Source organism: Anopheles merus, unplaced genomic scaffold (genome assembly GCF_017562075.2).
Source record: "Anopheles merus strain MAF unplaced genomic scaffold, AmerM5.1 LNR4000053, whole genome shotgun sequence".
Taxonomy (NCBI): domain Eukaryota; kingdom Metazoa; phylum Arthropoda; class Insecta; order Diptera; family Culicidae; genus Anopheles; species Anopheles merus.
This window is the reverse complement of record NW_024427633.1, coordinates 2,197-74,285: the sequence shown is the minus strand read 5'-3', so window position 1 is coordinate 74,285 and position 72,089 is coordinate 2,197. Positions and strand designations below refer to the sequence as shown.

General features: G+C 38.3%; 4 protein-coding genes and 2 pseudogenes across 6 annotated transcripts in view; 1 reads left to right on the top strand and 5 right to left on the bottom strand.

The window, feature by feature from the left end:
- LOC121601282 (trimethylguanosine synthase-like) overlaps positions 1-1,068 on the bottom strand; it is a 4,158-nt gene extending 3,090 nt beyond the window's left edge. Inside the window, 2 exon segments of the mRNA XM_041930114.1 lie at positions 1-855; positions 929-1,068. The exon segment at positions 1-855 is cut by the window's left edge and continues 1,778 nt beyond it. Coding sequence (XP_041786048.1) covers positions 1-827 — 827 coding nt within the window. The 5' untranslated portion in view covers positions 828-855; positions 929-1,068.
- Positions 1,069-4,479: 3,411 nt separating this feature from the next.
- Positions 4,480-6,812, bottom strand: LOC121601278. Its single transcript, XM_041930110.1, has 8 exons — positions 6,785-6,812; positions 6,115-6,280; positions 5,852-5,964; positions 5,702-5,802; positions 5,194-5,375; positions 4,970-5,131; positions 4,799-4,901; positions 4,480-4,497 (listed from the first exon to the last, which is right to left on the bottom strand). The coding sequence occupies exons 1-5, from the start codon at positions 6,810-6,812 to the stop codon at positions 5,232-5,234; spliced, it is 552 nt and encodes a 183-aa protein (XP_041786044.1). The 3' UTR covers positions 4,480-4,497; positions 4,799-4,901; positions 4,970-5,131; positions 5,194-5,231.
- Positions 6,813-16,911: 10,099 nt separating this feature from the next.
- LOC121601277 (carbohydrate sulfotransferase 8-like) lies at positions 16,912-18,155 on the top strand. The gene is made up of 2 exons (XM_041930109.1): positions 16,912-17,231; positions 17,297-18,155. Exons 1-2 carry the CDS (start codon positions 16,979-16,981, stop codon positions 18,031-18,033), a joined length of 990 nt encoding a protein of 329 aa, XP_041786043.1. The 5' UTR covers positions 16,912-16,978; the 3' UTR covers positions 18,034-18,155.
- A 3,264-nt stretch (positions 18,156-21,419) lies between these two features.
- On the bottom strand, positions 21,420-22,822 carry LOC121601276 (annotated as a pseudogene).
- A 26,586-nt stretch (positions 22,823-49,408) lies between these two features.
- Positions 49,409-52,206, bottom strand: LOC121601281 (signal transducer and transcription activator-like). Of its 3 annotated transcripts, none has more exons than XM_041930111.1 (3): positions 51,881-52,206; positions 49,580-51,810; positions 49,409-49,510 (listed from the first exon to the last, which is right to left on the bottom strand). In XM_041930111.1, the coding sequence occupies exon 2, from the start codon at positions 51,767-51,769 to the stop codon at positions 49,589-49,591; it is 2,181 nt and encodes a 726-aa protein (XP_041786045.1). In that variant the 5' UTR covers positions 51,770-51,810; positions 51,881-52,206; the 3' UTR covers positions 49,409-49,510; positions 49,580-49,588. The 3 variants fall into 3 exon arrangements, with proteins under 3 accessions (XP_041786045.1, XP_041786047.1, XP_041786046.1); XM_041930113.1 differs by lacking the exon at positions 51,881-52,206 and having other exon boundaries at positions 49,580-50,247; positions 50,324-50,416; XM_041930112.1 differs by lacking the exon at positions 49,409-49,510 and having other exon boundaries at positions 50,132-50,247; positions 50,324-51,810; positions 51,881-52,205.
- A 14,520-nt stretch (positions 52,207-66,726) lies between these two features.
- The window catches only part of LOC121601283, a 7,062-nt pseudogene continuing 1,699 nt past the window's right edge, over positions 66,727-72,089 (bottom strand).

The following is a 72,089-nucleotide window of genomic DNA, read 5'->3' as shown; positions in this document are numbered from 1 at the left end:
TACGTTTCCCATGCTTCGTGTAAATCTTCCCGCCCGAACGCTTCTGGAAGACTGTTGTTCCGTTCCATTGACGCAAGCGATGGGATAGGCCCGCCGCTTCCACGGCCATGCTCGCCGTCTCCTGCGTTCGTTTTGCTGCGTTCGAGTAATTCATCTTTGAGAGACAGTTTCCGTTCATGGATGCGTTCCGAAAGGTCTGCTCCACTATCACTGGAATGCAAGCCGGATGTGACAATGTTTCTTACGCTGCTGTTGCCTGTCGTCAACCCTGCCCCAATGTTCTGCGTTCCACCCCCTGAAGCATAGAGCACATGTTCATGCTCATCCGTGCTACAGTAGTTGGTATCGGAGTGGCTTGCACTGGCACTGAAGTAGCAACTGGCGTCACTGGTCGTCCCCGGATCGCGATCGCCCCATTTGGAAGTCAGTTTACGTGCACCATCTCGTCCAAAGCTTAGCTGCTTAGCCAAAGGTTCCTCAATGAACACATCGTCCACTTCGGCACGGTCCAGCACATCTAATATTTCGTCACCACCGCCCCCAGCTGGCTGCTGTGCTACTGCGACTACAGCGCCTTCCGCACACTTCGCTTCCACCGATTGTATTGCTGATGAAGCATTGCCCTGCTCTGCTTGTGTTATGGGATCCATCGATGTTATCAAGGGCACGGAATCACCTCGTTCCAAGGTGGACACGTACACATCGTAATAATTCTTGATGAATACACGGCTGCATAGGCAATAAATGCTTTTCTTCTTATCCTTCACCAAAGGATGCGACAGGTAAATCTCGGCTAAGGGTTCCCAGTGGCCCTCGGAAGCGCTCATCGTGGTTTTGTGCACTACAACACCAGCGCTGGAAGAAACAGTAGAAGGTAAGTTAATTTGCCCGTGTGGGCGAGGAGTTTCCCAACCAAACAAACCCGCACCTGAGTGGATACGAGCTATGCACAAACTTGTTTCGCACGAATACGTATGCATTACGCGACACAGCTTACCATTAAAAACACCACTGGGAGGGGATTTCGTTTCGTTCCTTTCAGATCGACATTTTTTATTTACATTCATAAGAATTGAACTTCTGACCCGCCAAACGCATGGCCCGAATTCCCGTTGAGCAAGACGAGGGTTTTTGACGTTCAAAAATTGCTGCATCTCGCTCATTTTATCTAGCCGTCCTTTACTCGCTTACAGTGCTCGTTTCGAGGTAAGCTTCTGTGCTCCCCTCTTCTACTTCACTCCAAATACTACATAAATGTTTTTCCATAAGCCTTTCGTTGGGTTGGTGACAATCTACGCGCATCATATACCTAGGAGTGTATTTTCTCGCTCGATTTATCGTACCTTCTCTTTCGCGCACATGGACACGTGAAAAATGTTTACAACTTGGTGGGTATAAATAGTAGCAAAATTCTTCTTCTTCTTCTTTTGGCTCAACAACCGATGCCGGTCAAGGCCTGCCAACCCACTTGTGGGGTTGGCTTTCAGTGACTTATTGATTCCCCCCATAGCAGGATACCCAAGTGCCACAAATCCACTAAACGACCACTAAACGGCTTCTAAACGACTCAAGTTCTCTACCTAAACGGAATATAGAAAGACTTCGTTTAGCAGACGGCAAACGACTCATTCATTCTAAAAATAGCAAAAAAGCTGGTGGCGCTCTCTGTTGGTGGGATACCCCAACCAGTTGAGCTTCATCGCTTGGAGGAGAGCTTTCTCATTTCCTCTGTACTGTTGTATGGTTTCGCATTGAAGTTATGCATCGCTAGAACTAGAACGGCGATACAATTGTTTAATTACTAAACTCCAACGGAAACCACCAGTACTGAAGCAAGTGAGAATTGAGTTATGGTCGTTGGTGTTGATACCCACGTATCTGACCACACGACCATTCACATAGATTTTTGCTCAGAAAGTTATAAGGCTATATAGGTCATTATAAAATGAAACTTGTCGAAACACATTGCAAGAAAAGGATAGCAATATAATGATGAGTATTACAATACGCCATCTATTGATCAAACCAATGAAGCTGTGGAGCTTTCATTTTTTTATATGGATATTAAATTTTCCAGTCGTTTAAGCTTAATCTGTGGCGCTTGGGTAGTCAGTCCTACGTATGGCGGCACGGTCTATTTGGGGCTTGAACCCATGACGGGCATGTTGTTAAGTCGTTCGAGTTGACGACTGTACCATGAGACCGGCTTGTAGCATGAGTAGCAAAATAGAAGTGCTAAATTTAGTTCATTACAGGCGGTCCCGAGATACACGGTTAATGCCCAAGTGCCACAAATCCACTAAAAGACCACTAAACGGCTTCTAAACGACTCAAGCTCTACCTAAACGGAATATAGAAAGACTTCGTTTAGCAGACGCCAAACGACTCATGCATTCTAAAAATAGCAAAAAGCTGGTGGCGCTATCTGTGGTGGGATACCCCAACCGGTTGAGCTTCATCGCTTGGAGGAGAGCTTTCTCATTTCCTGTGTACTGTTGTATGGTTTCGCATTGAAGTTATGCATCGCTAGAACTAGAACGGCGATATGATTGTTTAATACTAAACTCCAACGGAAAACACCAGCACTGAAGCAAGTGAGATTTGAGTAATGGTCGTTGGTGATGATACCCACGTATCTAACCACACGACATTTATATAGATTTTGCTCAGAAGTTAGAAGGCTATATAGGTCATAATAAAATGCAACTTGTCCAAACACATTGCAAGAAAAGGTAGCAATATATGATGAGTTGTAATACGCCATCTATTGATCAAACCATGAAGCTGTGCTTCATTTTTTTTTCTATGGATATAAATTTTCCAGTCGTTTAAGCTTAATCTGTGGCGCTTGGGTGGGGACCGAAAACGGCCGCAAAATACCGCGTATCTCGAATTTCCGCGTAAGTCGAATCTCGTGATTCCCAGCCAAAATATCACCAATTTTCGTGCAATTTTGCAAGTAGGGGTTGTTAAAGCCACCAAGTTAATTATTTGATATGTTTCTACTGAATTGAACAGTTTTAAACGATTTGAAATGGTATTTCACATTCGATCAATACGGAAATTATTTGGTATTTCACAATAGATGTGTCAAATCAGTACAATTTGCTCAAAGAACTGTCAAATTTGGAAAACCGCGTTTCTCCGAATCCGCGTATAAGAGGTACCGTGTATAACCAAAGATAGTTTAAAATACACATATTCTGTTTGTGCCGTACACACTTAAAAATTTTTGCCGAATCTCGGTTAATTTTTGCCGAGATTCGCACAACTTGGCAAATATCTCGGTTAATTTCAGTTGCCGAAATTTCAGTTTGTTTTGACGTTTACGTTTAATCGAGATTTTCGGTTGTGATTAACTGAGATTTCGACAAAAAATAAAAACAATCATTTTGGAATGCCAGTTCTTTTTTATTTGCATACAAAATTGTTTAAATAATTGGATTGAATGTTTAGTAAGAAAAAAACGCTATTATACCTTTTTAAAGTGGATTAATTATTTCCGATGAAAGTTCTAATATTTCATAATCTTGTATTTACATAGTAAAATCTTATATTGATTATATCAGATTGCTATGTTATGCACTTTTACTTTTATTAAAAAACTTATAACGTACATAATAAATAAAAGACACAATTAATAATCACAATGAACACTTTAAAATTATGTGTGCGGTGGCCGCGCACCAACCGCACCGAGCGCCCCTGCCGAGAGCTCCTGCTCGATCGGCTCGCCAACACACTCTAATTGTGCGCTCGGCACACACTAAGCCTTGCGCTGCTTAGTGTGTGCAACAGTGTGCGTGACACACTGTCGTCCTCCTAGACGTTGACCGGTGGCAGCGCAACTGCCACGGCAAGTCCAGGGGTCGGCACGGCTGCCCACAACACAGATGAATTCATATTATTATTATTCTTCTTCTTCTTCTTTGGCTCAACAACCGATGCCGGTCAAGGCCTGCCAACCCACTTGTGGGGTTGGCTTTCAGTGACTTATTGATTTCCCCCCATAGCAGAATAGTCAGTCCTACGTATGGCGGCACGGTCTATTTGGGGCTTGAACCCATGACGGGCATGTTGTTAAGTCGTACGAGTTGACGACTGTACCATGACACCGGCTATTAGTTATTATTCTAATCACTAGAATTTTGCTTTTCACCTGGCTATTCAAAAGCAGGTGCGCTTTTTAAATAAGGAGAATGTAAATAAATTCTTTTATAAACTTGATTTTAAAACAGCTGATTAAAAAACTTATTGCTAGTTGTACTGAGTGCTCCAAGTTTGAAGCATAAAAAAAGAAAAGAAAAGTTTGTCAGCCGCATAGCATTTTACATTGAAAACTGTAAAGGCTTGACAAAGAACGATGAATACACGAATCAAATTGGTTCCTACATGAATCGTACTGTTTTTCCACACCACGTAGCATTCGCCGAGTTCAAACATTTTGGCAACAATTATAATGCGCGGGACATCAGGCGTCGGAAATGAAGTCTCAAACTAAAAAAGAAGAAAAACATAAAAATAGAGGATTAAACATCGTCTTTAAGCACGAAGTCTGCGGGAAAAATATGAGGTTAATGTGATTATTAGAATTGCATCATTTGCAATTGTTAGCTGTAATAGAAACTCTTGTTGAATCCTCGTAACTTATATCAATCCAATCGATTATTCCGTGAAGTGGATTTAATGTACGCTCATCATTCTCTTTGTAGTCTTCTTCGCGGGTTCGCTTGGCTCCTCTCATAGTATTTTTTTCTCGTACCAGACACAGTGACTTAATCAGGTATTTTTTATGTACCTGTAATCTATTCGATATTTTTCCAATTTTTCTGTTGGATTGCATTCCACATGTCTTCGAATTTAGCAGCAGTAGGATTCATCAATTCAAATTCTAAAGATACCTGAAAAATGAAGAATTGAGCTACAAATGTATCCCTAATTCCATCGAGATAGAAGATAATCAACATACCAATTCTCCTCCGAAGGCTGAAGCCGCAGAACAGTCGGTCATAAATTGGGAAAAAATCCCTCTGGCGCGCTTTTCGTGCCGGTAAGCCAGTGTTTATTTCCATAAATATTTTATGTTTTTCATACAATGTTCCAAGGCAACAATAGTTTCTAACTCGTACACCTGTGAAAAAGATTAAAATCAATTTAATATCCAAGTATAAGAAACTTCATATGTGATGCTACCAAATCATCAATATTTTCTCCACGATCGTCGTTCGTTATTATTTTTGAAGAAGATGGAGTCGATTCATCGTGTCTTGATCGGTAGAACACTCGACTACAGGATCTTTTTGCAAGGGTTTACATTCTATAATAGAACCAGCATGCCGTCCTGCTCCTCGTCCACCTTTATGAAACCACGCTGCCTGTAAAATATTCGAAATTTGACTAAAATTCGTGTTGTTCTGTTTTTAAGTGTTCTGTTTGCCTAAATATTTTCCAGTGACTGATACACCTGATTTTAATTGCGTTCGAATCTCGTGTGACATGCTGTGATTAAGCTGTTAGTATGTTCTAATCACAAGCAGATATGTTTGGATTTACTCAGAAATATTGTATATAATTCAATCGAAGTGTTTGCGAATACATCCTAGCAGCATTCAGAACAGACAGCACGAAATTCAAAACAAAAGTGTTACGGTCTAAAAAATGTACACAGTTAACGACAGCATAATAAAAATAATTGACTTACATAAGGTACATCTGAAACGTTCGAGGCCAGAATGGGATAAGTTTTAACTAATGATTTTGCAAGCATTACTTTTTTCCGTTTGTGGACGACTGAAATATATGAAAGTAGTACATCAACTCACACTTTTCATTATTTTTTACAATACTTACACTCCGTAATTGTCCGCTAGCCAATCGCAAATTATTCGATTAATTTTTTTGTTGGTGACCTCGTCGGGTTTAATTCCTTCTGTCAATGTTTCATGGATTTGTTTACCTTCATCACTTTGCAGAAGGAGTAGGCTACGTCGATTCCTTTAAAAAAAAGTTACTTCTTTGTATGTACAACACGCCGTAGCAATAATACTCACCTTGTCAAAATTGTACATCTTAAAAATTGAACTCAAGCTTTTGGTTGGTACTTTATTCCTCTACGTTTCTTCCATAAATTCATTGGGAGTCGTTGTAATGTCGATTGTAACTCCATACTGTTTTTGATATTTTTGAATTATTTTCATCATTTTTATCGTTAACTGTAGTCTAGTGAAATCATTGTTGTCCAGGGATAAGAAGGTGTCCAAATCCGTTATTTCCTCTTTTACTGTAAGAAATATTTAATTAGTTTCAACCTATCTTTCCTATTTCCCAATCTAGCCTATTGAGTATATAATATAATATTACGCTTATCAATAATCCTGGCAATAGTTCCTTAGGGAGACATATTTTTTAACACTTCCAAATGGTGACCAGAAGGCAAAGGTAGCATGCGAATGGATTTCTTCAAACGAAACAAATTTTTCAGTTAGTCCTACTGCAACTTCGTACGCTTCTAGACAATCATTATATCCGTTAGTTTTGCATAATTTAATCAACAAAAACATAGCACTGTTCATAACCACTATCTCGGCAATAATACCATACGACGGATAATATTCATTTTCGTGGTTTTTGATGCACACTAGCAAGTTTTTTCTGAAGTCGATCCCATTTATTGCTGCTTTGTTGGGTACAAAAACATGTGGAACACACAAATCTATGAAGTAAACACTGTAACAATGTTCTCGCTTAACTAAGTTTCCTCCGTAATATGTAATATTATCACTACATGGATTATCTAGTATATCTATGGCCATTGTAAAGCATTGTCGTTGTGCTAAGCTTTTGCAAATATTTTTAAAATTTCTGCAAGTTGATGATTGATTTTTGTTTGGTTTGTTCTTTTGCTCGAACACTAAACAATTATACTGTTTCATATTTCCGCTCTTTTTAATACACTGAATGTAATGGTCAAGATGGTGATTTTTGTTAAGTCTTCGTTGAATTTTTTTATAAAATGACTCCTCATACAACCGAATAAGTTCTTCTTATGATACTAACATATGGTCAGATATTATTGTAGACATCAAAATACGAGTTATATTCAACAAATGACCGATCATACGCATATACTCGCCATTAGCGGGAACCTTGTCAGCAAACAAAAAAGGAAAAGAACGTAGTAGTCGCAGGTTTTGTGATGCAGTCTGTTTGAGTTTGTAACTACTGGGTTTAGATATCATTTCATCAGTAAAGTTCGCCGATGGTCTATTCTTTTTGTCGATGTATCCATAGGCAAATAAATGTATGCGGTCATTGATGAATGATGCACTGAAACCCAACAACTTAATTTTGTGATAGTGACCTAGTACTAGCTGTATAGTTATTGGCACCAATCCTTCCGCTATGTCATGCATAGTATCCAAAGCAAAATTTTGTGTAATGTGATAGTATTGTAGCTCATTAATATGCAATTATCACGTTTCAATCCACAATCTGAAGGATTCATATCCCCTGAATTAACTTTCTCCAAGTTGAGTTCATACCACTCTTTCGTACGCATGGGAAAATTTTAGAACGGATTCTGATGAAATGCTGGTCTTGGTATAGTGCAAAGTCTGCAGAAAACCTCATGTACAGCCAGTGTATCACCGCAGAACATCGTTACCACTGCTTGTATGGTATATTTTTCTGTTCCGTAGAAAACGTCTACTCCGTGTTCCAGTTTTCGGAGGTCATGAATTAGATCTTGTTAAAACCATGCTTTTTGGAGTCTATAGAAGTGCAATAGATCAGTGAAAATATTGTTTTCGGAGAACTATTCTACCTGCTTGGAAAATTTTCTATTTTAAAATCGAACACCGATACTTTGTTAATACCTGCTCTAGAGCTCAGTGCATTTCCGAGTTCAACGTCGTCTTGATAAAGGTTTATTCGTATGGCGTCGGGGAATTTTTTAAAATATTCACTGTTTTGGTATGTTTCTCCTGATCGGAAACTAAAGTATTCTTTGAGGGTTGGGTATGGCGGCAAATTATCTGTCATCAATTCCCTGTTTTGGGGACTTCTGAAAATTAGCTTCAGGGTCTCAGTGATCGGTATATATGAAGTTACCTATTACTTTTGTTGGTATACCATCAATATGCCGAATATCTTCTCGTGTTTGAAGCAATTTTTCTACTGGTCTTGGAATACTAACTGCCAAATTGTTTAAAAATTGTGTTTGTTTTGAACGTGTTGAAACTTCCGAAAACAAATCTTCTACGTGGAACTTGTTTTAAAAATTTATAGTTCCTGGAGCAGCTAAATCAGTTTTACGTTCCGTTAAAAATGACTTTGTTCTTTCTTCAAAGTAAACACCAAGCATTTTTACTAGGTGTTCGCAAAGTTTTATCATTTGCGAAATTTTGGTTTGAGGAAGCGAAACATCTGCCGTCAATCTGCAAGTACCCAGAGCGACGTTTTTTTACATTTGATCCAAAGTGATTGTTTCTTTCCAAAATGCAAAATTTTCTTCAGTTGCCGGAAATGAATTGGTGTCAAAATCAGTTTCCATATCAATGTGGTTTGATTTTTTTTTGTTACGGGTTCGTCTGGGATCTCATTAAGCGTTTCTCCGATAGTTCTTTTGGCACCGGGTGTTTTGGGCGAACGTGGGTGTTGCTGCAATATGTGCCTTTTAATGATTTGAAATGGTTATATGTCGATCGACATATCTTCTTACATCTTCTTCCTGCAGAATGTTCAGAATCTCATCCATTTTCGCTTTTATCGCACTTCAAATCACAAAACCACTCCAAAATTGTTTCGTTGCACTAGCACGCTGTAAATACAATGGCAAATGACAGACAGAAAACCGCGTCACGGCTAGCAGGATGGTTGAAACGTATCAAACCGATATCTCGGTTATTTTGACAGATGAGTTCGGTGACAGCTGTGTTAACGTATGCGCTCGGCATGCAGTGTTGCCGAGATTCGGTTAAAATATATATTTAACTGATATGTCAGTATTTTATGGTACTGATTTTCGGCTACTGGGATTTTTCAACTGACATATCAGCAAGAAATGAAAGAGCTGACATATTTCGGCAGTTTATTTAACCGAGGTCGTGAAATATTTTTAAATGTATACATCGTTTTACGTTTCATTTGTGCACAACAATTGTCATAATAAAAAAAAAAACTATAATTCATGGCAAATTTCAAACATTCTCATTTAAAAACAAAAAGTTAAAATAAAATTTGCTAATTTGTATGAAAACAAACAAAGACAAATTTCAAACAAAAATCAAGAATTTGTGCTTAAATATATTCTTTGACCAATTATCCATGTTATTCGCATATCCGGGCGAGGTCATGTCCCGATGTGCCCGGATAAACAGTGGAGGAGTGGTGGAGTGTATTTATTGTTTTGTCTATTTAATTTTCTCCACCGCTTTTTTCGACCATCTTGAACCCTCATAACGACTTACAAAAAGGCTCGCCAGCGAGGGAAAATCGCACCGATTTGGAGCGTTGGCGAGCTCACGACAAGCGGGTTTTGGCCTGCGGGATGTTACCGAAGCGAGTGCTAATACGGACGTCACACGAAGCGTAAACTTTGGCGTAAACTAAATTTCAGCCATACAACCCTATAATCTTTTGACAGGAAGTTTACGCACCGACAAACCGACGTGACACTGGCGTTACAAAAGTGTCCCACACGAAAGTACTGTCATTTACCAGTGAGGCGAACACTTCTGTCAAAGTAAGCTCTGTTCACTGCTGCTTCGATGTAAACAACTTTTCTAAATACAAATGGCGAAGGAAGTGTGAAGCATAATTTTGTGAGAATTATTGGACAAAACATCCGGGAACATCATTTTATAAGTTTCCAAATCAATGTAAAAGATGTGAGAAGTACATAAAACAATACGCATTGGAATTTGCGAAGAAAAACAAAAAGGGGATTTAGCAGTTTCTTCTCTGTGTCAGTGTAGTAAGTGAATCATTATAGAGATGGCGCTAGTGTTTAACGTATTTCATTTGAAATAAGGAGACAACTTTTGAAGCTCATTTTGTTCGAAGTGTCACGTCGGTTTGTCGGTGGTTTACGCTCTCCCATACAAATCAAGCGTAAACTTTTTGAGTTTACGCTTCATGTGACGTCTGTATAAGATTCATAGAGCCAAGGTATTGTGCTTCATTTGACAAAAAATGCAAACGAATCGTATCTTGAAACGCTTCACGGACGCTTTGAAAAGCTTTCGAGGGCAAGAGCTTTCGTTCGTATTTGATTTGAATTGGTAGGTATTCCGTTGGAGGTTTTGGCAAAGGATACTGGGTTTTCCAGGATTTTTCATAGCCGTGGGGCACTTTATTGACTCTTTTGGAATATAGGAACGCAAAAAGTTTATGCTTGATTTGTATGGAAGAACGTAAACTTCCTGTCAAAAGATTATAGGGTTGTAGGGCTGAAATCCAATTTACGCCAAAGTTTACGCAAAGTTACGTGTGACGTCCGTATTACAATGATAACAGGTCCCATAACGGTCCTGGAGCTGATCCTGACTCTATGCAGATCTTGCAACATATACATTTCGGTACTAGAACTGAACCGATACTGATCATTAACTGATTAATTTCATGTCAGTCATGGAATAGATTCTGATTCCGAGCCTGCTGATACTGATACTGCTTCCTTTTATATTTTGGGACCTGAATAGTACCTGAACCTGAACCACTAATGGACCGCTCCAGTCCAGTTTTCCTATTTTTATTTCTTGTTGCATCGAAGGGTCCCGCGGTACTATCATTAACTCGGACATCTTAACAACATGCCCATCCCATGGAAGGTCGCCCTAAGCAAGGATTGACTATCCGGCTAAGTGGTACTAAGTATCGAAAACCTGTATAGGCCGGCATGACATGTTACTCTTAAAAGATTATTTTTTCAGTAACTTTTTCGTATGAATGTTTTCGCTACGTTTTCACACATCCGGATCCAGTTCTTTGGACCACTTATTGGAAAACTTTTCTTACACATCGTAGAAGACATTGTTTAGCTATGCTTAATCCAAATATTAGGCCCATGTAGAGAAAAATCTCGAAATACCACGGAAAAATGTTATTAAATTCTGACTGTAATTTGTATCAGACCGTTTGAAGGTCAGGGAGATAATGTTAATACTTAATGAGAGACGCAGATGACCTTAAAATGTACTTTCCTGTGCGTAGTTCTAATGACTGTCTCAGATTACAAGGCTTTCTTTCTGTTTTTAATCTTTGGTGTTCCTTAAACCAACACCAAAAAAAAAAATCTTTGGTGTTCCTTATCCACAAAATGACGTGGGCGCACCCGGATGGCGAATCCTTCAACCAGATCGACCACGTGTTAATAAGCCGCCGACGACAGTCGAGCCTATTAAACGTCAGAACTTATCGAGGAGCCAATATCGATTCCGATCACTACTTGGTTGGCTTAGTGATACGTTGTAGAATCGCCCGCCCCCGCACCAATGGGGGCGGAGAAAACACGCAGCCTCGGCTCAACACGGACTCTCTAAGGGACATTACTGTCCAACAGGAATTCAAAGCCGCTTTAGACGAGTCTCTACTACCAGAAAACAGATATGAAACTACGAGCGAGAGGTGGAACGCTCTAAAAACAAAAATAATAAACTGTGCAAGAAATATACTCCCACCACGTCGTGGCAACACCAAATCTGGCTGGTTCGACGATGAATGCAGACAAGTGACCGAACGTAAGAATACTGCATACCGAGCAATGCAGCAACGGCATAGAACGCGGGCATGCGCAGAGGAATATTCACGGCTCAGACGCGAAGAGAAACGAGTTCACCGCTCTAAGAAGCATGCTTTGGAAGAGCAAAACATGCGGGAACTCGAGCAAACCAGAGAGGCGTACGGACCGACACGAAAGTTTTACCAAGCGATAGCAGGTCACCGAAACAACGTGGTACCTAAGGTAACCTGCTGTCGCAACAAGGATGGAGATCTGGTTAGTAACCAGCCAGAGGTCCTCTCGCGGTGGGCTCAGTACTTTGATGAATTACTCAACGACCAGTTAAACGAACAGCTAGAAGCGCCACTAGCAGATAGTGTCATGCTACTGCCACCTAGCATAGAAGAAACACGAAAGGCTATCCGTCGGCTGAAAAATAACAAGGCACCCGGAACCGACGGAATTGCAGCTGAACTGGTCAAGAATGGAGGTGCACGACTAGAAAACGAGATTCATCAAATTGTTACTGAGGTGTGGGATAGCGAATCGATGCCTTGTGATTGGAATCTCGGCATCATCTACCCCGTATACAAGAAGGGAGACAGGTTGGACTGCAACAACTACAGGGGTATTACGGTGTTGAATACCGCCTATAAAATATTCTCCCTGATCCTTCAGGATCGCCTTGTCCCGCACGTCGAAGAGATAGTAGGAAACTATCAAAGAGGATTCCGAAACGGAAAATCAACCACTGATCAGATCTTCACCATGCGGCAGATCTTGGAGAAGATGGCTGAATACAAAAACGACACATACCATCTCTTCATAGACTTCAAAGCCGCATACGATAGCATAGCCAGGGTAAAACTGTACGACGCTATGAGCTCATTTGGAATCCCGGCCAAACTGATAAGGCTAGTTAGAATGACTATGACCAACGTCACATGCCAGGTGAGGGTGGATGGAAAACTCTCAGGACCTTTTGCTACCACCAAAGGTCTGCGCCAGGGGGACGGGCTTGCCTGTCTCCTATTCAACTTGGCGCTAGAGAGGGCCATCCGCGACTCGAGGGTGGAGACTACGGGAACCATCTTCTATAAGTCAACCCAGATCCTGGCATACGCTGATGATATAGACATCATTGGTCTGCGGCTCTCCTATGTAGCAGAAGCCTACCAAGGGATTGAGCAGGCGGCAGAGAGCCTCGGATTGCAGATAAACGAGGCAAAGACCAAACTGATGGTGGCAACATCAGCGGACCTACCAATAAATAATCCGAATCTACGTAGGTGTGACGTACAGATAGGTGAACGCACTTTTGAAGTCGTCCCACAATTCACCTATCTTGGGTCAAAGGTCAGCAACGACAACAGCATGGAAGCTGAGTTGCGCGCAAGGATGCTGGCTGCCAACCGGTCATTCTACAGCCTGAAAAAGCAGTTTACCTCAAAGAACCTGTCGCGACGGACGAAGCTGGGACTATATAGTACCTATATAGTACCAGTACTCACATACGCCTCTGAGACATGGACACTGTCCAAATCTGACGAAACCCTCTTAGCCGCGTTCGAGAGGAAGATGCTCAGAAGGATACTTGGCCCCGTATGTGTGGAAGGACAATGGAGGAGCCGCTATAATGACGAGCTATACGAGATGTACGGCGACCTCACTGTCGTACAGCGTATAAAGCTCGCCAGGCTCCGGTGGGCTGGCCATGTTATACGCATGGAAACGGACGACCCAGCCCGTAAAGTCTTTTTAGGCCGTCCACAAGGACAGAGGAGGCGTGGTAGGCCCAAATTGAGGTGGCAAGATGGCGTGGAGGCGTCCGCCATTAAGGCCGGGATAACGGACTGGCAGACGAAGGCGCGAGACCGTGAGCGGTTTCGGACACTCCTGAGGCAGGCCAAGACCGCAAAGCGGTTGTAGTGCCGGATAAGTAAGTAAGTAAGTTCCTTAAACTGTTTGTCACTCAACGTCAGTAAGTGCTCGGTTATTTCGTTTACTCGTGCGAGAACTCCTTTATGTTTTAATTATGTTCTTTCTGACACTTTATTGCCTCGATCTGAAACTGCTTCGGACTTTGGCATTATATTAGACACGAAACTTTATTTAGACAAACAATTTGACGACGTTATTGCTAGGGCTAACAGGACTCTTGGACACATAATTAGAAGTAGCAAAATGTTTCATGACTCTCTCTGCTTAAAATCACTTTACTGTTGCCTTGTTCGTCCGTTGATTGAGTACGCTTCAGTTGCTTGGTTTCTGAAGCAAGTTACTAGAATTGACCTCGACTAAGGCTTGAGAGGATCCATCGAAAATTTACCTGAGTAGCTATTAAGCGGCTTCCGTGGAGACCTAACGACGTGCTACCAGCTTATCATACGAAGTGTCAGTTGTTAGGGCTTGGAACTCTTGAAAAGAGAAAAATGATTGCCCAAGGAATGTTTATGTTTATACTATTAACTGGTAGAATCGATGAACCTCTATTGCTAAGTAATGTAAATTTTTATGTCCCTACTAGACCTTTAAGAACTCGAAAATTTTTAATAACTGATTTTCGTTATCATCTTTTCTGTGCTAGGGAACCGTTTTTATTGATGTCCAAGATTTTTTTTAAATTTAATAGTGTACCTTTAGTGTACTAAAATGTTCTAGTGTCATACGAGACTGCATTAGTCTAATTTGAGGAACGCATAGTTTATAAGACATTAGTTGTAATTGTGTATGCAGGCCATGGAGGCTTGATACCATAATAATAAATAAATAGATAAATAAATTCAAGATCTTATAATCACTTTAAGATAGATTGATTTGTTTGAGAAGATCCTATATTTACATATATCTCAAATACATAGGGTGGTCCCGTGGTACAGTCGTAAACTTGAATGAACCTCAATGAACCGTTACCTCACGGTAAGGGCTGTGTATTCGACTTGGGGGTACTTATTAAATCTCGAAATCATCTGTATAGGCCGATATGACTACGTTGGTCATTACGCCAAATAGAAGAAGAAGAATCGATGGCCCCTTGCCTACGTTCGGGTTGTTCTACTGTATTAAGATTCAAATTTCGACTATTTTTTCCCTTTTCTAAATCTCATCCTCGGTTTTAGCCTCTATTTTCAAGTTAACGCAATAGATATCCTACATCATCTCATGTCAAATCTCAAAACTAAGCGTTTTTTTTTTTTATTTTATTTTTGACCAGTTTTTTTTAATCACTTTCAGTTTATCTTTTGGGTCAATTTCGCGAACATATTGACTGTTCTGATTCTTCTTCTACAGGCTTCCCTTATACAGGCATTCTTTACTTCTTGGAATCAAAGAACGTGACAGTGAGTCTTTGCTACTTGAAGATATTTTGGATATGAACCAATCGCATCTGATTTTAAAGTCCGCGTATCCTGAGTTTCCGCCATAAGATCTTTTTTTATAATACCTTCCATTTTAAACTGACCTGCTCAAAATTCCTGGTAGTTGATCTTATCCCGATTCTGGGACTAATAAAGAGATCAGCTTTTATTCCAAGTTTAGATATAGTAATATCAGGCCAGGTTTTAGGAGTATGGCTTTATATATACTTACTTACTTACTATTACGGCGCTACAACCGCTTTACGGTCTAGGCCTGTCTCAGGAGTGTCCGAAACCGCTCACGGTCTCGTGCCTTCGTCTACCAATCCGTTATCCCGGCCTTAATGGCGGAAGCCTCCACATCATTTTGCCACCGCAATTTTATTATTTATTTTATTATTTATTTGAGTGGCTGCGGGACTGTCGGATAAGAGGGGGTTTCAAATTACAGAGGTTGAAAGTGAATGAAAGGTCCATACAAACAAGAATAAGACAGAACATTTAGTATGCAGCCTTAACTGTTGCTATAGGAAACTGCGAACAGGATTGCCAATTTGAGCATACATCATTCATTAACCATGGCAACACCATACACAAATAAGAGGGATACAGATTTCAGAGGTTTTCCAAATTAGAGAGTCAAAAATGTACTGGAAATCAAGGGATTGTGAAAAATGTTCAAATAAGAGAGGTTTCTCAAATTGGTGTCAGGCTCAGAGGTGTCAAATAAGAGAGGGTTCACTGTAAGCGAATAATTATAGAGATGGCGCTAGTGTGTAACGTATTTTCATTCAAAATAAGGAGACAACTTTTGATGTTGGTTTACCACCAACAATTTTGGTTTAGGCCTGTCTTAGTCTTGACTACCTGGTATCAAATTGGTGTGCTCATAGCAGGATAGTTAATCCTACGTAAGACCCGATCCATACGGGACTTGAACTCATGACCATCATGTTGTTAGGTTTTACTACGGGACCAGCTCAAATCCAACAGACCAACCGAAATTATTGTCTTGAATTGACTGCTACATTTCATAGCCAGTTAGATTAAAAATAATTGAATTTAATCAGTTTTAATTTCAGGATATAAAATCAAATATATTGATTTGTGGAAATATATTTTGCTCAAACCAAATTATCACGAATTTCCGGCAAAATCTGAAACCCGAAAAAAATAGCCCTTGTCATGTTTCAGCAAAGCAACGGAGAAAAGGAGAAGGATGTTAACTTTAGAAATGGTTATTTTTGTTAATGTAAAATTTAGCAACCCAAATTTTCTACAGCAAATTTTCACACGGTGTTACTGCTAAAGCATAACGCTCCTTCGCGCGTTGGTATGTTTATATATCAGAAGAAGATAGAGATTACTAGAATTTTATTGTAACAAAAGAGATTCAGATTCGTTTACATTTTAAGTATTTGTTTCCTTACCTTTTTATAAATGAAATAATTTCAACTGTTACATGTGATCTTAGCACAACGGCACCAGTATAAACTGGTTTGTACTGGTTTCTGAAAGCCATTCCAAAACAAATCGGGTTTTTAACTAGACGATAATAGCTACAACAGTAAAACAAGACCAACATTTATGAATTGGTGCTGTTTAGTTATCGTATGACGTGAACATGAGTTTTACATTTTTGTATCAATTGCCCAATTGTTAAGTGAAGCCTAGCGCGTGCCGCTAAACAAAGTGCAAATGCACGAACAAGCCTAATTTAAACAATAAAGCTCAATTTATAACGTTGTTGTTTGACCACGTGTGTTGGATTCTTCTATAATGCTTATTAGTCTAAGAGAAGTTATTCATCGTTCATGTTATTCATCGCTCGGGCAAGTAATTGTAGAAAGTCATGCTGAAATAAACTTGCCCGAAGCGGTCCATTAATATCGGGTTGATTATGATGGGCATATCATGTGTCATACATTTATATCGTAAAGTAAAAAGACGCGTAACATGTAGACTCTTTACGTTAAACATATCGAACATTCAGGCGTGCATCGGAGGCATATTCATAATCACACTGCTAATGATATGTGTTGTAAACTACGAACTGATTCGTACAGAATTTGGAGAAAAATTTGCCACTGATATCAATAAATGGAGGCTGTCACACCTGACCAATGTTTGCCAACGATTAAACAATGGAGGACGTACGTGGCGAATGGTTTGTATAGCACACAGGACACTGCTCTAACTCACAATGTTACACTTTCAGATACAAACCTTCAGCCGGCGTTTTATCTGCACAGCAAAAATTATAGTTTGGTTTATTGCCCAGTGTTTAAGGCAGGCACCAGCACGTGGTTCTACAACTTTAATACATGGGCAGGATTCACGGAATACGAGATCATGCATAACGACAATCTGTTTCTTGCGCGTAAGTTCTACCCGATAGAAAATCGCGTCACGTTAATGCAATCGATGGCACATTCATTCTCGTTTATCATCGTACGGCATCCTTTCGAGCGTTTGATAAGCGCTTTTGAAGATCGACTGGTGAGTATGAAAAATGCGTACTATTCGCGTGTATCCCTAGCCATCTATCGCCGCTATCATCCGACGGGAAGCGGCAAAATTACATTCCGTGACTTTGTGCAGTACATTATCGATGATGTCGAATATCGCAACAGCACAATGGGGTTAGATATTCACTGGAGTCCAGTTAACAATCTGTGCACACCTTGCTTAGCTAGATATGATTATATAATCAAACTCGAAACATACGAGCAAGATGTGGAAGTCATGATAAAAGCGGCAAAATTGCAAGGTAAAGTGAAACTAATGCAATTAAACCACGTCAGAAAGGAACCTGTCGAAGTTCTGATAATGAAATATTTTTCACAAATAACGCAGAAACAAATAGAAATGTTGTACAGTATTTACGAGATTGATTTCCAATTGTTTGGATATGCTGCTGACAAATATTTTCAAATACCAAAATCATTGACGTGAATAGTTAGCCAGAGAATCGTGAAAATTTGAAGAAAAGAAGCAATTACAGCTTTGTATGTAAACTTAATACTAAAACATGAAACAATCATGTAATATGTAAAAACTAAGAAAATTAAATTAAAAGCTTAAATTAAATCAGTTGTTAAGTAAAATGTGAGGCTAAAGCTCGGATAAGGTTATGTATTTTATATTAAAATAAAACAAAACATCATTTACAGTTGTTATTTACTATGTATATTACAATTTTTCGAATAAGGACAATTCGATGTTTTTTGTTATTATTGTTGACATAATTTGATCCGAGACCAAAGGGAGTTGTTTCGTGGCCACATGAGCCACAAAATGCTGAATATGTTGTGAACTTTGTCATAATTGCTTGTCAATTGCAAAAAAGAGCTTTTCCGTGGCTTCATCATAAATCTACTCATTGACGCAACTAGAACGACAAAAAGCAATACTATATGACAAAAAGTCAAGCAATTAGTATAGATTTTTTTTGATAGAAAAAATATTTTTAAATCGATAAAAACATAACCTTAGCCAAAAATGTCAGCATTTTGTCATTGCGGTGGCCTCGTGCCTATTGTAAGCAAACAACAAAAAATCCATGACGCTTGTATAATCTAGTGTTCCTGGGTTTCATGAATCCTTCGTTGAGATTCATTTATATGAATCTTCAGAGATGAGTGATTCAAATCTCGAATCGAACCTCTAAAGATTCAAGAATCTCAAGGATTGGGTGGTTTGCTCGCACGACATGCCCGACGTGGGTTTAAGTCTGGAATGGACTGTTTCCCTGTAGCAAAACAGACTATCCGGCTGAGTGTTACCAAGAAGACTGGAATGCCCGTATAGGCTGGAATAACCACGTAGGTTGTTATGACAAGAAGAATAGAAAAGGCTCAAACTCTATGAATATTCCCAAACGAAATTCAGATTCATTCAATCATTTCAAAGATTGAATCAGATTTATCCAACATTAGTATAAACGATATTTTGTAGTTTATCGAATGCTTGTGTCTCCCATTTCTGACAATAAAGAATATGGGATTTTTAAATACAAAGCTAAATAATAACAAATAACAAGGGGTCAGTCTCGTGGTACAGTCGTCTTTATTATTATTATTATTATTATTATTATTATTGAGCCTGTCTCGTAGTACAGTCGTCAACTCGTACGACTTAACAACATGCCCGTCATGGGTTCAAACCTCAAATGGACCGTGCCGCCATACGTAGGACTGATTATCCTGCTATGGGGGGAAATCAATTAGTCACTGAAAGCCAAGCCCACTAGTGGTACAGGTACCGACAACGGTTGTTTGTGCCAAAGAAGAAGAAGAAGAAGATTATTATTATTATATTTATTATTCATGTTGTTTATCTCTTGTCTAGGGAATGAAAAATATATCTGGAAATATTTAAATGTAGTTTTTTGTTCTATTTTTTTTTTTTTTTTAAATGCTACGTCTATCGCCAAAAAGTGTACTTTATCCCGTAGAACTGTTGTTTTTTTAAGTCTACTTCAAATGTTTGCTTTTTTTTTTGGGTCCCTAGTTTCCTTAAAAGTCCTCAAATGTATAAATATCAACAAACAGTATACTATTCGTACTTTTATAAATATCTTTTTGCGAATACCAAATACACAATCCTGATTTTTTTAAGGATTAATGTTCTTCTGTCCTTTGATATGGCAGTTATGACATTATTTAAATGGTATCTAGTCTTCGTTTAATCAGACTTACATATTTGCTATGTTTTTGGATGTGCATCATCGTTGTTTTCGGTAGTGCAAATTTTTCAAAACATTATTCAAATATTAGTCAGTATACGTTTTTCAAAACAATTTGGTCGTTTTTCTAAGTTAAGAGTCTTTTATATGGAAATGAATCAAATAATGGAACTGTCGTTACTAAAATTTCAGACTTTCCAAATTTCGGTACAGTGGAACCCCTCATAGCGTGTACCCCTTATTACGAATATAAGGTACCCTCATACGCTTTATAACGAAATTTTTTGTCCTTGCAATTGAGGCCATCGACGAAACTATTAAAAAAATCAAAACGCCCCAGGAGATTTTTTATGCTTTGTTGTCATGAGAGCTTTTATTTTTTCAGGAGTAACGGTCCAAAAAGGTCGTATTGTTTAGAGAGCTTTTATTGCTAATATAGAAAAGTGTGAAAATTTGTTTAGGCCTTCCAAAATTATCTTCAAACATCGTAATAACTTTTGATCACTATAAGAGTTAGCAACACATTTTACACACTTATTTGTAAAAATGTACTAATTTGAGAAAGATGTGGTGTTCCGTTAATATGTGCATTAATAAAAAATCAATCACTCATAACAGCAAACTAACATGTGGAGGTTTTGTTTGGGGACGCCTTTATACCGAGGCACTCCGCGGCCGCTCTCAGTCCGCTTATATCAAAATCCACCTCTGGATATTGCACTAAATTATCAAAAAACACTTATGATTTCCCTCTCTGAAATTATTCAAGTTTGCGACCCTAGCATGTTTGGTGAACCTGGTGAGGAAAATTTTCCTGAAAGGCCTATTTATTAGCAAGTCAAAATTCTACCTTTTATCTTTGAAATCTCATAGAATCTCTTGTCTATTCCTCAATGTTGTCATATCCACACAACTTATTTAGTTTATTAAACACAAAAGCAAATCATTACTAGGTACTGGGTCGTATCAACGTCGTGTGTGTAACACAATAATGCATGGTTGCTATTTTGATCGATTTTCCGTTCTTCGCAGGTTTTCATGCTTTCTCTAATAGTTGGTTGGAAGTATCTTCCATGACTCTATGCAAACCATTGAAAATAAGTTTTATCTTTTAATTTGACAAATTTTCCATAAATCATGCGAAACTGATTCTCAAAAAACTTGATAAAAATTTAAAAAAAAGATATATAAATAAATCAGTTATGTTCCCAAAAAAGAAAAAAATACTTAAACAATGTTTACACAAACTGAAACACGTGTATTTTCGATGGAATTTTTATTTTATAAAACTATAAAACTTAATCATTTGCTGTTTGCTTCTCAAATTAATTTGAAAACTAGTGTAGAAAGAATTGAAAGTTTTACTTTTATTCCCAACCTTGGTGATAGTTTTCAAATGTTTTCTGATGAGACAAGTGTTTCGAAATATGGCCTATGAGACAACGGTTTTGAAAATATCAATAGCACGTTTCAACGCCAAGACTGTTGATCAATCACAAATACTGTACGATGAAATCTACGTCAATCCTACACTGTTGTTGGTTCATGGTTGTTTATGCGATCGAGGCGAACCGAATTCGAAAGGCAACTAATAACACAACAACTACGATGATTTCTTATCAATATGGGTTTTCCACAAATCCAGTAGGCTATATTTCGAAAAGAATGAATGTAAACCTTTATTCAGTCATTTGTACACATAGAAACATTACGTATTTGATGAAACTACTACTACTACTAACACTACCTTAAATGCACCATTCAGTGTTAGTTTTTTTTTTTCAAACCATGATAAGGTATCTACATTTGTAAAAACCCACTAAGAAAATATCAAATCAGGAATTGCAATTAGCAGCTAACTTTTCTTCTAACTTACACGTTCCTCATTCCTTCCAAAGTGACACATTTTCCCCAGGTTTATTTACAGCTGACGCTATTCTGTTTGCTTTACATACTTTGAGAACTTTTCCGGTGAATATTGAAATAATTCAAAATCTATTCGATACACATCATACAAATCATCAAACTGCTGTTTGGTCAGTTGAGAAAAATACTTTTCTATTAACCGATCAACTCGATCGCGACGCGAACGGTTCATTTGCACCGGCTTAATCTTTCCATGCAATTGGGTACGGTTTGTAAGGTATTCGATGTCTTGTGCAAACGTTTCCATTTTTAAGATCGAGTCGTATCGTGCCAGGCAAGGTGTGCACAGGTCGTTTATGGTCGCCAATGCAGGTCAGCTGGTTTGTTATTTCGAGACTGCTCCACGACGAATCGCACAAAGTCTTCAAAGGAAGGAATACCAAAATGATTACCATCGTCATGGTAACGTCTGTAGATTTGATGCGAAAGGTTTTTAAAGTACGGATGCAGCTGTCCGAGCAAACGTTCCTCGTAGGCACTAATCAGGCGTTCGAAAGGGTTACGGACCACAATGAAGGAGTAGGTATTTTTCATACTAGTTAGTAGCACTCGCGGATTTTCCCATGGATACTTTCGGCGGGCCAGATTAAAATTGTCCGTTTTATCGTCTAATATTGTATCCTCACTAATCCCAGCCCAACGGTTGATGTTATAAAACCAGGTAGTAGTGCCCGATTTAAACACCAAGCAGTACAGCAAGCTTTCGTTTTTCACGTGGATGTAGAATGAAGTTTCAATTGTGTTTTCTACAAGTTAGACAAAGAATACAAGTTTGGTCAGCATTTGGTTAAGTATCGCACACTGTTTACCACCCTTTTCATCACATACTTCCTCCATTGTTGGTACGTTCACATGCTTCACGTAGGTGGAACAATCGATCACGATTTATTTTCTCCGTAGTTCTATCTGCATGTTTGAACCCGTACAACACGATGTAGAAACATACCAGCATGCCAACGATAGCAATACTTATCGCACGTCTAAGCTGTGAACGAAATAAAAACGACGAGTTTAATGTTCCCATTGCGACAGCTGTAATAGAACTGAACCGAAACGCTCGAGCCACAGCATCGCATGGCAGAAATGGTACAGTTTAAACAGTTACTGTATGGTTGATGATAGAAATTGGATCAACATTTTTGGCTCATCTTATTCACACACACACACACCCACTCTGTATCAATTGATCTTCCTTAGATAGCCCACTAGAAATACTTTTCTTGCGTTTTGCGTGAACCAAAAGACAAACATTTCACGTTTCTTAATGATACTAGCAAACAATAGAAACAACCATTTCTATTATATGATATTGTGCTTTTAAGACCAATTATAACTTGACATATAGAGCTTTTTAATAACTACCAATATACATTGTTGGGTTTAAAAAATAACACAACGGCCAATGCCGATCTAGACTGTTCTATTAATAAACGAAACAAATCATCGAATGAATCGATTGTTTGTTTTATGTTCACTGGTACAGCTTGTCATCGAAATACGACGCTCGATCTAATGCAGATCGTAAAGAAACTACGTTTGACGGATTTTTCGGTTTCAGACAAAAAAAATCTAATTTTTGTGTAGTTTTGTTCCAAATTCCTTTGAAAAAAATGTAAGCGATACCAGGTATGTGTATTTGGATACGCTAACACGCTTAAATGTGTACGAAGACAATTGAACCTGATATTACACATGCTTCGCTTATTCTACAACGAATCGTTAGCTTGAGTGTGAATTATGTTAAATATTGACATTCTCCCTCGTCGTCGTCATCATTTGGGAAAATTGATAATACAAAAGTTGTAATTTCTTATCAATATTGATACGTTGCGAAACGATTTTGAGCTGCTTATTTGGCGTATAGGATAATCCACCTCTAATTGCGAGGAATTAATGGATAAGGATTATTATAAATTATAGGGCAAATAATAATGGATTTATTAACAACAAAAACAATTTTAGCATTAGATTCAACCACATCGGCAATCCAGTTTGCTTTCTTTATTGTTAAGAAAATCAAGGTAATAAATAATAAACATAATAGCTTAAAACCTCATTTTGTTAAGAGTATGCTGAATATTAATTAAATATCGATCTTTATTTCTAAAATTACTATATCGATGTTTTGAAACTTACTTACTGTCCAAATGATTATCTTATATGATTTTCTATAAAGATAATGCAGGTTTTATGGTTGTAAATATTTAAACCGAATGCTTGATTAGCGCAGTAACGCTCGAAGGTTAATGTTTGGCTTACATAAGCGTTGATACTTACTTGATTGGTTCTACAATAAGGGGTAAAGCTTTCCGCATGATTATGCGTTTCCAAAAGGGTTATATCATGGCAGTTTTTGGTTCTATATTGAAACAAAAATAGAGAAGTATAATAGATAGTTATGGGTTCTAAAATTTTCTGCTATCGATTATCTGACATAAAAGGAGATTATCACACTTAGTGATCAATCCAGAAAGGGAACACCAGAAAAAACGCCGGTAAGAAGTAGCTACTGCGAGAAAAAATAGCCTGATATTAGTATTTACCTCATGATTTTAAAATTGCCTCATATTTATTAATTTAAGTAAATAAGTAAAATACAAATTATTAGATTTAATTAAAATCATCGCTCTTAAATTTTGGCTCTAATCCATCTATTTTTGTCTCCAAGGCACCCATTTATGGTAGCGTGTCATAAGTTTTGCCTCTAAGGCAGCGGTCGGCACACTTTTGAGGCAAAGGGCCAAATTTAGTAGATGATCTAAATAACCGCGGGCCAGGAGAAAGCGGTTTTTCTATTATTGTGCTTTTGAACTATTGCATTACACAATTTTACAAACAAAATAATTGGTTAATGATATCAAGTAATTGGGCCGGTCTGGTGGTACAGTCGTCAATTCGCACGACTTAACAACACGCCCGTCATGGGTTCAAGCCCCGAATAGACTGTGCCCCCATACGTAGGACTGACTATCCTGCTATGGTAACAATAAGTCACTGAAAGCCAAGCTCACTTCACTTAGTGGGTTCAAGCAGGCCTTGACCGACAGCGGTTGTTGTGCCAAACAAGACGAAGAAGATATCAAGTAATGCGATTGGTATTGTTGCTGTTTTCCTATAATTGTGTCATCCAAGCATGGTTGAAAATTCATAATACCTACTTAAAAAACTAATTGCATCCTTTAATCATTTGAGGATAGGCAAACGTGCGTTTAGTAATTATAAAAATGTTTTATCGACAAGTAATGCCATGTCCGATAAATTGATAAATGATTCTATATGAAAAACTTTAGCACTTTGACAATCATTGTACTCGTAAACAGCAACAGCGTGGAATCGTTGTTCTCGTTAAAAACAATAGGGGTTTTTAATATTATTATTTGTTTTCAAATACGATGCAAAATACCCCTAAAGCAGATAAAAAAGAAAACAATTGATTTGTGTGAAATTAAGAAGAACGAATAGCAGAACAAATATTATCGCGGGAAAAATGTATGCAGCTATTTCACTATATCTAAAACATTGTTTTCCATGTATTACGTTGGTGACAGTCGCATGCAAAACTTAAAATAAATTCAATGCAACCAGACTTTAGTGTATCTTATCTTTATAAAATTTAGTATGCGACCTTCATTTCGATAGTCTTATTGTGGTGTTAAAATAATGTTAATATTACATAACGGTTACATTAAAACAAATGCACAACAATTGTCGATTTTCATGGGTTTATCTTAATCCGCACTAACAAAACGTTAATTGCACTTTGAATAGTAGTATCCCATTAGTTAGCAGACAACATTTTTGACCTCCATCAGTCGAACTCTAACCATGATGGCCAAAAAAGTGAATCAAACGCGTGCGCGGTCAAAGAATGGCACCCCGTAGCGTCAAAAATGGACTCCGTGCAGAAGTTTGTAGACGTCGTATAAGCCCGTTTCTGTATTTTGGTCGCCATTATCTTGGCACTATAAGGCAGCAATCAAAGCATCGAAAGAAAGCCCAGGTTCATAAGGTTGCAAAAGAAGCTGAAAATGAAGGCAAAGGGAGAAGTGGCAACATTACTGCGTTAGCTGGGCCGTTAGGTCGATGCAATCGGCCAAACAGTGAAATAGTACCTGTGAAACATGAATAAACAGATCAAGAAGTAGCAATCGCGTCCACTGGCTTTGCAGCGGCAAAAAATGACACCAAAACACAATGCGATCGTTTCAGGTAAATTTCGGCAGAATTTCGATATGACACCCTATTCCTCGGACTGGTCCAACATCCGTCAGTAGTGTCAGTTGTCCCATCAAATTTTTCTGGACCAACATGATGCAAAAGCTCTGTTCTAACAATTTTATCGCGAAAACTTAGGAGGAATTGATAAAAATCGAAGGTAGAACTTAAATCATGCCAACATGTATATCTTAGTCGGCCATGGCGAAAATTCATGATACAGGGTTTCCCGCGGTTTAATGGTCGGTACCCAAATCTTTTTGTGCCTTTCTCACGATTTATTCATCATATTCCATAGATTGTTGGTTCGTTCTCATAACTTATTGGTATCGTCTGATTGGATATCAATACAATAAAACCAAAAATATTTTGGGAACCGACCAATAAATCATGGGAACACACCAACAAAATATGGGATGCGACCAAACAATTATGGGAACCGACCAATGAATCGTGGGAAACCCTGTAACTGACAAAAGGCAGCTCGCAAAGCCTTAGATTCATTTGTGCAAGTAAGCTTATATAATTACGTTTGAAATGATGTACATGTGAAGAAACTATACATGCTAGTTTTTTTCTACAATACAGGGTTTTCCAGGAGTTCTTATAGCTGTGGGACTCTTTATAGGCTCCTTCTTCCGTGAAATTTACTTAATGTGTTGGGAATTGGACTTTATAGCGCACTTGTTGGACAAATCCAATGGGAATTTTCAAGGAACCTGTCCAAAAAGGGTGCCCTAGAGTCCAATTTCCAACATATAAAGTTCACTTCCTATCAGAAATAGTCAATGAAGTGTCCCACAACTATGAGAACCCCTGGAAAATCCTGTAAGCCAAAAAAAGTAAATTTTTGCAAACGTTACGAGGACTGATTGGTCCGTCTTTCCATAGAACTCTAATTAAAGTTGAAAGAGCATGATGGCATAAAATATCATACTAAAAGATCTTCGTTGATTTATATACGAATAGTTTCTTCCCATATTTCAAAATCAGTCAAATCCTTTCGCGGGCCGGATTGAATGTTGCGGCAGGCCACATTTGGCCCGCGGGCCGGACTTTGCTCACCGCTGCTGTAAATCAATCGCTTTATTAATCGCGTTTTTATTGAAATTTTACTTTATGTCTGAAACTGTGTGTCATTTAACTGTGTGTGTTTAACTGTGGATTTAAGTAAAGTAATAAATAAATAATTTGGATTAGTCTCGTGGTACCATCGTCAACTCGTACGACTTAACAACATGCCCGTCCATCATGGGTTCAAGCCTCGCATGGACCGTGCCGCCATAAAGTCGCCTTGCGTGAAAGTGAACGTGACATGCAATATGTTTTACAGTCTAAATTGTTAGGGAATTGAATATCCTTTGTTTTGGTATACGACAAGTCATATTCTGATTACATTAAATTAAATATAGCAGAAAACCCCAACATTTTACGTTCAATTTCACTGGAACTGTAATCCGGGTTGTACATAGGACTGACTATCGTGGTCATAATGGCCATAAATAAGTCATTGAAAGTCTAGCCCATAAGTAGTACAGGCAGCCTGGACCGACAACAGTAGTTGTGCCACAGAAGAAAAAGTTAATAAGTTCATTGATAGAATTTTAAATTTTTAAATTGTTATGCCAATTTCGAAACCTTTGGAAATGGAGTGGAGTGAAAGTGAAATTGACATGTATTTTACGGTGAAAACAATAGCTTTAGAATTTATAACAATTAATTATTTTTAAACAAAAACAAAATTAGGGTAAATGTACCAATAGTGGTGCAATTTGTGGTGGTACAGATGTTTTTTAATGGATTTAAAGTGTCAGGAAGGACAACTTCTGAATATTTTAGCACATAACAGTTAGAATATGTTTTATCTTCGCAATCACAACCATTTTTACCATGAAATACATCAAATTTACGATAAACTACATATTTTTGTGATTGGTTCGTTGTACCTATAATGGTGGTATGGTTCCTATAGTCGTCGTTTTGTGTTCCTATAGTGGTGGTAAACAAAGATGCATCAAAAACGATGTATAATATCAATGAAACTTAGTTTCGAAGCTGATTTCGTATGAATAGCAAGGATTACTGTCATAATCGTGGTTTCTTGCGTAAATCAAAATCAAAAAAAAATAAAAATTTGATCGATGAAACTATTGACTAAAGTACTGCATCACACCTGTCGTCAACCTACCCGGAAGAGTTTGCTTGATTTGGAGTCGATTTTTCACTCAGCCAACTAAGCGAATTTTTGCCTTTGTTTGGTAAATTACTTACAGAAAACTCATATATGTTGCTTATTTTAATAAAAAAATTACGAAATGTCAAACATATCGTCGAAAAAAATCTAAAATTACCTATTTTTATTGATATTAGAACTAGGACCATCACTATAGGAACATGCCTGTTTGGTGTACCTATAATGGCACTATCGTAAAAAACACTTAAAAATACGGAAATATGGTCAAAAGCCAATGAATTTGAATAAAACAATATCATTTGATAACAATTATGTTAAAAAACTAATAATTTCGTTGTTATGTGGTCATTTAGAACGTTAACAGAAATATGAGTTTCGTTATGAAATCCTAAGGATTTTGGAAAAATGTTGATACCTTTCACAAAATAATGGATTTTTCGGTCACTAAGAAACGGAATGGCCCCATTTAACTTTTAAAACCTTTGTAAAAGGCTAGATAACATTTCACACTATCGTAGATAACATAACTACTGTTAATTTATCGTACGAGACGCATTTTAGTGCAATACCACCACTATTGGTACTAGCACCACTATAGGTACGTTTACCCTATACAGTTTTTGTATTGTTTTTGTGATTTAAAAATGCAGTTGTCATAAGTCTGCTCAAATACCTTGTAAATTGATCATGGTTCTTACAAGAGTCATTTTTTTACTTACTGACAACTGATGCGTTGTCAAAAATTGATGCACAATCAACAATTGATGCCAAACTTAGAGCCCAACTTTGGCGGCAACTACTGTATTAAATCATCTTTTCAGTTTTCAGAAACTTCCTGAGTGGCATAATATTCACATACACATACACCGTTGAGTGCCGGTTGCAAAATGGAATAAGTTGAACATAATAACGTACTGATTCAAATCAGATGCCTATAGTTTGAGTAGCTAGCAAACGGAAACCAATGGCAAGATTCACAAGCAAAGCAGGCAACACTCAAAAGCGCAACTCATCTTGTGAAGCAGCAATGATCACTTAAACGATGAAAATGATGAACGATGGAATAGACCGGTACATTGGCTTGCTTTGGACGAACAAAGACTATCCTGAAGATTGAAACAGAGCCTTGTCCAGTGCAATCGTTTTCATGTCCTACGTTCCTACACACTCACTTCTTTCAAATCTATTATCGTAATCAACAGCAAGGTGGAAGCATTTTCAACACACAAAAACACAAAGAAACCGACAGCACGACACTGCACAACAAACTCATTACGGTGGGATATGCAGGGAAGATGGCCGGGGCAATACGGGAATGCAGACAAACATGGATGATACACTGTACATAATCTCATTTGCATTGTTGTTTTGATAGTATCCATCTAATGGAAATGGTATCTAAAAAATGAGGAAAAAATAAAACGACTGGGAACCTCAACAAAAACCATGCAGAGACAAAGCAGATGAGTTCTTGTGCTACAAAATCACCCAACAAGTGTAAAAAGAGTTTGGCGAGCGACAAGCTCCAACGCTTTGGGAAGATGGCAGGAAACGGATTGGTGTGGATGCCAAGAATAATTTAATTTGAAATTTGAGCTTGTAGAAAGTGGTTTTGAGCTGTTTAAATAAAACAAAAAGTGTAAGTTGGTTTATTAAACCAAGCTTCTACATGAAATGATAACAACCGTCGAACAAAAGACTGCATAACTTATATGGGTCAAACCTACATGTATTGTTTATGTTATATCTAAAATATTAGATCTTGTATGTTATTAAACACACAGATCTTTGTGTTTTGCTTAATACATTCTACCCTACAAGCTTTAAAATGGAACCAATATTTCGAAAAAATAAATAAATAATCTCATTCAATCTCATTACTATTGCTAAAAGGTTACTTTTTTGTCACCGATGATCTATTGAGATTCTAATTCTTTAAAGCTTTGATCGACCGTAATTGTATCGAAACGGAAAACCACCGATACCAATCGATCCCAATTCTGCTTTCCGATCCAAATCCCGAGTCATTATTGCACAGCTGTGTCGTTCGTGCGAAACTACCACACTAAACCTCGCTTCTCGGCCGTGCATTCAATTGCACGTTCAATTATTTCATCATCCAGATCCAATTTCAATACACTAATGGCTTTTGATATCATCCGGTATTTCCGCTGTCTGACTTCAGAATACGTTTCACATTATACGTGCTGAAATTTCACAATGTTTCGGCTGTACGCGTTGTGTCTCTTTACCACCGCCTGACATATGCCGTATTGACCTAAATGGTACATTATTTCAAACTTTGTTATTTAATTATGCACTGTGCTGATTGCAATATCGATATGTAGAACAATGGGTTAAAAGAGAACTATTTTTAAATATGGCAGACTAGTTGTGAAAATGCAGAGCATATGAACAGAAATGTATAACAACGCCAGAATAAATAAACAATCATATTTAAGTCTTTCGTGTGTTTACTGACCTTCAATTTTGCACCTTGGCTTAATTTTTGCCGTAAAGCAATCCTTGCCTTGGGGGAAATGATCCCAACCACGAAGGCAGCAAACCTCGCCTAATCCTGCACAGGAGCCAGTACGACTACAAGACATTTTTCTATTACTTCTCCTAAATTATATTTCTATGTTGTGTAGCAACGTAATTTGTAAAATACGTTCTTTTGTAAAAAAAAGCCGTAATGTACAACAATAGTCGTTATAGCGCTCCACTAAATTTATTCTTATTCATAGTGCCACCATTGTTTGCGATTGTTTGCGCAAAGGGCATTACTTACCTCAAGTAATCCCTATTGTTCCATTGCTTACGCTTCACTGCTGTACTATTTGATTCGTTTGTCAGTTTACTACATAACCAAATTCAAACCCATGAAAACTGTGCCAGCAGATGCAAGAAGCATTCACCTTCTATAAAAGCTGTGATCGTACAGAATGAATTAACATAGGAAAAAACAAATCGTGCCTGAGAAAGGTGGAAGGCAATGGCTAGACACACCACGAGCGAAACGGAGCGAAGCGGTGGAGAGAAAGGAAGAGCAAGGGGTAAAACATGACGGCATCGTGAAAACTTTGTCCAATTTTCATTTCCGCGCTCCACATTCGTTCAGTTTTCCTTCGCAATTCGTCAAACACGGACGGCAAGTAGCAGGAAACAAATTCATGAGGCTGGACTTCTGATGCAAGCTTAGTTGTGTTTCCCTTTCACTTCCCCGACCCGCTGCGTGGTAGATTTAGTTTTCATCTATTATGTGTTTTTTTTTTTAGTTTTTGGTTATGCACCTAGCACGGCTCTGTTGTGTGCGTTTTTCGTCACTCTCATTCACCTCATAAATGCTCAACAAGGCACAAACTTTATTCAAGTTTTTGTTCCTGCATTCGCAAATTGTATTTGGTGGAGCGTATCACAAAAAAACAAGCACACATCTCTCCGCTACCCATCAAGTTGGCCAAGTCCGGGGAGGTAGTTTTCTGTGACTTTCACCCAGTTCCTTTTGTTTAGTAGTTCAAATACAACAAAGCTGTGCAATGCTGCTTTTTGCGTATGATGGTTTGTGAAGTTTTAGTACACACATTATTGTAGGTTCATAACACGAACATGCATTAAGCGTGAGGTTAGTACGGAACAAGTATTAAAGCTTAGCAGTAGCTCTGTACTAAAAAGCCAATTTGTGGTTATTTATTCTAAATTCTTTTACACCTATGTATGATAAGCATCCTTTTGTTTGTTATAATGCGTTCACTTCATGCCTTTATTACTCATCCATTATTGCTTTTTTTTAAAGCTATTGTATGGGAACAAAATGAAATAAAGCAAACAGAATTGAACTTGTAATTATGCCAATCCTATAACAAATTTTACAAAAAGCTTCTCATTTTCAATCTCTCACTATAGAGCGTTACTTTTTCACTCCTATAGTGAGACGATGTTGGTTAGTGAGTTGATGTTAGGTGCGGATAACTTGGATGGTTTTTGTACCGTGTTGGTTTTCTTGCACACTTTGCATCGACAAAGCGATTCATCGATGTAGGCGTTGGACGAAAGACGACAAGGATGTTTTCGTCAAACGAACAAACGAATAATAATATGTTGTGTAATATTTATGAAGTTATCTAAATAGTTTATAGATCAAATAAGTACAAGTAAGTTTAAAATAAATTGCAGCAGTTTCCATGGTATGTTGGTACGGACAACCACTGGATCACACACCATTGCCAGACTGATATCATTATTGACCGCATGGTGTACTGTTGATGTCTGGATTTCTGCGGGACGACACCAAAATATCCAGGACCCTACAGGAAGCAGTTTCATTTGGAATGCTCAACATCTGCGTCACCTATTTTCCCTTATATTGTCGGAGGGAATGTCCTCGAATCCTTTTTCATTGTAGGACGCAAACGTGAACCGATTTTCTGAAAGTCTGCGAAATCGGAGCCCGTGCACCGTTCACACTCCGAGCAGAATCGACTGCTTGACAGCTCAAGCGCCTCGAACTGCTGCGACTCATTGATCAGCACCTGAGCAAAATAGCGCCGCAGAAGACGCTGACGATGTTTCCGAGTTTGCCGCAGTTATCCGACTTTTTGCAGATAGGACCAGACCTGCTACAATGCGCCTTATCCGTTGCCGAAATATTTTCCCTGGTGGACGCGGAGCACTCTTATGCTATCGATGTGGTGGACAACATATTAGTATACGTGAACCGTTTGAACAACGAATAATGAATTACGATGTAATTACCGTAACAGTGGATAGTTACGGTTTAACAGAACAATCCAGCCGAGAGGATAAACATGGACAGAACTTTTTCTTTGACAGAACTTTGGTAGCACCGGGAAGCCGTTTCTGTTCGAAACGATTATTGCGTAAACGGGATGCGAAAAACTAATAATAGGCTCTCGAGGGCCGCATGTGGCCCGTGGGCCGTAGTTTGGAGACCCCTGCTATAGAAGATCGCTTGATATCAATATCCAGGTCCTGCAGCAGTGCATCCGGCGGAGCATGCTGGGGGGCAAATTTAGGGTATTGTGTTTGCGGGAAAACATGCGTGTGCTGACAGCCCAGACTGTTCAAGATGCTGAAGAGCGGAAAGAGTTCGTAGAATACGACATTCCCGGGATTCGATAAGGCGTATGCCAAGATACCACGGTACTCGATCTTACCTGGAACATATGATCCGAAAGATAAAATAAAAAATTATCGCAAACAGTGTGTATTTTGATAAAAAAAATATTACAACCGGTACACCATTCACAATTCTATTTGTAGTACATTAAATAAAGAAAATTATCAAATCCTATACACTACAATGTTTGTTATAAATAATATTAGCACACAAAAAATTCTTTTACGGAGGATACAGAGGATTAGAGAGGACAAAGGAATGACAAAATGATCATTTGAAGTGCAATTCTTATATCGTTGAAAAGACGTATATGTCCCAATAAACGTTGCGTTGCCCTGTAACCGGGCCATTTTAACTAGTCAGCTTAAACTGTACTAAGCTTTTTATTCGTTTCTATGCGCGATGCTGGTTTTGACCTGCTTTCTAATAATTAACATTCATATTTTATCAGAAAATGTGTTGAAACTTAGACAATTTACTCAACAACCGAAAAAGATAGATAAAACAGTAATCGTATGATTTGGCACAATGTATGGCTACTTTTTTCACAGGTGTTTAGTCCCTCGCAGATTTCAATGCATTCTTCAGCCCCCTACGATAGAGTCCGTCCGTCTTCCCCACTTTGCACAATGGGCATTTGCAGGGATACAATTCAAAAAATCAAGTTTGTAATAGTGCAATTCCAAATAATAAGTTTTAATACTTAGGGTTAAACTAAGAAAAATAAAAATATGATATCTTTTCTGGTTCTCTAGAATAGACCTCTCAAAGTTGAAACTTGTTAAAAACGCAGAAAAATCTTCATTTTTTTGGAAAACTTTGAACCTTTGTAACATTTTCAAATATGAACCGATTTTGATAAGTTTAGGCATTTTAAAAATGATATTTAGTCAGCTTTATAAATACATAAAAGAATCTGAGTTAAGTTAATTTTATGCTCAAATATACGATGATAACTGAAGAAACCTCCTGAACATTTTCATCCGTATAATTTTTGACCTGATGTCATTATGAAAGAAGCGTAAAGTGGCGTTGTCTCATATATGTCACATAATAGTGTAATATATATACTATCAATCTGTGGAGAAATATTCTGCGAAAGTTTGCGAACGCGAATTTTATTGAAGTTTTTTCACTTCATCTTTTTCTAAAAACACACACTTGCGTAACTAGGCGGCTCTATAGGTGCCTAGTATAGCATATTTCGTGTATTCTACAAAAATATATTCTACGTGCTTTTGATCACCTTTCATTTCCATTACGAAGCTGTGTATCTTAGATATAGTTCATGTACTTTTCTAATATGTAAATTTCTATTCTAATCTACCTTTATTATTAAATATAATGAAGCAAACCAGAACCAAATACCCTTTGGTCCTACCCCAGGTTATAAAAGGATGTAAGGAAAATAATTCAAAAATTACAGGCATAACAGGAAAACACTACGAACGCACCAGCATCTATTGGCGTTTTGAGAGAAGAAACTCTCAAAAGTCATGACATACTAAATATAAGGATAGAGGGAAATATACGACGAACAATATTTTGCAAGAAAGAAAATGCATCCAGATGGACATTTTGTTTTTTTGACGCACTAAAACAAAGACAGAGTTTAACTTTACAAATGAAGTAAATACTTTGTTTGTAGCTATCGTTGAAACAAGTGCTGCTAATTCTGATTTTTTCGGATAGTTGTAAAACCAAGAACATCAGCTTTTTAGTTTTATTACCCCTTCTAAAGGCAGTGCAGGGCTTGGAAAAGTATTGAATGAATATTATGCAATATCAATGCCCAGGAAAATGTGTAGTTCCTTTTTTTTTTTAAACAACAGATTTAAAATTTTAACCTTCAAGGACAAACAATAGTGCCGATTATGTGACTCAACTGCTTGAGAAAAAGTATGCACATTTTCTGTTATGATCCGTGTTAGAGCACTCGATTTGTCTCTGGTTTGATACATCGAACTGACCGAAGGTCATTAGCATACCTGACTCAAACGGAGACTGTTTGTCCAACAGCTTTCCGTCAGTTAAAGCTACGGAAAGCGTTTTGTGTTATGGTTTGACTACTAATTCATATTTTTAAACCACACGAATTGAATGTAATTACATTCAAAAGGGATTTTTTTGTAATTATACTGGAAAAAGGATGGAATAACAGAATAAACAGAATTAGAAATCATACCACAAGCGCTACTTTTCATGACATTGCTAAACACATTTAAAGAACAATAATATGCCACACGTAGAAATAATTATAAATTGGTACGATACTTCCTGCGTTTCGCGTGCTGTTTGTTTTAACAAACATAGCCATTTCAGATCAATTTGGTAGCAATGTCTCGAGTGAACGAAAGAAGTCTCTAACAAGCTTGTATAATACCGATTTCATTTCAGTTCGTAGAGCGCGGTTTTGTTTGATACTTTTCCGTTTGAATCAGATAATCGTCACTAATATGTGCTGCTTTTCATTACGAATTTGGGAACTACTTTATTTCAGTGTAAATGCTCTATCTAATTATTTAAATGCCTTAATTCATGTCATTAGAAATGTGAACTAAACGTCGGGAGCTTGTAATAGCATCCACCTAAGTTGTGTATGTAAATTTTTAATATTTGTTCTACCTGTTCCACACTATCAACTATAGAGACATTGTAACACACTTCGGAAAGCCAAATCACACTATTGCAATACATTAATTATATTACATCAGCAATTCAATCCACACCGTAGCAACATACCCAGACCACACCGTTCATATAAAAACAATTGTGACACACTTTTTGAAAACACCCGAAAGACGTATAATAAGCAAATCAGGCGTTACTGCAGGCAAACTAGGTGAACCGAAAACGCATAGCAACTTATTGCTAAAAGCGCAGTGTAGGCAATGATCGACGAACGCACTCGTTCTTTGGCTAGAACAGTTGAAACTTTCCATACCTTTGTAAAAACACTAAAAGAGCAGCATAGGCACAAATTGACAAACACCCCACAGCATTTCAATTTATAAATTGTTACCAATAACAATAACATTTAATTAGGACAAAAATATATTCCAAAACCAAATGTACGAAACCCATAACATATCTTGAGTATAAATAAAACCAATTACGACCATGGCAAGTTAGATTCCTTCGGACTGCCAAGATAGGACATTACGCTTCCTAATACTTCGCCTTCCAACTTATTTCAAGAGTTTAGTTATGTCCCCCTACCCAAGGTAAGGCTTCTAAACTCCAACGTTTCCAGTAAGGGAAACCTCCTAAAGGTTTCTATGATCGCCTGGACGATCAAGTGTTGAAAAGTTCGCTTCAAAAAAAGTATTATTCTACCTTGATACATGTCAGCGAAACACTGACCTACCGCGCCGGTACTCGAGGTACATCACATTACATGGCAACCGTAACTATCTTCGAACCCATTACACTATTAATGCGGATCGAGAAGAAACCGCGTGTCTCGCGAATATCCGCGTAAGTCGATTTAGTGTTAGCCGCTAAATTAATTATTTGATATGATTCTGACTGAAGATTATAATTTTGAACCATTTTGAATGATTTTTCAAATTCGGACAAAAGGGAAATAATTTTTGACAATTGATGTGTGGAATCAGTATAATTGGCGCAAGGAACTATCAAATTTAGTAAACGCCGTATCTCCGAATCACCGTATCTCGGGGACTACAGGTACTTTTATCCTGTGTTCATGAGAAGTGTCTTTCACGCTGTGCCCGTCCTTATCTACTTTCCCGTATAATTTAACATATCTTCGAAAACTGAAAAATATACACGATATACCGATATACATACACAAGCAAAGCTAAATCCATGAACGGTAAGCTTAAACAAGTTAGATATCATATAAAACTTGGATTTACTAAACAATCTCTATGCTCAATTATTTGATTATTTTAAATCGACTGTAACATATGATGTTCAAATGTCTTCCAACGGATCTACTTATCCAACACAACCTCAAGATTACTAACAAAAAAAATAATCAATATAAGAATTGCAAAATGCGCAAGCCACAAATAACAAAGAAATGTGTCATTATTCCACAGATGAACGTAAAAATGGTGTTATAAGATACGATTGAAGCTGCTTCTGTCATTTTCAATCATTTTCCGAGATGGTAATCTGATATCAACCTTGGCTGGAGTATATTCAAAGGATTGACCGAGCAGTACCACAAGCCTGGTTTGTCCACCGTCCGAGTTCTGAAAACCTTTGGAGATGACGTTTTCACCTTCCATGTATTCCTGGTTTGCCTATTTTACTATTAAGTTGTTTTGAAATTTCCATTTTTTGTACAAATATTGTTTCAAAGTCGCAAACTAGTTTGGTTCATAAAAATTGAATATCACTCCAACACTGGCAATGCTCCGGTACACTGACAATGAGTATACCCAACACCCAATTTGCGATGCTGGATGGACGAAAAATTGAGAAGCATGTGTGTCATGCCATTACTTATTCAGTGCATGCCCATTTATCGCTAGAATTCAATCCGACTTCTGAACGTCATCTGTCGTTTCTGTATCCGATTTCTGTTGCACGTCTGCACCAGCACCTCCTCTCTCCTCTCGGCTTCTTCTCGGCACAATCCACCGTCCTGTCCCACTGGACACCATGAACCCTTTTGTATCGGATAACACCAAAGTTAGAAGTGTGCACGTGTTTCAACGCATCGTATTTTTCTTGCTGTGTGAGCATGATGCATGCAAATTCATCTTCTGGTTCGAAGCAATCTCAAAACTCTGTTACCGATTTCCCTATACCAGGTTGGATTTTACTGCACATGAACTGCAGAGTCTGCCGTAAACGTAGGCTGGTTATAAACGTGTATAGTGTACCGCTGAATAATAGCATCACAATCATTAGACAATTGTGGCATTGTGGAGATGGCCTATCGAGGCACAGATTAAAAGAACGACGAAGCACAACACAAAGCATAGAAATTTAGATGTACCAAGGATTTTTAGCCTTTTTTATTTTTTCAAAATAATCATTTTTCAAATAATTAGTCATTATTTATTAATAAATCGGTTATTAATAATTGAGTTTGGAAATGAATTTAAGTTGTTAAAGAAAAGCAATGAAAAAAAAACAACATGTTTTATTCCTCTAAGGCTAGTAGTGTCAAACTTTATTTAAGGGTCCCAAAAGAATGCAATTACAAATTAAAGCACTCTCCCTTTTCCCCCGCTTCCACACTCACCGTCAATGTGGCATACACAGGCGGTTCCCGAGCTACACGGTTAATGGGGATCAACAACGGCCGTAAAATACCCCCTTTCTCGTTTTTCCTCATAAGTCGAATCTCGTGATTTCCAGCCAAAATATCATTTATTTTCGGATAATTTTGAAAGTAAAAGGTGGTTTTAGCCACTTAACTTATTATTTGATATGATTCCAACTGAATATAACAGTTTTAAACATTTTAAATGGTTTTTAACATTCATTCGAAAGGGAATTTTATGGCCTTGTAGAATTGATGTGTCAAATCAGTACAATTTGCTCAAAGAACTGTCAAATTTAGAAAACCGCGTATCTCCGCATCCGCGTATAAGAGGTACCGTGTATCTCGGGGACCGCCTGTACACCATTTTCGTCCTCCATGACACTCAAAAGGAGGAGAAAAGTTGAAAATCACTGGTCTACACAATTTCGAGGATGTCGCCGGATGGCTTCTCGATCCGACCCATCTTTTAATGATCCTCCGACAAGCAAGTATTTTGGCTTTGTGGGACAGTAATGAAATATGTATTGCTAAATTTAATGAGTTAATTGAATACCATTACACCAAAGGCCAGCCCATTGACTGTGAAATATTCGATTTATCATAAGTCTTTGATAGAATCTGGCGCCATGCAATGCTCAAACAGCTTAGTATATGGCTACGGAGGACGCGTTACAGCGTATCTTTATAGCATAAAAGTCAGACAATATCATAAAAGTTTTCATTGAAACTCTATCTTCAAACCTGCATCTTCTAGAGAAGGGGGTCTCCAAGCTTTTCAGTTCAAGGGCCGCAATGATTCACAAATAACGCAGTTCAGGGCTATTTTAAAGTTACTTTCAGCTGATGAAAACGTTGAAATCCCGGTTTATTAATAAATACGCCCGCACGAAATGTCAGATGTATCGCACATTGATTCGCCCGGTGATCCTCTATGGACATGAGTCTTGGACCATCCGTGCGGAGGATGCAAACGCTCTGGGCGTGTTTGAGCGACGCATCCTCCGGACCATCTATGGCGGTGTGTTCGAGCATGGAGCGTGGAGGAGAAAGATACACCACGAGCTTGCTGAGCTGGACGTCGAACCGAGCATCCTTTTAGTCGCGAAAGCTGGCAGGATACGATGGCTGGGGCATGTCATGAGGATGCCGGACTCATGCCCCACCAAGAAGGTGTTCGACAGCGATCAGTTTGCCATGTGACGCAGGTGAGCACAGCGAACTCGATGGCTGGATCTGGTGATGCGAGACCTGTCGGAGATCGGTTGTTTACATGGATGGGAGGCTGCAACCAAAGACCGACAATCCGGGAGAATGATTGTTGACCGGGCCATGTTACATCAACGTGCTATATTGTCATCAGGCCAAGAAAGATAGAGAGAGAATAAATATACTAATTTTCATTGGCTTTTTATATTATTCAGAAGCTTTCGTATGTAAAGATTAAAAGTTAAATTTTTGATTAGTATATTTCAAATAATAGACTTCTTTATTTTATCCTGTACAAAATCTTCGCGGCCCGTAGTTTGGAGCCCCCTGTTATAGAGAATGGTGTTACTCCGGGTCTCTCCTATGCTCTAGAATCTCTCTTCCGTCCCATGTCTAGTAATATCAAATGTTTTATAAAGTTAAATATTGCTAAATAAAATGCTGATGATATTATTAAGGAATGCAGGTAAAGACGGATACTGCGGGAAAGATAGACACGTCTCATAAGTACACGATAAAAGTCATTATTGGCTAGCTTAACAATGTAGCATTCAAACTATATGACAACACATTTGAGAACATTTTTGGCATGATTTCCGTCAAATTGGTTAAATTCATTAACCAAACACATTTCCAATCGTGCGCCCCCCTTGTGGATCTCCTGGGATTTTAAACTCTGTGACTTGCATTGTTTATATTGATTTAATGAGTTGTCGTGACTATTACCCTAAAACATGGTGAAATAATGGTAATTAAATCTAAAACTATCTTGTTTTCTGATGGTTAAGAATCCTGAAACCAAAGTGATAAAGACGGACATTCTCTCGTAGGGGTAGATGTACACCGACATTATTGATTTATTTTTCCATTTGGTTATGAACAGATGCCATTAAATACCTTAAGAAAGAGTAATCCGAAGATATGAACCGTCCAGCGCAAGTAGAGAAAGCATTGGAATATGCGAGAAACAGCACGCGGGTCAAAATAGCAGCCATACATTACATTACCTACTCGTTCGACGCTGATGATGCCTCATTAACGAAACACAAAATCTTGTCACGACTTGAATTACTTTAATGATTAAAAAGAAGAGGCATTCACACGGCAATATTCAGGAATAGAAAAGAGATTCTATGGGATTACCAAGATAAAAAAGTTAAATTTTGACTTGATGAAAAATGGCCTAAATGTCCTATTAACGTCCACCCAACTTGCTGGGGTCGCGGATTTCTGTAATTCAACGTCAGCAGTGAAGACAAGTGAAAAGTAATTTGAAATACTAAAATTTAGTAGACCTCTTAAATTTCCAACGTTTCATATAGGTGTCTATCTTACCCTTAAATGCCCATAGTGTCCATATCAGGTCCCGAACATTCCAAAATTGCTCGATTTATCAATCTTGTTGATTTATGAACAACTCATAAAATTTTATAGAAACTCATTTTGTGGTGAGATTTGAATGTAACATGAGGTCTGCACATGTTAGTGGTCACTGTATTTATATTTCTCTAGTTTTTTAACATGTTCCTTTATGTGTCCGTGTTTACCTATCTTCCCCTAGTGAATATTATAGTACTTAAAATCCCATAAAATAACTAAGAAATGTGAAACATGCGCCCCGCTGATATTTTGGAAATAACTTTTGATCATTTTCATTCAAATCGCACAAATCACCGGATGAAAAGAGAAGTGAAGGGCCATATTAATCATTTCAAGATGCTTGATACCATAAAACATCTTGCCTCCCGTCAAACCCAACTTTACATCAACAATAGTTGGCTTCTGCCTAAATTTCTGTACTTTATCGAGATAGTGTCCTCATAACGGGATGATTTAGCATCGATCGCGATCGACTGTAATACAGAGTCGTGGACTTAAAGTGGACACATAATATATTCGAAGCAGGCGGTTTGCGATTCGATGCAAACGGCACGAGATTCGAACGTAGATGGAAACAGGTGTAATTACCATTTATTAGTACTATTTTACAAACGAAATGCCGTCGGCGAAGAAAGATATAGCTTGCAAACGTAAACAAACAGTTTACTATGCTCTTGCTTTCAGAAATCCAATGGTAGCGGCACACGATTCGATCGTAGTGGCATATGATTCGACCATAGTGGAACGCGATTCAACCGTACTGGCACGCGATTCAACCATGGATGCACGCATTCGTTCGTAGTGACATGCGATTCGAAGCAGGCGGTTTGCAATTCGATGCAAACGGCACAAGATTCGAACGTAGATGGAAACAGGTGTAATAACCAACATAATAGGAGCAACCTTAAGTTGTTTGATGGATAACAACATATAGGCTGACGCATTTACCTTCAACGGAAACGGAAACCGTATTGATTGGTAGTTGCCCTTGGTATTGCCACCAATAACAATTGGACCTTTAGCAATCAGCTTTGGGCTCCTTGTAATAGCCCTCCTCGCCATCATTATACTAACTTACCAACCGTCATTAGAAAAAAAATACTATAACCATCTACACCGACAGATCAGTACACAACCATTCCACTAGCAGTGGAATCTACTCCCGCATTAATAATAGTGCCATCAGGCAACCAGGCCACACCTCTATTGTCACCGCAGAAGCAATGGTCTTGGTTACCGAAGAAGTTCTACGCAGGGATAAACCCAACGTGATCTACATTAATAGTTCAAGTGTCCTTCAATACATTTGAATCTGGTGTTATATTAAGACACCACTTTTCGAGAAACGGTAGTTTATTGTACTTGTTACCGCTTTCACGTTACAACAGAAGAGAAGAGCGATACCCACCACGTGCACACTTATATATCCTGTTGTGAGTGCCCCGCTTGGGCACTCCCTAGCTAATGAGTGTTTTATACTTAACGAAAACTACTTACAGTGCTACCTAAATTATGTCGACACAACACTGGAATCATCTGTGACCTAAACTTCCAACAGCTTAGCAATATAACGGATTCAAGTCACCTCAGACAGAACGTAATAATCCAGTTTGTCACCAGAGCATCCTTATATGCGTCCACGACTTCAGCCGCAAAATTAGCCACTTCGAATGATTCACGCCCAATTTTTTTAAATTTCTAAAATTTTACTAACGTCTATCATGAACTGTAACTACCTATACATTAGAGGTGGGTAGCGGAGCTTTCAAGTGATCGTGAATGAACCGAATCGTTCATTGCCATGAACATGAAGGTGATTTCGGGTCTTTCGTTGTTTTACAATTGCTATTTGCATAGTCTATAAATAGCTAAACTATTCGTAAATTGGTAAAACTACAGATTAATCCGTAGGTTTGGTGATCACATGAAAACCAATCCAATATTGACCGTATATCATTTGACCCTAGAACGCGATTCACGCAAAAAGTTTAAAATCGACTGTTACTTACTTTATATATAAATTAGTGAATATTGCAAGTTTCTTTCTGATGAATTATTCAAAATGTTTCATGCAAATTCAAAATCTTATGCATCAAAAGAATTAGCTTTCTCTTCTTGTAACACCGGTTCATGCATTTTTTTTTTTTGCGCGAACTGAATTGGCGCGATGCCACGAGAGTGACAAAACGCTGTCAACTTTGTCAAAATTGCTTATGAAACAGAGCTTTTCTCATGGCCGCATCAAAAGTCTACACACTGACAAACCTTGAAAGACATAAAGCTATACCACATGACAGAAAAGTCTGTGAATATCGATCGATATTGTGTTTATAATATACTAAATAGAAACATGCTTTTTAGCAATACAGTGGAGCGCCGTTTATCCGGGTTTCTCGGGACTTGACCTCGCCCGGATAAGCAAATAACACGGATAATTAGACAAATGATATATTTTATCACCAATTCCTGATCAGGTTTTTAAAAAATTTCTTTTTTTATAAAAATAACCCAGTTTTATTAACTTCATGTTTTTCCTGTGAGAATATTTAAAATTTGCCATGAATTATAGTGTTATTTGTTATGACAATGTGCTCTTATAACCGCGTTTTCAAATATCCTCCTCATAACGCAATATTACCTTTGTATTGAACTGTCATTTCTCAACAGCACGGATAAACGGAAAGCCGGATAAAAGGTACCCGGATAAACGGCGCTCCACTGTAATTCCTTAGCACATTAGCACTGATGACAACTGCTCCATATAACTGCTTTTAAACGCTTTTTCGCTAACGACAAATTTTGTAACTTTTTGACAACTTCATTTCCTGGCTGCTCCAGGTTGTAAAATATTTACAAAACCTAACGCTTTGAAAAAAGTCGTCAGCATTTTGTCACTCCCGTGGCCTCGCGCTTAATGAACCGTACGGTTATGGTTCATTTGGCACATCTATACAGGTGTCCCCCGAGATACGACTGTATTTGGGACCGAAAAAAAGGCCCAACGCAAGGCGTAAGTCGAAAAGGTCGTATGTCGAATATCTGTCAATTTTAAGTTTATAACCGAAGTTGAAGAGTCGAAATCTATCATATCGTGTTTTTATTTGAAACAATGTTCGATAATGTATTAATTTTACACAAAAAATCGTTTACACGATATAGATATACAATAACGGGTAGTAGTGGAATCTTTGGAAATGTGTGTGTAACGGTTATCAGCTCAGAAATTCAAAAATATACATCAATTTCTTCTCGATGACAACTTTTCACTGTCAAATCAAAATCGTCGTATCTGCGAATCGTCGCAACTCGAGGGGGTCGTAACTCGGGGGACGCCTATACTTTACATTCATGTTTATTTTTCAAAGAATATCCGGGATAAGGTGACTAAAACTGATATGCAAAGAAGAATATTAAATATTAAAATTAAAATTGAATTGCGATTCCTAATATAAGCGAATACGACCTAAGTCAATATTAAGATAAATAAGTAAAGGTTTCCGGGATAGGTAAGTAAGTAAGTGTATCATGATGTGGCTTTGTGGTTTACTGGTAGATGGGGCGACTTTAGTATAGTCATGAGCAGCTTTGGTTCCTATTTGAACCATCCTCAAATAGCAACGAATTTTCATTACGGGTATCTGGTTGCCATAAGATCATAATTAGTGATATAATTTTTAAAATAACTATCCCATTTACCAAGTGGAGGCAGCACATACTGCCACAATCTTATTTGAATTTAAACAACTATAGTATCGTACCGAGCGTCTTTTCACAGTCCATTAACATCATTATTATTCTAGTTCCACCATAATCCATTTCATTGTTATGCTACTAAAAGTTCCTATTTAACGTTAGTGGATAAACAACCCATGCGGAATTGATTGCAGAGATGAAATTTTGACTACGAGCACTGTGTCTGTCAAATAATATGTTGCAATTTTTCTTTTTAATCCGAAACTTTACCTTCCATCTTAATAGTTGTGTATGTACACACCACACTACCTACATTAGTGTGAATGCAAAAGCAATCGGAACGATGTCTGATAAAGCAACACGGTCCTAGACACGTTGATAGTGTCATCGTTCTTTCGCCAGGGTGCATTGTATTCAACAGTGAGAGGGATTAAGCATTCTGAAGCATAGTATGTATTCACACGCGATCATAAGAAACCGTCGTTTCGGAAAGCAGCACTTTTGAGCTTATTCTGTTGTAGCACTGAAACATTTGTTCCATTAGCGTATGATTTTTTATTGGCTCGTCAACCTTATATTCATAAGCTAGAGCATATAAGCCGAAATGTAATCACATCAGATTCGTTACTGATTCAAGATAATTATAGTCATGCTAAGATTCATTTTAAACGGAATAATAAACGAATATTTTACAATATTCAGTAAATGAACTATGATTCAAATTGCACCATTTTTAAATTGTATAAAGCGTAGAGATGAAGGTAGCAAGCTGTGGTGTACTTTCTTTACAGATATTAACTTTTTGGGTTTTTGTCGAGTTTTGGCAGTTACGTTCTAACTGCAGTATACAATGATTTTGGTATAAATAAGGCAAATCTGACTGTAAAAGCAATAAAACAATAATACTCAAAACGAAATGGGTAAATGTGTATTTCATCGCCGCAGCTTATATTTTTAGTGTTAGTTGTTGCTGATGACTACCTTTACTGGGCCATTATTTTCGACAATCTGACATTAATTGCTCAACAAATAAAATTATTGAAACTGATTAAATTAGTTTTTTTCTAAAGCCAAAAAATCCATTAAAAACATTTTTCATGACAAAAACTAAAAAAGTGCCCATTAAAACTGTTTGGAAAGTTTGGAGCCCGTTATAGGTCATATTCAATATTATACTGTCATTGAAATCATTGAATATGATATGACCGATTAACTGGACGCCAAGTATTCCACACAAAAAATTTGACTGGCTCGGCGTCACTATATTTTTTTTTAGAATCCTTTCTGCAGAAGCCTCTACAGTTCATGTAAAAAGATCCTTTAAGCAAGTACGGGGTGATTCGCAATAAAACATAAAACATAATTGTTGTGAGCAAAACAAACCGCATACGAAATAATTTGCGCATCATAAGTAGTGAAGGATATTTTCAGGAATTAATTTATGATATTGTCAGTTACCGATGATGATTAGCTTTATTATTAGATTAGTAAAAAAAAAGAAGCAAGGAATATTGGCTCGCCTCCCCCCATAGTAGGAAGTCTCGGATACCTGTATGTGCCGGAAGGATCGGGTAGTTCGTTATGCCAAAACGATGATGTAATAAAATACAAATTCGATCTTTACATTATTCTTAGTAGTTAAGCCTATCATCATGCTTACATACATTACCACTGATAAAGAAACTGATTACTCTACTCTGCGTTACCTGCGTAAATTGTATACTGAAAAGCTCGGTATAGACTATAGATCGAACAACGATCGGCGAATAAAGTAATACTAGTGTAGCATTCATGCTATCGTACCCATTAATTTTTTTTTCTTTTGGCTCAACAACCGTTGCCGGTCAAGGCCTGCCTGTACCACACTACTTGTGGGATTGGCTTTCAGTGATTTATTGATCCCCCCCCCCCATAGCCAGTCAGTCCTACGTATGGCGGCAAGGTCCATTTGAGGCTTGAACCCATGACGAGCATGTTGTTAAGTCGTACGAGTTGACGACTGTACTACGAGACCGGCACCCATTAAATATATATTTAAAATAAATAAGGAAGACCTCCGAAGCAAGTCATGAATACGGAAAAGACTTTATCGTGAACAACAAATAGATCTTAAGCATAAGATCAGTTTTATGTAAACCCCCACCAGGAAAGCTCAACTTTTGACAAAAATTTGTTTTCCAAGCGCGTAACGTCTCAAAAAAGAAAGTTAGCCGCTTAAACATCAGGTTGCCAAATGTGCGCCAGCTTGTAAGTTTATCAGTACAGTAGGTGACCGCTAGCTGAGAGGTAAACAAGCTCCAGTTAACGAACAATGTTCGATAACTGGAGTGACGTTTCTATGGATTGATTGTTTTGATTGGCGTTGAGTGGAATAAACATACCAAACTTTTTTTTCATTTATGTTGATATAAAGTATAGTAATTCGTGTAATAACATAAATTAATAGCAAACGTAGGCAAAAGAAACCTAAATTTGTTTGAAAAATGCACATTTGCGACAAATTTCTCTTGGTGAGATTCCGGATGTTTCATGTTTTGACGTTTAAGTGTTCGTTAACTGAGAATCACTCCAGTTAGCGAACCTCCAGTTAAAAAGCACTCCAGTTAAAACACATCCATTTAGCGGTCACCTACTGTATAAATAGTCTCAGAAAAGACATCAAGTCAGTTAACATAAGATCGGACATAAGATCGTACATGTCGTTTCAACTTACTTATGAACAGCATTGTCCCCCACCCGTGGTGAGGCTTGACTGTCTCCAGCAAACGTACCGTGTACCAGCAATCCCCCAAATCCGAAAGTTTACGCATACTAGGTGGTATACCCTTCCAGTTCTCACGACCTGGAGTAATCGGAAACTCGACCGTTACCCGACGCATCGCCAATCGCTTCATTTAGATTGTTACGCAACAGAGTTAAGGTTCGATAGAACTTACCGCACCGATCACGAAGCGCTGATACGGCACTGCTCCAAGCCAGCGTTGCGAACAGCAACAGCTGCGCAATCGTCATCACCCAGCGTTGCGACTTACGCGGAAGTTCTTCCAGACTAGGTCAGCAACACTAAAATTTTAAATTATTTCGAACTACATACATCATTTTTTTCATTTTCATTCAATTCATGTTTTATTTTTCTTTGCAAGCTTTGCCAAACGTAAATGACATAATCCTTTTCCCAATATTTATAAAAAATAGCAAGTTCTCTGAAGTTTCCTCAAGTTTCGAGGCAAAAGAATATTATTAAAAAAAAAACCCAAAGATTAACAGAAAATATTAATGAAAGATCGTAGATATTATCATCGAGTCAGCATTAAATTATCACCTCGAACACACTAGCAAAAGTGATAAATTTAAACTTAAGCACAATGCCTGAGAACATGTAGCTGTTTTGATATAAAAATGAAGATAAAAAGTTTTAAATTTGTAACTTAAGTTCGAAAAAACATAATTAACCTTGTTTATATATTTTCTTGATTTGTCTTGTTTTGCGAAAAACATCCTCACTTAGAACCCGTTTATTTGTTTGGTTTAAGCCATAAAACTAGTATTATCGTGACTTAATTTTACTGTCAAAATTAAAAATAAAAGTGTCATGTAACAAAAATACTTTTTCGTAATTGTGGACACTAAATAAGCTATACATCTAGTATTAGCGTGATTTAATTTGACTGTCAAAAAAAAGTGAATAAAATGTGTGATGTAACAAAAATACTTTTTCGTAATTGTGAAGACTTTAAACTAAATAAAGAAGTATCTCGCCATGTTCTTTAATATGCCACATTCAGACTTTTTTAAAGCACTACATAAATTCAAGTTAAGTCAATATGTTTACTAATATGAACTTATAACCAAGAAGCTGAACAGTATTCCTGTGTTTTGATTTAAAAAAAAGCCAAACTGTCAATTTAAGTTTAGAAGAAACATAATTAAATTATCTTTTTCATAAATTTGCTTCACTGACATAGCGTTGTTGTTTGCTGCAAACATTTAGTGCTTTGTTTTAATATGTTTGGTTTTAACCATAAACCTACCAATATCGTTGATTTTATTTTATTATCAAAAATGTAAAATATGTGTCATGAAAAAAAAAACAACAAACTTTTTCGTTACTGTAATGTGTAAAACCCCAGCTTAAATTAAAGAAGTATCTCGCTAAGCGATTTCTTCTTAAACAAAAACGCTAAGCGATTTTAAAACACTACATAAATCAAGGTTAAGTCAATATTGGTACTAATATGAAGTTATGACTGTTACGTCTAATAGTTGAACACATGTGTTTTGATTTCAACTTAATATTAAGAAAACTGAGCTTAGTAAAAAGTATTTGAACTATCTTTGTTTTACATTTACTTGTTTGCTGTTGTTTTGGAAAACATCCTCACTGAGATATCGTTTAGAGCTTTGCTTTCTTATATGTTTCGTTTAAGCCATAAAACTAATATAATCGTGAATTAATTTGATTATCGGAAATGTAAAGTGTGTGTCATACAACAAAAATACTTTTTTGTTATTGTAATGATTAAAAACTAAGCTTTTGTAAGCTTAAATAAAAAAGTATCTCACTGAGCGATTTAATGTATCATGATCAGATTTGTCTAAAAAAAAACTGCACAAGTTAGGTTTAAAGTAATGCCACTCAAATAAACACGAAATGAAGTTCATATTTTCTTGCCTTTTAGGTAACTTTACACTAAATAGTCATCCGAGCACTAACGTAGGTCGCACGTTGACATTTTTCATCATCTGAATAAAGAAAACGATTGAAAGAAAACAAAAAAATAATACGATTTATACAGTGGATCATAAACTTACGTTTCCTTTTTACTGTTGCTCCCAATAATTCTGAACCGAAAACATGTCAACATTCTCAGTTTCAAATTTGTAGATCTCATCAAGGTTTGTAAGAACATACTCGTTGGAAAACGTATCGTAGGATGATGCACTTGGCGATTGTTCAGCATTTGAGGTACTGGAAATCTGATTGCCAGTTGGAGCAAATATTAACACAGTACGCATTTCTGCTGGAATATAATGTTTGCTACGAGGTTTTTGTATTACAGATGTTGTGTATCGACCGAATGCCTCTTGCTTCGGAATATTTGGGTACAGATACATGAGTTCACCAAGATCACAGATGCGATTTGCTAGGGGTCGAACGACAAGATCCTTCGCTGTAAATGGCTGAATGTGTAGAATCTGCTTTTGTCCGTTGTTGGATTCGTGCACCCAGGCAATGCTGATCCCGCCCAGTACACTATCCGTGAACCGCAACAGGAAGGTCCCCGGTACACATTTAGCCAGATATTTTTCCGCGGTAGACTTGTGTATGAAGCCGATAATGGTATTGTCAACCCATAGAATCTGTAGGTGATCGCGTATTATTTTCAGTGCGGCATAAACCCATTCCCAGAATGTATAGATGCATTCCGATGTGGTATTTTTGCAGAATTGGGCAAAGCTGATCATTTGGTCGTTCGACACTGAAAACGAAAGTTTATCCCTGTACGCTTTACGATACATGTATTGCATATTTTCATCGGTCAAACTACGACCTACCCGTGCACTAAATGTCCTGCTGATTGCTTCGACCAGTCTATTCCAGGGTATTAGATTCGGTACCTCGAATAGTTTGCGATCGGCTTTTGCAAATAGGTTGTCCCAGATAATGGTTGCCCATGCCAGTTGTTCCTGATTTACGTGTACTATTACCACTGCTGGAAGTGATAATGTCCACACGGTAACTGCCAGCTCTTCCTGTTCCAAAGTAAAACTTGACTGGAACAAAAGAGCAAACTTCTCGTCCACCACGCGTTTATTTATTTTCCTGCTGCCACGGTTTATCTTTTTCAGGCGCATGTTACTGAAGTTCGCAAGGAATTTATTGCTCAATTGGTACTGCAGATTCGCAATGTTATTCTCGATTTCACCAGATGAGCAATCTGCGGCAGCGTTCGTACTTTGAATTTGTTGTGCTTGACTCTCGGAAATGATGGACACCGTTACTTTCGGGTTTCCTATCTTCATAATGAGCGCATTGTCGATAAGCAGGCGAACGGTTGCACAAAAGCGTGTGTTCATTTTCATCACTTGCGGTGGTTGATTTTCGACTATGAATGCTTTATGTAGCAACAACTTTATGAAATTCATCACGTCTTTCATAACCTTCCACAGGTCTGAATTGATTTCTTGTGAGACATGTTCTCGTAACTGGCTTTTCATTGTCAAGTGTATCTGATCCTTCGTGTTCCACATGATCGCTGCTAAACTTTCATACCATGTTTGTATTTCATCCAGGCTGTACGCATTTGTCAAACGGACCTCCGGAAACATTTGACTTTTCTGCCATTCGAAGATATACTTATTATACACCAGGTTCAGCACCTCTTCGGCTTTTCGTATTGTCTTCTTGAATGCATCTACAAGACAACTTTGTCTCAGGCTATACCATTGAATTCGTTTGTTATGGCTTCGCTGATTTGATAGTCGCTGGACGTGATCTTGCCTTTGCACCAAATGCTCGCATTCCTGTATGAGTTGGTGGGTTTCCTTCCAATTGTTTCGCTCCATTACCTGAAGCTGCTGTAACCCATATAACACATCTGTCTGTTGCCCATCCGATGAAGTTTGCGCAATCGTATATTCGGTTTTACAACCTTTTTCGCAATTTGGTTGTATTTGGTGTAAAAGGCTCAAATATAATTGAGTCAAATTTTGAAAATTTTGGTCTCGAAGCATAATGGCCGACCTGCAGAGAAGACATTTCCTCTTATTTGGAAGATTGGCTGATACTTGGTCTACTTCATTGACGAGAGCAGTGAAAAACTTGGCAGCATCAAGTTCATACATCGATTGCATGTTGTTTGTATAAGTTGGCGCGTTGTGCAAACTATCTTTGATCCAATTTCCCAGATGCTGTCGTATTAACACGGGATATTTCAAATCATTTAGGAAATGGAACTGCTCTAAAATACAAGGCGGAAGTTGATGCAACCGAGTCTCCATCCTCTAGTGCCGCCAAGAGAATGCACGTTGACTCAAATACACTGTATTGTGGCGAAAAGGGAAAGATTAGCAAAAAACACGCCCATGCTGTGTCGAATGGTATTACTCTACCTGTCACACTTTATTCCTAATACTTTTTCCACGTACAAATTCTTGTTCACTTTCGATCCGTTCTTCACTTGCACAGAGCAACTTGTAGAAGGAAATAATTTTTCTGTTAAAAATCTTTTAAATTATATCATATCTGTAAGTAGCCATACGAGATTTAATCTTTTCCGTATCTAATACGTCTCACGCATCTAGACGCGCACGCACATTGGTGTATTTACTATCGGTGCCGCTGTAAAGAAATCTATTGGGCAGGCTTAGAACTGTCAACTTTGATTTGTGTTTATCTTGTTTTTACAGGGGTTTTCAATTCATCTCAAGACCGTAGGACATTTTGAAGTTATCTTAAGGCCGCCACAGACACATCTGAAATTGCGCATTGTAACACTCTCTTTTTTCGATTTTGAATCAACCGTCGGCGAGCGAAATTCTAGGACCAAAAATACATGGCCCAGATTTTCTCGGCAGCAGAATTCCGCCTGCAGCAAGGACCGTAAAGATATCAGGTCAAGTTATAAGCCCGTTTTGACAGCTAGGAGGAAGAAGAATCGACGAAGAAAACTGACAGTTAGTTTTCCGAGTTTGGCGAGCGCTTCTTGTTCTCGATGGAAAATTTCCATGTTAAATCACGGGCTGTGTTCTAATAAACTAAAATATTCACCCAAATTGATCTCCACCAAATATTGACCATGCAAAACGTAAACAATCCATCAATACATATGCAAGCGGAAAACCATCTGTCAAAATCGGAGCCCAGGGGGGGGATCGCCAAAAGCGCTATAACTACACCTCATTATACATTCCACCTTGGCCTGCAGATAAATCTATGGATATGACAGTTCGGAAAAGTTGCCGCTGACAGTTTGTACGTGGGTTTGACAGCAGACGGACTTCCGCGGCCGCAAAGTTCAGGTCCGTGTATTTTCGGCCTAAGGCCCGTGTCTGTGCTCCATCGGATGCGATTTTATCGGAAGGCCTGTCAAAATTTTATATGGGATTTGACAGATAACGTCGGACGTGCGATTTCGTCGTACGACGGAATCAAAAAATTTTGATTTCGTCGGACGCCGCATCCGATTTTATCTGTCAAACTAAATGTGTGGTGTTTTGTAGGAACAATCTCAACTTAATTTTTCATAATCGTTATATTATTAAAATCATCCAAATAATCGCAATATTATACGAAAAAGCGTTTGACAGCACGTGCGATAAAATCGCATGCGATGGAGCACAGACACGGGCCTAAGGCCGCTGTCAGACTCACCGAAAACATCTTCAAAACCAAAAAGTGTGTATACCAGGTGGTCTCGTCCCATACAAATTGCCAACTAAATTCAGAAACAAAAAAAGCTCCTTTTGACAGAATGGGTGAAATTAATTTGCACAGGAACGGTTCGCATTTCTTCGCAACATATACGTATTATACATTGGTGTCCTCATCGACGACATTATTTTGATACAAAAATGGATTTTAATTAGTTCAGATTTGGTTTAGCATACAATTAGAAATATTTTACGTGTTTTTGAAGGTATTTTATTGAAAGAACGAAGAGTTTAAGCGTGTTAGGCTGCGGTCTAATGTTGTTAAGCGCAACATTTTTGCTCGGAAACATCCCAAATAGCCAGAATTGCTTAAGCAGCTCATTTTGGCACGCTAAAGATCGCTGCTCGAATTCGCCTTTTGCAGTAGTTAAACAGCACCAAAATTCTAGGTGAGTCTTTCAAACAGCGCTTAAGCAGCTTCCTTATGCTACGGTGCGGGGATTATTTTTCTTTGTGTTTTATTTTCAAGCAAGGGTCATCGATGAAATAAACAACAGGATTTGTTTGTTTGTGTTCATGTGTATATTTTTAAATCCTAAATATTCATGAATTATACAAAATGTCACACAATTTACTGTACAATCACAATCACTTCACTCAATATTCCTTCTTCAATTAACTAATCTAACTTGTGCAGCAGCAATGAGATGATTGACGGCGTCAGACTTTGATAATTTGACAAGAGCCACTTTGTACCGATGTCATGCATTAAAAAGCTATAAAGTTCCACCAAGTTCGGTACGCTTTCTTAACAAGCCTTCAAGTTCCATCATGAACCCTACACATAGTGCTAATCAGCCGCAAAGTTCCAAAGAGTACCATGTGCCTGTTAAAAAGCTCCATAGTTCCGCAAAGTACCGTCTATCTCTTAATCAGCCACAAAGTACGACATCGGAACGATTTTTCGTTAAACAGCCCCAAATCAGCTATGGAGTACGAGCAGGCTATTTGGGATATCGCTGAGGTGGTCTATGAATGTTGCTGGCAACATTTCGCTTTGACATTGTTTAACGTCAAAAATTTGCCAATTAACAGCTCAGAGTTTATTTTTTATGAGTCACTTGTTGAATAAAGTGTTGAAAAAATAATATATATAGGCGGTCCCCGAGATACACGGTTAATGGGGACCTTTTGGGGAGGCGGTCCCCGAGATACACGGTACCTCGTATACGCGGATTCGGAGATACGCGGTTTTCCAATTTGACAGTTCTTTGAGCAAATTTCACTGATATGACACATCCATTGTGACATACCAAATAATTTCCGTATTGATCGAATGTGAAATACCATTTCAAAAGGTTAAAAACTGTTCAATTCAGTAGAAACATATCAAATAATCAATTTGGTAGCTAAAACAACCCCCTACTTGCAAAATTGCACGAAAATTAGGGATATTTTGGCTGGAAATCACGAGATTCGACTTACGCGGAAATTCGAGATACGCGGTATTTTGCGGCCGTTTTCGGTCCCCATTAACCGTGTATCTCGGGGACCGCCTGTACTATATTTGAAGAGTTTAAAAGTGATAGATAAGAATTCATGTTCATGAAGTAGTTATGGTCAAATGTTATGGTGTAATGTTTGTACCATGGTCGACCTGAGTTCAATTCCATTTTTATTATTTTTTTGATGATTTAAAGTTTTATTTAATTTTTTAAAACATCCAGCTCGAATAACTTCAAACCCATTTACTCATTGTTAGAAATGCGTGTTTAATAGTTAAGCTGTTATTTTTATTGTTTTATTTATTTCTTTTAATTCATTTAGTATCAACACCCCTCATACAACCAAACCAGTAAATAGCACGATAATGAATAATAATATGATGGCGCAACTGGCAAAGTGATTCGAAGTAGAACTAGCGATGTGGTTGGTAGCATCAAGGATGAAGCATGAGCATGAATTGGAACATGAGTGGAGGGAGTGATTCCGAATTTTCATTTCTATTTTTAGCTCTTTTTTGCATGGGTTCATCTTTCACGTGTGTTCACTACCCCCAAAAAGGATCTGTCCCAACCCAAATAGCCAGAATGGCTTCAGCAGCTCATTTTGGTACGCTAAAGATCGCTGCTCTAATTCGCCTTTTGCAGTAGTTAAACAGCATCAAAGTTCTATGTGGGTCTTTCAAACAGCGCCTAAGCAGCTTCCTTATGCCACGATGCCAGGGATTATTTTTCTTTGTGTTTTATTTTCAAGCAAGCGTCATCGATGAAATAAACAACAAGATTTGTTTCGTTTAAACATATATGTCATCGATGAATAAACAACAAGATTTGTTTCGTTTAAACATATATGTATATTTTTAAATCCATTGTATTCATGAATTACACAAAATTTTACACAATTTACTGATAATTCACAATCACTTCACTCAATTTCATTCTTCAATTAACGAATCTAACTTGTGCAGCAGCAATGAGATTATTGCCGGCGTCCGTCTTTGACACTTTGACAAGAGCCATCTCGTACCGATGTCATCCATAAAAAAGCTATAAAGTTCCACCAAGTTCGGTACGCTTTCTTAACAAGCCTTCAAGTTCCACCATGAACCCTACACATAGTGCTAATCAGCCACAAAGTACGACATCGGAACGATTTTTCGTTAAACAGCCCCAAATCAGCTATAAAGTACGAGCTGGCTATTTGGGGTATTTCGTTGGTCTTTTCGGGGATAATTCGTTAACGAATTATACCCGAAAAGACCAGCGAAAACCAGCGTGGTCGAGAGCTTGGGGTGTCAATTCATACACCCGATCACCATGACCTAGGTAGGAATAGAGTGCGGGCGTTCGTGCGGAAAAATCAAAATTGTTTGATTCTGACCGTATTAATCAAAGTGTATGAAGATCAGGTGGTCTCATAGCCTGTTTTTATAGCAAAAGTTGAACGTCACTTTTTGACAGCATAGGTGAAAACATTTCCTCAAACAAGCTTTCTGATGACTTGCCTAAACAATCTTAAAATCTTCGTTATTTGCATTGCAATACTTGAAAAGCACTCAAAATATTTCTTTTTGTAAGCTTAACCAAATCTGAACTAATTAAAATCCATTATTGGATCAAAATAATGTCGTCGATGAGGACACCAATGTGTACTACATATGTGTTGCTAAGAACAAAGCAAACCGTTCCTATGGAAATTCATTTCACCCATTCTGTCAAAAGGAGCTTTTTTTGATTCCAAAATTAGTTGTCAATTTGTATGGGACGAGATCACCTGGTCTTCATACACTTTGGTATTAATACACGATGCGCAATCTCAGATTGCGCATATATTCGTTTTATCAAAACATATGTCATTTCGCGTAGCCAACCCTGAGCTATAAACGTCATTTGCATACAATTTCAGATTGCACCAAGATTGCGCATAAATTTTAAAGATTATATGTCCGAGATATATATGTATATATATTTTTTGACAGATAAATATATCAAACCGATCCGTTTGACAGAGAAATATATGCGCAATCTGAGATTGCACATCGTTTATTGCTACGGTGACCGTAGTAATAGACGATGCGCAATCTCAGATTGCGCATATATTATCTGTCAAACGGGTCGGTTTGATATATTTATCTGTCAAAAAAAATTATATATCTCGGACATATAATCTTGAAAATTTATGCGCAATCTTGGCGCAATCTGAAATTGTATGGAAATGACGTTTATAGCTCAGGGTTGGCTACGGGAAATGACATATATTTTGATAAAACGAATATATGCGCAATCTGAGATTGCGCATCGTGTATTAATACGGTGACGCATGCGGTTGGAATCTGTCACCCGTTGCGGGTGTCAAATTCCATACATTTTCAAAAACGCACGCACGCCCGCATCAGCGATTATCGCTACCTTAGGCTGCGCTCTGGCTCCAATCGAACAAGACATCCGACTCGAACAAATCCATATAAACATATGGAGGTGCACTGTCAGACACAAACAAACAAACAAGACAAACATGTCAAATCCCATACATTTTTCATGTTCGATGTCGTGTTCGATTGGTGCTAGAGCGCCGGGTTAGTTTATTCGGCAACCCGCTGCGCAAAGCGACGGAAGGCGTTATGGCGTTCTGAGAATTTTATCATGCCTTCCTTTTCTCTCCAACGGCAAATTTGTCAAGCAGCTCGTCGAGCTACCCGTCCCTGGCTCCGCCTCGTACCCCTCGCCTGAACGCGCTGCCGTAGGTTTGGATGTGTTGGTGCATCAGACGGCCAATCGCTGTCAGCCGTCGTCCGTGCTTTTTCGCTCCATACCGCCATCTCTTTCTCGCGTGTGGTCAATGCTCGCGAGCTGTTGTGGCGGCTAAAAATGCCGTTAACAAACATTGCGGCGATGAAGTTGCATTTTCACAAATCAAACCAAAAATCGCAATGAGTTCAAACACTGCAATATAAAAATGACTAAGGAATCGCTAGTTTACGCAGGAGGGTTTGCTGTGCAACGCGCAGAATCCTAATCCGAATTAACACGTTCAGTCCGGCGCTGATTTTCATGAGCTTACCGTTCCGCCGGCATCTAGAACGCAAGCTGATTGTGGAACCGGTATACTGGAAAGTTCACTGGCAGTCCCTGGGGCCTGCCATCGTGCTGAACGTGTTAAGCAGTAAGCATAGCACTAAGATTTTGCTTTCGCCTGTTGCAAAAACTGTTACCCGATTACATAGATATGCTAAGCATCCTGCGCATGGTTGTGAGTGTGCGTGTGTATGCAAAACTGTCGCCGAATGTATGCTCTTCCGGAATGTTATGATCCATAGGTCAAAGAAAGGATGGTGTTCATGAAAGGCGGAAAGACGAATTGAGGCCCCTGTAAATGGTAACTGATGACCGGGAGGAGGGGGTACTGGCACACAGCTGTTGGGAGATAGATTGAACATTATACTTAAATTGCAGGCGGATGGAGGGGGGATGGATGGATTGAACATTATACTTCTCTAGCCACGGGGCACCAACGACCATCTTTCCGGGGGCCGTTGTCGCTAATACTCTGTCCACTTGTAGACATACGACATACTACAGACTAGAAATCTTCGGCGACCGCCTAGTCCGCCTACCGTTAGATCCACCGCTGGTTCATGACGGTGTTTTTTTCTATCGTGGAGGTGCATCCTTCCCCCTGCCTGCAGCGTATGCATCGAGCAGGAGACAGTGTGGCAGTATGCAAGTTGCCCGCTGGATAGGAGCGGTCCCGCGGCACCGCCATCATTCCGCACATCTTAACAGCATGCCCGTCATGGGTTCTAACCGCGTATGAACCGTCCGCCGTAGCAACAATCCGGCTACGTGGTATTCAAGTCCTGAAATGGCCGGCATGATCGCATAGGCTATTACCCCAACAATAATAATAATAATAATAATAAGAACTTAGCATAGCAGTTTACACCTGGGGAAGAGTTTGTCTTGACTTTGTTGCTGCCGGGCTACCGCTGTGACGCAACAAATGCACGGAATGCACTCTACCAAAACATGAACCTACCGATCCGAACTCATTCCAAGGCATTGCCGGCAATCGGCGTCATGATAACGACTACAAACCAACAAGCCACCAGATTCTGGACGGACAGGTGCAGCACCATACGCGCATCATAATAAACAAATCCAGAAACCTCTTTTGTATGGATTCAATTAAAAATGTTGTTTCCACTTGCGTCCGCTAGCTGAATTAGAAAGAAATGTGCTTCATATCACACGCACGTTTGCTTCGATCGTGTTTCTTTTTAACACCTCCAACAGCAGAACCGATCGCAAAGATGCCAATGCCAATGGTTGTGTTGTCTGTCAGGTAGCGAGATCGAAAATGCATGGACTTTGATTATGCGTACATTTTCATTCGCTGCGGCTACAAATAGTTATGGGGTTTCCAAACGCACACACACAACACACAAACACGCGCGCTCAAACTCACACACACACACACGCACACATGCATGAACGCGCGCACGCCAGCACGCACGCACTCACGCACACTCACGCACGCCCGCACGCATGCACGTACGCGCGCACGCGAGCACGAGTGAACGGTCACTTTCGCCGCGCTGTGTGTGTGCGTGTGTGTGACAAGACCCGAAAACGCGAGACAGATTTCGGCACATTAAAAAATATATTTTATTGCCACTATACACTGTGCTACATGATGCTTAGAAGGTCGTTGAAGCGTCAAACATGTTCAAATTAAAAAATATTAGATTAGTGTTAGACGTTCTCCTACGCTTGTTTTAAATAGGCTTCTTCACCCTCAATTGGCAGGGGCATCGAATGGTCTCATCAGCAGCGGCACGAAATAAAATAAACAATCAATAAACCGATAATGCTTTGAATCCCAATCCAGCTTCTCCCACAGCGTCTCAAGGTCACACACAAATTAATAAATGCTAACATCCACCAATAACAATACACAACCGCAATGCACATATGAGTATCAACGCATACACCGCAACAGCCAATCAGCTGGCGGCGGAAGGCACGGGCAGAAGCGCAAGTAAGGCAAGGCAGGGTGAGGGAGGGAGAAGAAGCGGACGAAAAATGGGCGCCAATATTTTTAAATTTTTTTACCGTTTTTTTTTTTTGCTCCGCCGCCACAAATAGTTCGTCCATTTCGCCAAAAGATGGCGCTAAACTTGCTCGACCCAGCGCAGGAATCGCTGAAGTCCAGCGCGGGGATCGGGCCAAAATCTGCGCTGGCCAGCGCAGATTTTGGTACATTTCCTGCGCTGGAAACTGCTCGAATTTGCGCAGCGGGGGAATTGATCAATACATGCAAGTAATTGCAAGCAAGAATAAAACCCCTCAAAATGTTCAGCGGGCTTATCTCTGCGACCGTTATTCCCCAGTATTCCATACATTTTGTAGGAAAAGTTATACTTTTTCATGTTAAAACTTCAATAATTTTAGTTGTATTGAAAAATAAAATTTCTAATTTGATACAAAGGTATGGACATTAGTCTTATTTACTTTGATGAACAGACGCTAGTTGAAAAATCCTGCTTACTATTTAAATTATTATTTTTAAGTTCGACAACTCACTTCTTCGATGGAAGTCTTTAGTTTTGTTTTCTGATATTACTTATCATTACTTAATTATGAAATACATGGATATAAATTTTATTCATACATTTTCATGTAATTATTATTACATTTTTTTTCCTTTTTTATTGTTTCATAGTAATTCGATCTCTCTTTTCTCTGTTCGTGTTTTTTATGTTAATTGAAATATGAGAAGGATCTTGAACATTTCATAAAATTAAAGAAACATTTAATATATTTGAATCGTTTGATTCAAAATATAAAAAAACCTTATTTAAAAAACTTTTTTTGTTATAAATAATAAAACGCATTAGTCACAATCGTGAATGAATTTCTTTACTAATGTATTTAATAAGGTGCAGTATCAAAGACATGCATATGAAAAATAACCAGTTGTCATAGATCACAAAATATTTTCAAAAAAGGTAAATGAAACCTTAAAATTCTAATTTCTTCATTAAAGTAAATAAGACTAATGCCTTAATCTGTATACCCAACCCAACACAAGATAGGCCGGAACACAAGAATGCAGCGCGCGCCCGCAAGCTACGGTTAAGGCAAGAAACCCGTCAGAACGTGGAGAGCTACAGACGACTGACTAAACAGTAAACCCTGCTCTTCCAGGCCAAGCAGCGCCATTTTGAAGAGTCAGATGAACAGGTGCTGGAGTGGATAGCCCAGTCGAGGGACACCCGCTTATTATACAGGAGATTGAAGGAGGTACGGAGGAAATCTGGAAGGAAATCTCCAGATAGATGAGTGGAAGGTGATCGAAAGGTGGAAGTGCTACTTTGAATGACACCTGAATGGAGCAGATGCAGCTAGTCTACAAAAAGAGCGACAGGCTGAATTGCTCGAATTGCCGCCTACAAGATCCTGTCCCAGATCCTATTCTGACTTACGCTCCTTGCTAGAAATTTCGTCGGCAGCTATCAAGCTGGGGTTGTTGGTGGCAAATCTCCCACCGTCCAAATTTTTATTCTACTCCAGATCCTCCAGAAGTGCCGAGTGCGCAAGATCATACACCTCCTGTTCATCGACTTCAAGGTGGCCTACGACACCATACCGACCGACCGGAATAAGCAATGGAACATTAGAAATATCACAGGGGTCTGAGGGAAGGTGACGGACTCTCCTATATGCTCTTCAACATCGCCCTGGAAGGTGTCATTCGAAGCGCGGGGCTAGACAATGACATCTGTGACACGATCCTCTACCGGTCTCTCCAATTACTTGGCTTCGCGGATAACATCGACATCATCGGGAGGACAACGACGAAGGTGTGTGAGGCGTACACACCACTCAAACGCGAAGCAGCAAAAAATGGATTGAGAATCAATGCGACGAAGACAAAGTGCTTGTCGGAGACTCACACCATCTGAGAAACAGTCGGCCTCAGCACAATTTTTTCGATAGGCGCTCATGTAAAACTGACAGTATAACTATTTCTTTCATACTCTTACATGAAGTCGATTGCCATCGAATTCAGTATTTAGTGTAGGCAAACAATTTTTTTATATGTAACAAACTATTTTTATCACCCAAAATATTGAAAAAGAACCAAAACATTTACCAACTTGCTTTCACATAACATTTTTCAAAATCATTAACCTTGATTTATGGCATTTTTCTGATATTTGATAATTTCCGCAGCTCAATGCGTCGCGGATTTTTCCCCATACAAAGCGGAACGATCGAATTTTTGTAGTATAGTTCATTTTGCTCTTGAGTGTCATGGTATACCAGTTTTCAAAAAGACCAGTAAAATGAACATCTTGGCGGTGAAATGAGTGTCAAATGACATCAAAATGACAGCCGGATCGATCGATTTTTTTCGATCGAAAAATTGTGGTGAGGCCGAGTGACTTTTTGTTACCGTATCAGGATAGTCAGTCCTACGTATGGGGGCACGGTCTATTTGGAGCTTGAACCCATGACGGGCATGTTGTTAAGTCGTACAAGTTGACGACTGTACCACCAGACCGGCCCCAATTATTATTATATTTATTATTAATTATTCCAATCTCTCATTAGCTTGAGCAATAATCAAACTTAAAGAAATGCTCAGTGTTAATCGAACGTGTCGAATTTATCAGAAACATGACTGATATTGCTCGTTATGCGAGATTTTACTCGTTTAAATTAGTATTTCCTGAGCATTTACATTTGCTCGTTATGTGGGGCACTCATAATGAGGGGTTTCACTGTATGTTCAAATGAGCATTTTAAAAGCATTAACCACTTTGATGGTAGGGCCATATGATTCAAAGCGGTTTCCATTAGCCATTTGATAGCAAATTTGTCGATTTCAGGAGATCATATTCGATCAATCCTTCCGGGTATCTGAAAGTTTGTCTTGGGAAGAATCCAGAATAGGTTAGTGATACCACTAATGAGCTATTGTAAAATTAGGGAAATCGAAACAATTGTAGTATGTTATGAAAATAAATAATTATATATGTCATAAAAATAAGTAAATAAACAACAATAGCCAAGTTTAGAAGAAAATATAATTGATGTTTTGCAGTTTTCAATAAAGCATACTCGTTGTTTTGCGTTGTACAGCTTCATTGTTTGTATTAATGTGATCTTAAGAATCGTGTGTAGTATAGCAATGCGATGCAGTGAAAATAAGTTGCAAAATTTGCTGTTCCTCTTTTTATGATAATTGATGTGTGTTTTTGTTTTAAATAGATGAGGGTTTCATATTAGATTGAAGAAAAACTTACACGGATTTGCATTTTTAGACGTATTTAGTCTACCTAATCATAAAACGACACAATCGTAACGACGGCCAAGACCAAAGTCCCATTTGCAATCTTCGTTAGATGAAATAAGAGTACCGAATCGCATGCTACGTTCCATTACTTATTCAGGGCATGTCCATTTATCGCCAAAGTCCAGTTCGACTGCTGAACGTCATCTGTCGGTTCTGTATCCGGGTCTCCCTTAGCATATCAGCTCATCCCAAACTTACTAAGCGACTGGTATGCGGACAACATGAGCCCTTTTGTACGGGATAACAGCATTGCTAGAAAAGTTTACGTGTATCAACGCACCGTATTCCTCGTGTGTGCTGTGAACTGCGGGATGCCGGATGCAAATTCTTCTCTCGGAACGAAACAATCTCAAAACTTCGTTTCCGGTACCTCATCTACGCAGGGCTTTAGCGCACATGAGTATGCATGCTTGCGTACGACAACGGAGGGAGTCGCAATTGCAAGAGAAAAGCAAAGCAAAATGCAATTAAAACCGGCCGGGCTGGACAAGTTTGGTCGAAATATTGCCACATAATAGCATCAAACTCATCACAAACCGTTGCAGGATTGAGGAAATGGTTTGGCGATGCATAGATTAAGGGAAAATTGCATTGTGTTTTATCGATTGAAACGTATACCACATGCTGGAACTTGTGCTGCGACATTTTATCATAAATGCAGTAGAGACAATGGTTTAAAGAACCTGCTAGCATAGTGTACGTGAATGTTGCGTTGCAAAATCATAAAGTAACTCTCAGAACATGTCACTTGAAACTGCAATCTTACAGCAAAATTCGGAAAGCTTTAAGTAACGGTATAAGGGAATGAAAAAAAATCTTCAACGAATTTAGCAACACTAGGAGTTCATTTCATCTTGTGTTTAAAAAAGTGTACAACGCACAAAAAAGGTCTTTTTAATGTATTATAATAATTTATTTAATACACCAGTGGAAATGTGTTAGCATGATAACTGCATTGTTCATCTTCCTTATGAAGAGTTCCTTTTGAGTTATCACTTTTTTTGTTTATTTTTTAGAGGCTTTGGGCCGATTGGCCTCATTCGCCTCTTTATTTATCACCTTTGCTGTCATGTAGGAGTATATAACTAAACCTAAACTTGTTAGTATCAAGCAATCATGCTGGTAGACTTTGTATTTCAATGATAGTAATAAAACTTGTCGAGTTTAGTAGTTTATAGCACAGATCCTCCCCGATATACGTTATAAATGTGAACCGGAGGCAATAGCACATCTCGAATATAAGCGGCAAATTTCGAGGTTTTCAAACAAATTACAGCCTCGTATAATTTAGTTTGAAGTGGAAGGTTTTAACCACTAAATTAGTTATTTGATCTGATTTCAACTGATGATTATAATATTGCAAAATTTAAAATTCGATCAAACTAGAATTTATTTTGTCTCTGACATTTGATGTATCAAATCAGTACAATTTGTTCGAAGAACTGTAAAAGAAAATCGCGTATATCGAATATGGCGTATATCGGAGAATAGCTGTATAAATAGTAAAAAGAATAACTGTATATAGCAGATAGTAAAAACTATGTAGTTAATGGAATATGTTTTACATGCAAAAACTTTCCAATTTGAAACATTTTTAACACATTTTAAGGTAGCTGAAACTTTCCTATAATTTTAAAACTATAAATATTTTATTACTTTCCTACAACTTACCTTTTTTGAAGCTGTTTGCGTTTTTTTTTTTTGATTTCTAAACGTTTAGTTCTAATTTAAGAAAAAATGTAAATATCTTACCCAGTAATCTTTCGATAAATAAAAAAAAACTTAATTTTTCGATTCATTTCATTGAACTGTATTTCAGCTTTTTTTTCGTTGTTACTGTATTGTATATCGTACCTTTGGATCAATTGGATGCTTCTTTTGTATAACTACACTTTCACAATCAGTACAATTATTCGTTGTTGTACTGTTTGGGACACATAACGTTTGTGGTTTTACATAGCTCGTCCGTGAATGATTCTATTGCTAAGGTTTTTTTCATCTGATGATGATGAAATAAATAATATTTTCATCTTTAATCATCTTCTATGTTTACATTGTGCTTACCCCAGATGTTTTGTCTTTTTTTATTTTGGGTCTATATTTTTTAGATATGATAATTTCAAGCTTTTTCGAAATTTCATAATTTTGGTTGAAATGAATCCATGCAGCAAATGTAATGGGATAGAATTAAGATTTTCTCCATTGCACAATCGGTGCTTTGTATGCATGCAATTGTACATGCACACATACAGATAACGTTTATATTACTATAAAACTAGGAGATTTTTACAGTGCCTTTTACACAATTTGAGCAATCGTTTATGTTCACACAACTACCCTTACGATGCTTTTGGCTTGTGTTCAAAATGATATGGCACGTCTCATATTTGGAGAAGCCGCTCGGCTTGTGCAAGCGCACGAGTCTACCGTTTTCATCTATGATAATTTTCAAAAACAACTCGACAAAGAGCTTTCGTTCGTCACAGTCAGGTGAGCTTCGCGGTATGTTAGCAAAGTGGTGTATACACAAACGGGTAAAAATTTTCTGCTGGGGTTATATTGTTTCAATGATTATAGCATGAAACGTGTAAAGCACGCTTTCAAAAAGTTTTACTTCAGACGTCGTTTAATATACATCTCGTCAATCATTAAGTATACAGGATGACAACAAGCTTGACTTGAGAAGAATTTTCTGTACTGCCGTTAAGTGGTTGATTCTGCAAATCCGGTAGCGAACCGTTGTTGAACAATAAAATGCTGGCTTCTGCTGCTTGACCCAGGTTATAATCTAATCCAGATTGGGGCGTGATGTTAAGCTATGTAGTATGCAACTCTCTTAAGAGTTGAATAAATTCTTAAAAACGTACTGTACAGCGTACGCCAGGCACACAGCTTGAAAAACAAAGTTTAATGGAAGTTTTTTGTTTTTGTTTTAGTTAGAAAAAAAACTGCATGTTATTCTAATTTTTGTTCGGCAATATGTTCGGTAATTAAATATGTATAAGCTCCTATCTTGAAAAGCTGTAGTCAAATGCAAATCAAAACGAATATTTGCTAACATACTACTTAAGCGAGCTGTAATTTACTCCGTGTCAAAGCTTTCTTTGCGTCTTTGTTGTTTGAATCTAAAAAATAATAAAATAAATACGGCAAAGCCCTCAAAATTGTTAATCAGATTTTCGTTTCATTATTTTCTTTGTTAGAGTAAATATGCATTATTTTTGCTGGAATGTTAACATGGTTTTGATTTGTTTTTCTTTTGTTCGTTCTTATTTTGTAGCATAGCTTTACCTATCCTTTGTGATAGCTGTAATTGATCTCTCCTTAGTGGTCCCATAACATAAATTATTTTTACATGAGAACGAAATTGCTATCTCACATATCGTCTTTTGTGCGTATGATGATGCAATAGTCGGTTATTTTCAGTTGCTGTAAAGATTGTAAAATCTTGTTTTTGGGCTGACAGTTTCAGTTACCTTGATTGCAACTGTAACGTGGAAGGAATATACGTTGCAAAAAGATCTATTTACACATGTTTCTGAAGGACTGAGTTTTTGTATATGAAGTTCTATCTTCTAGCTGGATTATTTCAGGATAATAAAATGATTATGTCAATTGTATTTCTGTGGAATGTCTGGAGCGCAAGTACATTGCATGCATCTGGTGTTTGGCGCAACAACCCTCTTTGATCTAGGCCTGATCTTAGCCATATGTGTTTATCTTCTGAGAACAGGGTGGTCAGGAATATCAGTATTCGGTTTCCTTTCCTGATTTGAACCCACAAAAAGGGTATGTTGTTACGTCGCACATTGGTATGACGAGGTCGACTAACTACACGTCTTTGAAAGTATCTGTGTTGGCAATGGTATATGTAACATCATTTGAGTTTGTTTTCATGATTGGTAAAGACAGTGGCTCTAGCGAGTAATGGAAGTGATGTGACGAATGATAAATGGACATTACCAAGCTGACGAGCATAAAATACTTTAGGATCAATTCTGTTTAATACACTTACAAGATTTAAGGGAAGATTGTTATAAGCTGGAACGATAACTCTTTGGTATCGCGTTCGTATATTTTCCCATTTTCTCTAGCCGCACAGTTTCGTAGTGACCCTTATTGTAAATGCATTTAATATATTACACTAACCATGTCAAGCACTTCCATACTATTTGCCATTTGTTGTAATTAATTTTTGTGGCTTCAGCTAGAGCGTTGTTTGTTTCCAACTAAGCTTTAATCAAAGTATTGGGTAGTTATTTTCATGGCAAAAGTATTTATCTACATCATTTACCTAACTGCATATGAAATTCTATTGTGTTTCATTTAGAAATATAAAAATTCCTTGTCAATTGAATCAATCTATGTTTGATTGTGATTGTATCGATAAACACGGCAGCGGAACAATGATCAAATCAACCAAAAAAAAAAAACAGCGAACATAGCGGTGGCGCTTATTCTGTTCCGAAATATATGAAACACTATTGTAAGAGCACCACATGGTTGTCCCTTAAACTTCTTAGTATGCAATTTTGTTGACATCGTAATCGAAACAACTGTCTCATTTGTCCATAACTCATGATAAGGTCTGGGAGTACGTGCTGTGTATGAACTGAACTTAATTTACTAGATTAATGGCAAATTGAAATTGAGTATCGTCGATTGCATGCTTGAATATTCTGTTGCCCATAAATTAGTGGTTGCTGTTGATAATATGTTTCCATACCTGCGGTTCCATAACACACAGTGCCCCGGTGAGGAAATTCGGTGGATTTTTGGTGACTCCGACGGTGTAGTAGTACGGCGAAACGGAAGTGACGATGCTCGGCGTACATGCGAATCCATGTAGCGAGTTTTCAATGATTCATTGGAATGGAAAGTGGAAGATACGCAAATCATACCACCGATAAGGCAGCGTGATACAACGACGGCAGTAGGTGTGTGGTAATTAATACGATGAAAATGGAAAGTGTCCATGATTTATGTAAATGAGTGCCTGTGATCGTACTAGCATCGCTGCTGCTCAGCAGTCCCTTATCTAGCAACCCGGCACCGTGGACGGCAGGTTGTGCGGATGGCTCCAGTTCCATATCTAAGCAAGTGGGAGAGTGCAAGAAAAAAAAAAAACACCCCAAACCATGTGGGGGTTTAAGAGAAGAACATAGAAACAAAATGTGAGAACAAATCATGTAATTAATGGAAGTAATTTCGTGGTTTGGATGTGTTTTTTGCATTATGTTGGTTTTACTGACAACGACCACGCCGTGTTATAAGTGAATAATTACTTCGAAAACATACGCTTAGAGCAGAAGGACCATACTACATGGAACTCACATGATAGAACAAATGCAATGCCGATTTGTATGCAAAGTTAACAGGTATGTAAACGACAGCATTGCCATGAAAGCACATAAAAAAAGTCGTTTAAAACAACAAAACTCACCAAACGAGGTATGAAAGTACTTTTTTCTCCTAACGTCGTTTGGCAAACGTTTGCTTTTGGCAATGATTTGAATGAACAGGTAAAATTTATTCTCTAGTGCCCTCACACCAGCGCAAAAAGGAATCGAAATAATGAGATTCACTAATTTCTTGCCGGAAAAGTTTCAGCCACCCATACCGCCCCATACCTGCCCTTCCCCATCCCTACACCCTGCTGCTAGACATACCTTCCGAACGAGTGGAGAAGTGAAATATACTCGACAGCTTGTTCCAACCATGATCGTTCCGCGCCTGTACCCGTGCTTCATAGTTGCTAGCTGGTTTGAGGTTCTTCAGCTGAAAGCTCATCCGATGCCGAATAGTGGGTTGGTACGTGGCGTACGGAGGCACCAAATTGTAGAAGTGATTGGGTGCACCGTAATCATTCATCTCCGGTATGACAACGTTTTCCCACTGGTCGCCACCGTGGGCACTGACGCTGCCGCTGAATGGGCTGCTATACAGGTGGCTGTTTGTTGCTGGTCGATCACTGTAGATGTGATTGTCAAGGGGGTTCTCGTGGTGCAAAAGATGCATGCTTTTCGAGGCAAGCCGGAAGAACAGACGATATTCGCGGATTGGAGAGTAGCTTTGTACAGTCCAGGAGATGTTGTACTGATCTCGATAGCTGCTGAGTGTTGGCTGCAATAAATATGATTTTTCACCAAACATTTCTAGACTATACTGTAGACAATAACTGGGACAGGTTGTACATAATTTAGGTAGAATGTTTACGTTTGAAAAGCAAAATAATTGGATTGGTTTTACTGGCGCCGTGTCTTAAGTCATGCGAGGTACGTATCAACTGCTGACATAAGAATGAATTAAACCTAAGTGTTACTGGGAATTGGGGAGTGCTGCTATGTAAAAAATGTAATATCATTTAGAAACAACGAATTTACAGCGAGTGCCGTTTTCGTTAGTCGAGGTTTATTAAAAAAATCGTACGACCTTTGGTGTGGTACTTACCGAGTCAAAGTAACATAGCGTTGGCAATCCGCTGAGGGACAGCGTGCCACGGTCTTTGCCAAGAGCGTTCGATGCCTGACAAGTGTAGTTCCCAATATCTGAGTATGTAACATTACGAATAACGAGACTGTACTTGTTGCCCCGATTCTGTGCGCAAAAGATAAAGAGTACGAGAATCATTAGAAGAAGTAGGATTAAAAATCAGGAAACATGCAATGCTTGCAGAAATAAATGTAACTTGAGCGATTTTTGTCGAATGGGTGACACCATATTTGCTGATTGCGAAATACCGCACTGAGATTCGTTTCCGTTTTATGCGTTTTATCTGCTACGTAGTGGCATTCTATAAAGCGAGAAGATCTGGGGCTGTCTAGTGATTGCACTGGACTGGCAATTCCGATTGTACGAGAGTAAAAACCTTCTCAGTCATTAGACACATTGATTTCACTGTAGTATCATTCTGAATCCGAATAACACTCGCTGGCTTAAACAGGCAATCAGATACATGCAAATGAAAATGTGGGACTTCAAAGATACGCTAGATTCTAAGTTACTAATAATGTGCAATCGATCGAAAGTGGTGTGTCACTATACTTATACTATGCTGGTTTGTAAAAGATAACTTTTTTTCCAATTTCGCTTTCCAATACGGAAACCACTTAATCATTTTAAGGACCAAGTATTATGAGCAACGTACATTTCATACATCAAACCACCTTCGCACATCAAGTAAGAGCCCAAGACGAATAAATGGAGAAAGGGCTCGAGTCTCTTCTACACTGTATGGCAACGTTTCGAGTGATGGCAAACACTGCCATCTCACAGCATGAGAAGCGATAGAACAACATGACGTTCTTGACAGGGTGTGTGCGCTATCATGCTATCTTTATGCTTAGCACGCTTGAGCGTCTGTGTAAGAAGTGTATTGCCTCCCTTTTTGACGGTTGGCTGGTAAGCTCATGCAGGAAAATGGTGGTGGTTTCAATTTCTGTTTCAAAATGAATTATTATAATAAAACTTCCACTCATTTGTCGCGCGAGTCGTGCTACGATATCGTTGAGTTGGAACTTTTGCTTTCCGCACGCCGCCACCATGACTTTTCTCGCAGACGAGTAAATTAAATTGAAAGTTTTAATTTACCAGGCGACACATGGGTAACTGACATTATTCTTGTGAGTGACTGAAATCCGGTATGCAACGATGCGAGGGGTTGGGTTGGAGGTTATTATTATGGAAGTTTTTTTCAGCTTTGTTTAAATGATGTGCGCTAGATGATAGAGTTGTAAAACGCCACGAAGCAAGGAAGACATATGTTGCTTGCATTATTTTCGCCTATTGCTGTATGCGTCTTTCGAGAAAAATATGTGATTAAAATGTGTCTAATAATGTTTGATAAGGTATATTTATGTATAATAGCATGTTTGTAATGAATGCTGCCAAAATTTATTTATTAATAATTATTGCTTTAAAAATAAAAGGAAAGAGAGTCGCAAATACAACAATAATCATCAAATTTCAGCCAAATTGCCATTTCCAACAATGTTAAACGGGATGATCAATTGTGCCCCCAACTTTGTATTTAGTTCCTCGCTTTATAAGTGAATGTCTTTAACAAATGCACAAAAGTGCAACCAAAAGTCAATTTAATTACAATATGAAGATTTCTGTTAACGTGAAAGATAAACCAAACTGAACATAGTTACGTTGAGTATATAAACTTTATCACCGCCATGGAACAAAGACTAATACAAAATTATACCACCGTCAGTAGTTGCATGACATTCGTTGCACTCAATTCCTCGTAAGCAGGCGTTGTCGATGCAGTAACAATTCTTACTATCATATTTTCGCACACAATCCTACATGAGTAGCTTGCTGAAACGCACCTGTTGTGAGAACTGCTCTGTTATTCCGAGTTGAGTAGTGTCTTGATACCAGACCACACTTGGCGTAGGCTCTCCATGAACGATACACACCAGCTGAGCCTCGTGACCGATTCCACTATGCACAGTTGGTTGTTCACTTCAATTTCTGGAGGATCTATAAAGATAATAAATCTGGCATGGTAAATTTGCTTATGGGAAAGAAATACATTTTGCCAAACATTGTTAGAAAAAGATTGCGATATGTTGTTTGTTCGTATGCTCAGTAACTGTTGGGTGCAAATGAATGAAAAAAAAAAAAAATTGCGATTGCTGCGCGATTGTACCATGCATCGCATAAAAGTGTACGCCACCAAACCGTGTCCTTAATTTTGAAATTGTCTAATGAGTGTGATGCTATTATGCTGCAGTAGCTAGGCTCGGCTATTGTTTTAATTGCATTTTGCCTTGCTTTTCACTTGCAATTGTGACTCTCCCTCCATTACCGTTTCACAAGCATGCATACTCATGTGCGCTAAAGCCCTGCGTAGATAGGTACCGGAAACGAAGTTTTGAGATTGTTTCGTTCCGAGAGATGAATTTGCATCCCGGCATCCCGCAGTTCACAGCACACACGAGGAATACGGTGCGTTGATACACGTAACTTTTCTAGCAATGCTGTTATCCCGTACAAAAGGGCTCATGTTGTCCGCATACCAGTCGCTTAGTAAGTTTGGGATGAGCTGATATGCAAGAGGGAAATCGGATACAGA

Bases quoted from the DNA above. Each gene is read 5' to 3' on its own strand.
- LOC121601278 (XM_041930110.1), bottom strand. From the start codon at position 6,812: ATGGCCATAGATATACTAGATAATCCAT. The intron at 5,965-6,114 runs GTAGAGGAATAA...CCTTCTGCAAAG, and splicing joins AATGAATTTATGGAAGAAAC to TGATGAAGGTAAACAAATCC. The intron at 5,803-5,851 runs TGTAAGTATTGT...ATGTACTACTTT, and splicing joins GCTAGCGGACAATTACGGAG to CATATATTTCAGTCGTCCAC.
- LOC121601277 (XM_041930109.1), top strand. From the start codon at position 16,979: ATGATGGGCATATCATGTGTCATACATTTATATCGTAAAGTAAAAAGA. The intron at 17,232-17,296 runs GTACGTGGCGAA...TTACACTTTCAG, and splicing joins ACGATTAAACAATGGAGGAC to ATACAAACCTTCAGCCGGCG.
- LOC121601281 (XM_041930111.1), bottom strand. From the start codon at position 51,769: ATGGAGACTCGGTTGCATCAACTTCCGCCTTGTATTTTAGAGCAGTTC.